This window comes from Bos indicus x Bos taurus, chromosome 18 (assembly GCF_003369695.1).
Source record: "Bos indicus x Bos taurus breed Angus x Brahman F1 hybrid chromosome 18, Bos_hybrid_MaternalHap_v2.0, whole genome shotgun sequence".
Lineage (NCBI taxonomy): Eukaryota > Metazoa > Chordata > Mammalia > Artiodactyla > Bovidae > Bos > Bos indicus x Bos taurus.
The window spans coordinates 2,940,975-3,013,063 of NC_040093.1; the positions used below are offsets into that span (position 1 = coordinate 2,940,975).

General features: G+C 44.0%; 2 protein-coding genes and 1 pseudogene across 2 annotated transcripts; all 3 read left to right on the forward strand.

The window, feature by feature from the left end:
• Positions 1–13,974: 13,974 nt before the first annotated feature.
• Positions 13,975–21,325, forward strand: LOC113875954 (killer cell immunoglobulin-like receptor 3DL1). The gene is made up of 9 exons (XM_027514688.1): positions 13,975–13,998; positions 14,141–14,176; positions 15,321–15,587; positions 16,484–16,783; positions 17,809–18,108; positions 19,077–19,127; positions 19,868–19,990; positions 20,699–20,751; positions 20,863–21,325. Exons 2-9 carry the CDS (start codon positions 14,173–14,175, stop codon positions 21,016–21,018), a joined length of 1,254 nt encoding a protein of 417 aa, XP_027370489.1. The 5' UTR covers positions 13,975–13,998; positions 14,141–14,172; the 3' UTR covers positions 21,019–21,325.
• Positions 21,326–23,048: 1,723 nt separating this feature from the next.
• LOC113875804 lies at positions 23,049–43,107 on the forward strand (annotated as a pseudogene).
• Positions 43,108–51,330: 8,223 nt separating this feature from the next.
• On the forward strand, positions 51,331–61,271 carry LOC113875951 (putative killer cell immunoglobulin-like receptor like protein KIR3DP1). The gene is made up of 9 exons (XM_027514686.1): positions 51,331–51,399; positions 51,543–51,578; positions 52,743–53,021; positions 53,909–54,205; positions 57,706–58,005; positions 58,984–59,034; positions 59,780–59,908; positions 60,641–60,693; positions 60,805–61,271. Exons 1-9 carry the CDS (start codon positions 51,366–51,368, stop codon positions 60,958–60,960), a joined length of 1,335 nt encoding a protein of 444 aa, XP_027370487.1. The 5' UTR covers positions 51,331–51,365; the 3' UTR covers positions 60,961–61,271.
• The last annotated feature ends 10,818 nt before the right edge of the window (positions 61,272–72,089 follow it).

The following is a 72,089-nucleotide window of genomic DNA, read 5'->3' on the forward strand; positions in this document are numbered from 1 at the left end:
TGAGGCACTGCGAGCACACGCCAGTGTTACTTGTTTGCATCATCCCTCCCTCCCACCCCACAGCACGACTGAACAAGTCAGCCTAAAAAGAAAAAAAAAAAAAGTGTCCTCCACCATCCCCTTTGTGTCAGGGCGGAAACCAGACACTGAAGAGTCCAGCAAACAGAAGAAGCTATAACAGAGGGAACCGCCTTGGAAGCTACAGGCAATAGATTAAAACCCTATGGTTACTACCGACTACATAGGAAGGGGCCTATAGATCTTGAGAAATAAAAGTCGGACCAAGGAACTAGCCAAAAATGAACTGAACCCACAATACTCACAACAAAACCAGAGAAAGTCCTCGATTTATTTTTACTATTTTTACAATCATTCTTTCTTTTTTTTAAATTTTTAAAAAAAAATTTAAGTCCTCTATTATTCCTTTAATTTTCACTTTTATAACCTATTACTTTGCAAGAAAAAAAAGACCCTATTTTTTTTCTTCAGCAAACTTCATATATATATTTTTTATAATTTTTTTACCTTGTTTTTTTTTTTCTTCTTCTTTTCTTTAACATTGTATTTTTGGAATTCCAAACTCTACTCTAGATTTTTAACTTTAGCTTTTTGGTATTTGTTATCAATTTTGTACCTATAGTTTTTTTACAATTTCTGTGACTTTTTGTTTTTTTCTCTGTTTCTTTCTCTTCTTCTTTTATATAACATTGTATATCTGAAATTCCAAACTCTACTTTAGATTTTTAATTTATGCTTTTTGGTATTTGATATCAATTTTGTACCTGTATTTTCTTTATAATTTTTGCGACATTGTTTTTTTTTCCGCTCTTTCTTTTTCTTCTTCTTTTTTTTTTAACATTGTATTTTTGAAATTCTAAACTCTACTCTAGATTCTTAACTTTTGCTTTTTGGTATTAGTTATCAATTTTGTACCTATATTTTATTTATAATTTTCGCGACCTTGTTTGTTTTTGTTTGTTCGTTTTTTCTCTCTTTTTTTTCCTTCTTCTTTTCTTTAACATCATATTTTTAAAATTCCAAACTCTACGCTAGATTTTTAATTTTTGCTTTTATGTATTTGTTACCAATTTTGTACCTTTAAGAACCCAATCTTCAGTATCCATTTTTCACTAGGGAACAAGATTACTGGCTTAACTGCTCTCTCTCCCTTTGGACTCTCCTTTTTCTCCACCAGGTCGCCTGTGTCTCCTCCCTAACCCCTCTCTACTCTACCCAACTCTGTGAATTTCTGTGTGTTCCAGACGGTGGAGAACACTTAGGGAACTGATTACTGGCTGGATCTGTCTCCCTCCTTTTCATTCCCCCCTTTTATCCTTCTGGCCACCTCTGTCTCCTTCCTCCGTCTTCTCTTCTCTGTATAACTCCATGAACATCTCTGAGTGGTCCAGTTGTGGAGTGCACATAAGGAAGTGATTATTGGCTAGCCCACTCTCTCCACTATTGATTCCACCTCATCTCATTCGGGTCACCTCTAACTCCCTCCTCCCTCTTCTCTTCTCCATGTAATGCTGTGAACCTCTCTGGGTGACCCTCACAGTAGAGAAACTTTTCATCTTTAACGTAGATGTTTTATCAATGGTGCTGTATAGAAGGAGAAGTTTTGAAACTACTGTAAAAATAAGACCAATAACTGGAAGCAGGAGGCTTAAATCCAAACCCTGACTCCAGGGAACTCCTGACTCCAAGGAACATTAATTGACAGGAGCTCATCAAACACCTCCATACCGACACTGAAACCAAGCACCACATAAGGGCCAAAAAGTTCCAAGGCAAGACATACCAAGCAAATTCTCCAGCAACACAGGAACACCACCCTGAGCTTCAAGATACAGGCTTCCCAAAGTCACCCCAAAATCATAGACATCTCATAACTCATTACTGGACACTTCATTGCACTCTAGAGAGAAGAAATCCAGCTCCACCCACCAGAACACTGACACAAGCTTCCCTAACCAGGAAACCTTGACAAGCCACCTGTACAAACCCACACACAGTGAGGAAACGCCACAATAAATAGAGCTTCACAAACTGCCAGAATACAGAAAGGACACCCCAAACTCAGCAATTTAAACAAGATGAAGAGACAGAGGAATACCCAGCAGATAAAGGAACAGGATAAATGCCCACCAAACAAAAGAGGAAGAGATAGGGAATCTACCTGATAAACAATTCCAAATAATGATAGTGAAATTGATTCAAAATCTTAAAATCAAAGCAGAATCACAGATAAATAGCCTGGAGACAAGGATTGAGAAGATGCAAGAAAGGTTTAACAAGGACCTAGAAGAAATAAAAAAGAGTCAATATATAATGAATAATGCAATAAATGAAATTTAAAACACTCTGGAGGCAACAAATAGTAGAATAACAGAGGCAGAAGATAGGATTAGTGAATTAGAAGATAGAATGGCAGAAATAAATGAATCAGAGAGGATAAAAGAAATACGAATTAAAAGAAATGAGGACAATCTCAGAGACCTCCAGGACAATATTAAATGCAACAACATTCGAATCATAGGGGTCTCAGAAGAAGAAGACAAAAAGAAAGACCATGAGAAAATACTTGAGGAGATAATAGTTGAAAACTTTCCTAAAATGGGGAAGGAAATAATCGCCCAAGTCCAAGAAACCCAGAGAGTCCCAAACAGGATAAACCCAAGGTGAAACACCCCAAGACACATATTAATCAAATTAACAAAGATCAAACACAAAGAACAAATATTAAAAGCAGCAAGGGAAAAACAACAAATAACACACAAGGGAATTCCCATAAGGATAACATCTGATCTTTCAATAGAAACTCTTCAAGCCAGGAGGGAATGGCAAGACATACTTAAAATGATGAAAGAAAATAACCTACAGCCCAGTTTATTGTACCCAGAAAGGATCTCATTCAAGTATGAAGGAGAAATCAAAAGCTTTTCAGACAAGAGAATTCTGCACCACCAAACCAGCTCTCCAACAAATACTAAAGGATATTCTATAGACAGGAAACACAAAAATGGTGTATAAATTCAAACCCAAAACAATAAAGTAAATGGCAATGGGATCATACTTATCAGTGATTACCTTAAACGTAAATGGGTTGAATGCCCCAACCAAAAGACAAAGACTGGCTGAATGGATACAAAAACAAGACCCCTACATATGTTGTCTACAAGAGACCCACCTCAAAACAGGGGACACATACAGACTGAAAGTGAAGGGCTGGAAAAAGATTTTCCATGCAAATAGGGACCAAAAGAAAGCAGGAGTAGCAATACTCATATCAGATAAAATAGACTTTAAAACAAAGGCTGTGAAAAGAGACAAAGATGGTCATCACATAATGATCAAAGGATCAATCCAAGAAGATATAACAATTATAAATATATATGCACCCAACACGGGAGCACCACAGTATATAAGACAATTGCTAACAAGTATGAAAGGAGAAATTAACAATAACACAGTAATAGTGGGAGACTTTAATACCCCACTCACACCTATGGACAGATCAACTAAACAGAAAATTAACAAGGAAACACAAACTTTAAACGATACAATAGACCAGTTAGACCTAATTGATATCTATAGGACATTTCATCCCAAAACAATGAATTTCACCTTTTTCTCAAGCGCACATGGAATAGATCACATCCTGGGCCATAAAGCTAGCCTTGGTAAATTCAAAAAATAGAAATCATTCCAAGCATCTTTTCTGACCACAATGCAGTAAGATTAGATCTCAACTACAGGAGAAAAACTATTAAAAATTCCAACACATGGAGGCTGAACAACACACTGCTGAATAACCAACAAATACAGAAGAAATCAAGAAAGAAATCAAAATTTGCATAGAAACGATTGAAAATGAAAACACAACAACCCAAAACCTGTGGGACACGGTAAAAGCAGTCGTAAGGGGAAAGTTCATAGCAATACAGGCACACCTCAAGAAACAAGAAAAAAGTGAAATAAATAACCTAACTCTACACCTAAAGCAGCTAGAAAAGGAAGAAATGAAGAACCCCAGGGTTAGTAGAAGGAAAGAAATCTTAAAAATTAGAGCAGAAATAAATGCAAAAGAAACAAAAGAGACCATAGCAAAAATCAACAAAACCAAAAGCTGGTTCTTTGAAAGGATAAATAAAATTGACAAACCATTAGCCAGACTCATCAAGAAACAAAGGGATAAAAATCAAATCAATAAAATTAGAAATGAAAATGGAGAGATCACAACAGACAACACACAAATACAAAGGATTATAAGAGACTACTATCAACAATTATATGCCAATAAAATGGACAACGTGGAAGAAATGGACAAATTCTTAGAAAAGTACAACTTTCCAAAACTCAACCAGGAAGGAATAGAAAATCTTAACAGACCCATCACAAGCACGGAAATTGAAACTGTAATCAAAAATCTTCCAGCAAACAAAAGCCCAGATCCAGATGGCTTCACAGCTGAATTCTACCAAAAATTAGGGAAGAGCTAACACCTATCCTGCTCAAACTCTTCCAGAAAATTGCAGAGGAAGTTAAACTTCCAAACTCATTCTATGAGGCCACCATCACCCTAATACCAAAACCTGACAAAGATGCCACACAAAAAAAGAAAACTACAGGCCAATATCACTGATGAACATAGATGCAAAAATCCTTAACAAAATTCTAGCAATCAGAATCCAACAACACATTAAAAAGATCATACATCATGACCAAGTGGGCTTTATCCCAGGGATGCAAGGATTCTTCAATATCCACAAATCAATCAATGTAATACACCACATTAACAAATTGAAAAATAAAAACCATATGATTATCTCAATAGATGCAGAGAAAGCCTTTGACAAAATTCAACACCCATTTATGATAAAAACTCTGAAGAAAGCAGGAATAGAAGGAACATACCTCAACATAATAAAAGCTATATATGACAAACCCACAGCAAACATTATCCTCAATGGTAAAAAATTGAAAGCATTCCCTCTAAAGTCAGGAACAAGACAAGGGTGCCCACTTTCACCATTACTATTCAAAATAGTTTTGGAAGTTTTGGCCACAGCAATCAGAGCAGAAAAAGAAATAAAAGGAATCCAAATTGGAAAAGAAGAAGTAAAACTCTCACTGTTTGCAGATGACATGATCCTCTACATAGAAAACCCTAAATACTCCACCAGAAAATTACTAGAACTAATCAATGATTATAGTGAAGTTGCAGGATATAAAATCAACACACAGAAATCCCTTGCATTCCTATACACTAATAATGAGAAAACAGAAAGAGAAATTAAGGAAACAATTCCATTCACCATTGCAACGGAAAGAATAAAATAATTAGGAATATATCTACCTAGAGAAACTAAAGACCTATACATAGAAAAGTATAAAACACTGGTGAAAGAAATCAAAGAGGACACTAATAGATGGAGAAATATACTATGTTCATGGATTGGAAGAATCAATATAGTGAAAATGAGTATACTACCCAAAGCAATATATACATTCAGTGCAATCCCTATCAAGCTACCAACGGTATTCTTCACAGAGCTAGAACAAATAATTTCACAATTTGTATGGAAATACAAAAATCCTCGAATAGCCAAAGCGATCTTGAGAAAGAAGAATGGAACTGGAGGAATCAACCTACCTGACTTCAGGCTCTACTACAAAGCCACAGTTATCAAGACAGTATGATACTGGCACAAAGACAGAAATATAGATCAATGGAACAAAATAGAAAGCCCAGAGATAAATCCACGCACATATGGACACCTTATCTTTGAAAAAGGAGGCAAGAATATAAAATGGATTAAAGACAATCTCTTTAAGAAGTGGTGCTGGGAAATCTGGTCAACCACTTGTAAAAGAGTGAAACTAGAACACTTTCTAACACCATACACAAAAATAAACTCAAAATGGATTAAAGATCTAAACATAAGACCAGAAACTATAAAACTCCTAGAGGAGAACATAGGCAAAACACTCTCTGATATACATCACAGCAGGATCCTCTATGACGCACCTCCCAGAATATTGGAAATAAAAGCAAAAATAAACAAATGGGACCTAATTAAACTTAAAAGCTTCTGCACATCAAAGGAAACTATTAGCAAGGTGAAAAGACAGCCTTCAGAATGGGAGAAAATAATAGCAAATGAAGCAACTGACAAACAACTAATCTCAAAAATAGACAAGCAACTCCTACAGCTGAACTCCAGAAAAATAAATGACCCAGTCAAAAAATGGGCCAAAGAAGTAAATAGACATTTCTCCAAAGAAGACATACAGATGGCTAACAAACACATGAAAAGATGCTCAACATCACTCATTATCAGAGAGATGCAAATCAAAACCACTATGAGGTACCATTTCACACCCAGTCAGAATGGCTGCGATCCAAAAGTCTACAAGCAACAAATGCTGGAGAGGGTGTGGAGAAAAGGGAACCCTCTTACACTGTTGGTGGGAATGCAAACTAGTACAGCCACTATGGAGAACAGTGTGGAGATTCCTTAAAAAACTGGAAATAGAACTGCCTTATGACCCAGCAATCCCACTGCTGGGCATACACACTGAGGAAACCAGAAGGGAAAGAGACACGTGTATCCCAATGTTCATCGCAGCACTGTTTATAATAGCCAGGACATGGAAGCAACCTAGATGCCCATCAGCAGATGAATGGATAAGAAAGCAGTGGTACATATACACAATGGAGTATTACTCAGCCATTAAAAAGAATACATTTGAATCAGTTCTAATGAGGTGGATGAAACTGGAGCCTATTATACAGAGTGAAGTAAGCCAGAAAGAAAAACACGAATACAGTATACTAACGCATATATATGGAATTTAGAAAGATGCTAACAATAACCCTGTGTACGAGACAGCAAAAGAGACACTGATGTATAGAACAGTCTTATGGACTCTGTTGGAGAGGGAGAGGGTGGGAAGATTTGGGAGAATGGCATTGAAACATGTATAATATCATGTATGAAACGAGTTGCCAGTCCAGGTTCAATGCACGATACTGGATGCTTGGGGCTAGTGCACTGGGACGACCCAGAGGGATGGTATGGGGAGGGAGGAGGGAGGAGGGTTCAGGGTGGGGAACACATGTATACCTGTGGTGGATTCATTTTGATATTTGGCAAAACTAATACAATTTGTAAAGTTTAAAAATAAAATAAAATTAAAAAAAAAATAAAAGAAAGCCAATTAAAAAAAAAAACCTCTGTTCAGTAACAGTTTACAAGGATGAACTTTTTTACAGGATAGAAACAGACTTGTAGACTTACAGAAGAAACTTAGAGTTACAGAGGGGAAGGATGAGGGGAGAGATAGATTGGAAGATTAAGAGTGACATGTGCAGACTGCTATATTTAAAACAAAATGCTTTCCATGAAACAATAACAAAAGCAATGCAAGTTGGCAAATAAAAAGATGAAGTATATTCTGTTTAAGACATCCAGTGTGGTGCCACTTGCCACATGAGGCTGTGTGTCTTCGTGCTAAGTCAGTTCAGTCATGTCCGACTCTTTGGGAACCCATGAGGTTGTGTAGCTCGCTAGGCTCCTCTGTGCATGGGATTCTCCAGGCAAGAATCCTGGAGTGGGTTGCCATTCCCTTCTCTAGGGGATCTTCTTGACCCAGGGATCGAACCCACATCTCTCATGTCTCTTGCATTGGCAGGCGGATTCTTTACCACTGAGCCACTGGGGAAGACCCCTCAGCTTTTCCCAGCCATGTGCACTGAGGGTGCTGGGATTCCAGGGGTACAAACAGGACAACAAGATCTCCCTCAGTCTGGATCCACACTGGCTGAAAAAGTAGTTACCCAGACACGCCATACAGACAATGACTCTACACGTATATGAAGTAAAGCATTCAGTTCTCCAGTCACACCCACCATATTTCAAGTGCTCAGTAGTGTCATGTGGCCAGGTGCCATGGTGCTGGACAGAGCAGATGTTTAAAAAGTCCCATCATCACAGAGAATTCTACTGGACATTCCACTCCAGATCACTGAGGGCAGCAGAGAGAACACTTGCCCCAGCGAGGCTTTGAACATGTTGTGTTAATCCATTGATATTTGCATGTTTTGTCTGATTTGCTTCTTTTCACCAAAGCCAAGGATTTGAGAACCTTGGGCCTTTTAAGTTATCAAATGTTGGCACAATGTGGCTTCGCTCAACCAAGCGGAGGCCTGAAGAGTGTAACACCATGAGGACCCCGGTGTGAACTGAGCTGGCCAATGGGGTGAAGATCAAGCTCCACGGAGCCTTAGCTGCTTATTGAGCTCTCTGTGTGTGATGTCTCTCCTGGCTTAGAACTAAACCGCCCAAGAACTCTTTTACCAATAAACGTCAGGATCGCTTAAAGTGAAGACATTCTGGGTCTCCTGTGTTGCTACTGTCACTATTTCCATTTTTTCCCCCTGCTGCTGCTGCTAAGTCGCTTCAGTCGAGTCCGACTCTCTGCAACCCCATAGACGGCAGCCCACCAGGCTCCCCCGTCTCTGGGATTCTCCAGGCAAGAACACTGGAGTGGGTTGCCATTTCCTCCTCTAATGCATGAAAGTGAAAAGTGAAAGTGAAGTCGCTCAGTTGCAACCCCGTGGACTGCAGCTCACCAGGCTCTTCCATCCATAGGATTTTCCAGGCAAGAGTACTGGAGTGGGGTGCCACTGCCTTCTGCGTTTTTCCCCTAATTATCCTTATTTCTTTTTGGCATTTAGGTGCGGGGACCAGATGTCATAATCTTCCTTTTTCTGAATGTTCACAGTATGGACATGAACCCCAGTTATTCTTATATATCTTCTTTGAAAAAAAATAATTGAATGTTAGCATTTGATGCCTGCATTCTGCAGAATCTCAATACTTCAGCCAACTACAGAAGATGGGTTAACCTGGGTCATGGGTGTATTTCTGCTGTGTGGCACCAATGCCTGGTACATAGTAGGTGCTCTGCAATAATTTATGAACTGACCAAAGACGAGAAGTAAATTCCATTTCTGGAGGGGACTGGGAAAATAAACTTACGAGTCTTATTTGGAGCCAAACTGTCCAGGGCTGATTCAGAATGAGAACCTGAGTCCCACCTTCTGGAGCAGGGGGTTAGACCAGGCAGAAAGAAGAAGAGCTGAGACCTCATGTCTGGGCTGAGATGCTTCCTGAGCCCTGCCTGGAGACATCAGCCTGGGTCCATGGAGGGGCCACACCCTGTTGTGAGTCCATGGCCGTGGGAACCCTGAGGGGCGGTGGCAGCCCCCCAGGGACCACATCCTGTTTGTCCTCTAGGGCCCCGTGGTCTCCTCATCTGTACAGGGCGGGGGCAGGGGCAGCTGGGCACTCAGAGCTTCAGACATGCCTTCCATCTTCTCTGAACTTCTCCTTCTTGGCCAGTTGTGCAGAGCATGGAGGGCACCGCAGGAGGGCACGGGACGCCCACCCTGCCCCCAGTTCACAGGAACCTCAGGGTTCAGACAGCATAAGGGGCCAGTGATCCTGATGGGGAGAGAATCAGCCCAAGCTTTTGGTGGCAAATCTTTCACTTCCAGGGCTGAGTCTGGGCCAGAGGACCCCAAACGCTGCAGGTGAGCCCTCCTGGGTCTCCTGGGACCCATATCTCACTTGAGTCCCAGGAAGTTGGTAGGGGGTAAGGTTGGGGCACTGGGATTCTGAAGTGATGCTGGTGAAACCTGGAAGGGCTCATGAGCTGAGCTGGCGAATGAGGGGTGGGGAAGTTCTGGGACCCAGCCTCTGATTTCCTTCCAGGGACCTTCCACAAACCCACCATCTGGGCTAAGACTCTTTTGGGCAGCTCGGGGTGCACATGTGAATACACCCTATGCAGAGTTTGAATGTGAGAATGAGCACGCAGACCATCAGGGAGTATGCTGCAGTTGGCCTGCACTATTTGGAGAAGGAAATGGCAATTTATTCCAGTATTCTTGAGTGGAAAATGCCATGAACATTGGAGCCTGCCAGCCTATAGTCCATAGGGTTGCAGAGAGTCGGACATGACTGAGTGACTTCATTTTCTTTCCTTTCATTTTAAAATTTATTTATTTTACTGCTTCCATTTTTTAATCTCATCATATACATATTTTATTGAATATAGTTGACTTACAATGTTTCAGGTGCACAGAAAGGTGATTTTCAGTCATACAAGCACGCATACATTATTTTTCAGATTATTTTCCATTTTAGGTTATTACAAGATATTGACTATAGTTCTCCATGCTATACAGTAAATCTTTTTTGCTTGTTGCATACCTTTTAAAAAAATTAGAAATCTAGCATTGTATTCATTCTTCTATTTTTAAATTTATGGTATATTCCACGTCAGTGTTATGCTACACTGAGAGTGAAATCATGATGCCAAAATCCCACCATGTCCACGTTAAAAGTAATGGAAAACAATGGCAAGGTTAATTGTGGGACGAAATATTGAATTGCATTATGTTACTGGTTGGCTTTCCTGGTGACTCAGATGATAAAGAATCTGCCTGCAACACAGGAGACCTGAGTCAATCCCTTGGTTGGGAAGATCTCCTGGAAATGGAAATAGCAACCCACCCCAGCATTCTTGCCTGCAGAACCCCCATGGACAGAGGAGCCTGGCAGGTTGCAGCCCATGGGATCACAAAGAGTCAGACACGACTGAGGGACTAAACTATTCTCAAGGCTCTAAACTTAAAAGGTATAACACTTTCCCATTCGTATAGAGATAAAAGGTGACAGAACGGACAGAACCTTTTGTCTTGTCGGGGACTTAAAGGGACTTTATGACCAGACCTGCATGGACAGCTTCAAGAACAAAGGATTCCAGAATTAAAAGATTTCCACAGTGGAGGGGACGTAAGTATACCTATGGCTGATCCATGCTGATGTATGGCAGAAACCATCACAGTATTGTAATTGCCCTTTAATTAAACATAAATAAATTAAGGGGGAAAAAAGCTTGCAACAGGGCTTCCCTGGTGGTCCAGTGGTTGGGAATCTGCCTGCCCATGTGGGGGACACAGGCCCAATCCCAGGACAGAGAAGATTCCACATGCCTCGGGGCTGTTAAGCCCATGGACCTCAAGTCCATGTGCCTAGAGCGGGTGCTCCACAACAAGAGAAGCCACAGCGATAAGAGACCCTGCACACAGAAAACAGCAACCCCCACTTCCTGCAAATGGAGAAAGCCTGTGCACAGCGACATAGACCCAGCAGAGAAATTAATTAGTTAATTAAAACACTGTAACAACCAGCAACACCTCCTCTTTTAGTGTGTGTGTGTGTGTGTGTGTGTGTGTGTGTGTATAAGTGTGAAAGTGTGAGTTCACACATGAGTGTTTAATCTGTATTGTTCTCTTTTCTTGTAATTTTCTTCCCCACGGGCTAGGGTTATTTTATATTCAGCAAACACTGTTGGACCATCCCTCTCACTCCCCAAAAAGCCCATCTAAGTCCGGTAAGATGATACTTTGGGGCACAAGTTCACAATCTCCTTGGTCTGCTGGATTTCCAAATAAAGTCACTATTCCTTTCCTGAGGACCTCATCACTCTGTCCCTTGACAAACAACGTGAGGTTGGACTCAGAGCACATTCATGAGACATTAGCAGAGACGTCACTCATTTTAGCCAAAATCCATAGACGTCACTCTCACAGTTGATATCTGTGGTTTAAAAGAAGATACGCAGATGGCCCACAAGCATGTGAAAAGATGCTCAGCATTGCTCATTAGTAGAGAAAGGCAAATCGACACTGCAAGGAGGCACCACCTCACACCGATCAGAATGGCCATCATTAGACAGTTGATGAATAATAGATGCTGGAGGGTGTGGAGAAGAGGGAAACCCTCTTACACTGTTGCGGGAGTGCAAACTGGTGCAGCCACTGTAGAAAACAGTATGGAAGTTCCTCAAAAAAAGTAAAAGCAGAGTTTCCATATGATCCAACAATTCCAGTCCTGAGCATATATCTGGCAAAAAACTATACCTTTAAAAGATTCATACACCCCTATGTCCATAGCAGCAAAACTTACAATAGCCAAGACATGGGAACAGCCTAATTGTCCATCAACAGATGAATGGATAAAGAAGATGTATATGCTTATACACACAGAGAATGGAATACCACTCAGACATTTAAAAAATGAAATCATACCATTTGCAGAAGCATGGGTGAACCTGGAGATTAACACATTAAGTGAAGTAGACAGAAAGAGAAAGACAATTTTCTGTGATATCACCCATCTGTGGAATCTAAAAGGAACATATCAATGAAAGAGGAACAGACTCACAGACAGAGAATAGGCTTGTGGTTGCCAAGGAGGGAAGGACTGGGAGCTTGGGATTAGCAGATGAAATCTATTTATACGTAGAATGGATAAAGAATGAGGTCTACAGTATGGCACAGGGAATTTTATTCAGTATCTTGGCATAAATCATAATGGAAAAGAATATATATGTCAAGCTGAATCAACTTGCTGTACAGCAGAAATGATCTATACTTCAATAATTTTTTTAAATTTTTAAAAATTTGTGGTTTCTATATCTGCAATGAACCTTACATGACAGTAAAAATGCACAAACTGAAATGACAAAGAATACAGATCAATTCTGAAACATGATATTAAGTAAATAAGAGGAAATTTTAAGAAGGGTGACTGTACTGTTACTCCATTACATACATAAAGATCAAGAGGAGAACCAGATTTATTACTTAGGGAGCATCACTAATGTTAATGACCCCCACTGCCAGCAAAATGGTGTGGAATCACTGCCCTTACTGAGGTTCGTTTCCTGTCTATGAACAACAGCTGAATTGGCTGTATGTCTGCCCTTGGCATCCTGAAACTGGATGCCAAAGCTGGGCCATTTTGCCCCAGTTTGGAGTTGATTGTTGTGAACACGCCCCTCACTCAAGCAATCTGTAGCTTGGAAGTCCCTACTTGACATATTTTGTGTTCATCTGAGTATCTAGGAAGCAAGGTGGTCCACCTTTTCAGGCAGAACAAATCCCCTTCCCCCCAGAACACCACAGTCATCTTTACACACATTATCTTTGTGTACATGTGTGGTCCTTGGCTTAGAAAGGGAGGAAGAGAGACAGAGAGAGTGTCTGTGTGCAAAGTTTCCACTCACAGTCACGAAATAATTTCAGATGAAGAACAGTCAGAGAAAGACAAATATCACAAAGATATCATTTATTTGTGAAATCTAAAAAAATGAACTTATTTACAAAACAGATTCACAGAGAATGAACTTATGGTTACCACGGGGGATAGTGTCAGGGCGAGGTTAGATTGGAAGTTTGGGACTTACATATACACACGGCTATATAAAAAATGCATGACCACAAGGACCTACTGTATAAAACAGAGGATTCTACTTAATATTCTGTAACTACCTAAGTGGGAAAAGAATTTGAAAAGCAATAGATGCATGTATATATATAACTGAATCACTTTGTTGTACATCTGAAACTAACACAGTTAGTTTCTTAATCACATATATTACAATGTAGAATTTTAAAATATTTTCAAAGAACCACAATATGCATGTCTGGTCCTCTCATAAGAATGCAGAGTAAAAGTCTCTATTAATGAGTCTTTAATTGGCAACCTGCACTGAGCCTGACATACGAGGTGGGAACATGTGATTTCTCTTCTTTGAAGAGTTAAGGTTAATGAGATTTATCAAGAGCTTGAGAAAAGCATCCTGCATGGTATACACTGAATCACCATTTCTACTTCGTAAAGACAAAAAGTGAGGATTGGGTCATGAGGCGTGCTCCAGATGAGGCTCAGGTCAGACTTCCATCCCTGGCGTGAGAAGAGGCTGGCCATCTTCCCATGTGACATGACCCAGGCTGACTGTACCAATAGCACCACCCGCCTTCCGCATCCTGTGACTCTGTCAGTTTTACTCAGTTCTGCCTCCTGTCTCACAGAAGCAGAGCCATGTGCCCCACACTCCTCAGCCTCCTGAGTCTCGGTGAGTCCGGAAAGACACGGTAGGAGAGGGTTATGGTGGAAATCTGGGGGTCTTCACACCACTGACCAGGTTTCCTGGATGAGTGTGCAAGGAGCGTGGGGTCCATCAGGACAAGCCATCTCTGACATGCTTTTCCTTCTAGGATTCTGTGTGAGTCTGAAGATCTGGGCACTTATGGGTGAGTCCTCCCCATCCCTTATTTCTCTGTTGAGCAGAGTAGTTGGGGCTGATGCAGATGACACTGGGGGCTGGGGTGAGACGCCTGTCAGTACAGTGAGAGCGGCATGCCCTGTGGGTCCCAGGTCCTCCTATTGGCCTTGATAGTCATATTCACTCTCCCCAGAGGTTAGTCCAGCTCTGGACTCTGGATCTGAAGGCACAGTGTGAAGTCTGAGAGTTGGGAGCTAGGCCCACTGAGTGCCATTTCAATCATGAGAGGGGAGCAAGAGGCTGCAGCCCACAGACCCTCCCCTACAAGTAGACCCATGCCATCTCCAACCAACCCTTAACAACAGGATCTGTGGGTCCACCTGCTAGACCTGACCCCAGGGAAGGGTCTGGTCATTAGGCAGGGCTACATGGACCTTGTCACACATTTGATGTGTGATTGGAGGTTAGCTAAAAAGGAGGGAGGTTCAAGGTTTACTTCCTTCTTTTTAGTCAAGTGCCTTTTTCACTGCTTAGTTGTGTTAGTGTTAGAGTATCATGTCTAACTCCTTTCGACCCACGGACTGTAGGTCAACAGGCTCCCCTGTCCATGGGATTCTCCAGGCAAGAATACTGGAGGGGGTTGCCATTTCCTTGTCCAGGGGATCTTGCCAACTGAGGGACTGAACCCTGGTCTCCTGCCTTGCAGGAAGATTCTTTACCGTTTTGAGCTACAACAAATGCAACAGGGAAGTGCTTTCGCTTCTTGTCCATGCATCAATTTTTCTGTGGTGTTTTATTTGCCTTCATCGTGCAGCTTTCGGGATCTTAGTTCCCTGATCAGGGATCAACTCGGGCCCTTGGCAGAGAAAGTGCCAAGTCCTAACCACTGGACTGCCCAGGAATCCCCAGGTTTTTTTGTGTTTTGAGAGAAAGGTTTTCAACATTTTCTCAACCCAAAGAGTGATCCATGTCCTGAGAATTTCCATGATGTCCATCCTGGATTGACTGTGTCTCTGCCTGTCCCCAAGCCCCAGGTGTCCTTGAGCATCAGGGTGATGCAGTTTAGGGGAGGAGAGTTGGAAGAATTAAAGGGGAAGCCCACCCACGAGGGCAGTGGGGAGAGCTGACTGTTCCCATTTTCTTTTCAAAGCTTGTGTCTCCTTCTCTCCTAGGTGAATATGAGAAGCTGTCTTTGTCAGCCTGGCCAAGCCCCGTGGTTCCCTTAGGACAGACTGTGACTCTTTGGTGTCACTCACGTTCTCCACTTAAGAGATTCACACTGTTCAAAACAGATGAGAGAAGGCATTTGCCTGAGCTCCAGGGACATTATGTCAACAACTTCACCCTTGGCCCTGTGACCAGAGAACATGCTGGGTTCTATATGTGTTCTCGAGCCTCTTGGTCTGCACCCAGTGACCCCCTGCAGATTGTGGTCTCAGGTAGGAGGGGTCCAGCCCAGCCCAGGATAGCCGTGCCTGCAGGCAACCCTTCCCTAGGTCCACGTCCCAGTGCAGCCCAAGACTTCCTCAGGACTACCAGCCAGGACCGAACGAGGGAAAGAGAACCCACTCTGAGAGTTTAAACTCAGGGTGTTGAATATAGGGATGGGGTGCCCCAGTGCAGGAAGGAGGAGCCTCCCTAGGCATTAGTTAGACAGGACGCTGCCACTGCCTGCCAGCAGGGAGGATGGGGCACGACCCTGATCCAGCACCTGCCACCCAGTAGGGAGCTGTAATCCAATATGAAGGAGCTGGAGCCCCAGGGAGGAGTCTCAGGAATGTCTCAGAGGCATGAGATGGGGTCACAGATAGGAAATGTTCCCTTTTCTCCACCTCCACCCCAACGTTCTGCAGTCATCACCCACATTCTAGATGAGTGTGAAGGGAGCCAGGGTATGCATCCTCAGACCCAACCCAGCCCCCACCACGTATATTAGGGATGGGATGAAGCTGAGAGCATAGCAATCCACTCAGTATTCTCAGCTGGAGAGTCCCATGGTCAGAGGAGCCTGGCTGGCTACAGTCCATGGAGTTGCACAGAGTTGGACTCAACTGAAGTGACTGAGTAAGCATGCATGGACCCGAGAGCAGATCCAAAAGCTAAAGAGCTTAGAATGAGCACAGAGGAGGCTGGAGGTCTTGAGCAAAGAGAAACATGAGCCAGAAGGAAAAACATGAGCCAGAGCCCGAGAACAAGGCTAAAGAGAATGCCACAAAACACACAGGAAGGGTAATTGGCTCCGCTGGCAAATGGGGAGGAGTTTTACAGCTTCAGCTCTCAAGGGAAGCACTGAAGCGGGGTGACTCACTGAAGCTCACAACCTCTTTGCTCCTAGGTGTGTTCACAAAACCCTCCATCTCAGCCCACCCAGGGCCCATCGTGCAGTGGGGAGAGAATGTGATCCTCCGCTGTCACTCACCGGTGGTGTTTGACAAGTTTATCCTGTACCAAGAAAGCAGCACAAGGCATTTCCAGAGACGTGGAGAGATGCTCACTGGTGGACATTGCACAGCTGACTTCGTCATTGGCCCCATGAGTTTGGCGAGTGTGGGCACCTACAGATGCTATAGCTCTCTCAGCAGCTCCCCCTATGAGTGGTCAGCCCCCAGCGATCCTGTGGACATAGTCATCACAGGTGAGTGTGGCCAGACCAGTCCCTTCTGCTCTCTGTGTCACAGAAGGTCTCGTGTCCAGTCCAGCATCAGTACTGGGAGAGAATGACAGGCATGCAGAGACACTCACAAGCTCAGGAGAGGGAACAAACCAGAGAGAGGAGGTGTGAAAGTGGAAGGGAAAAGAGAACAGAGTCCGTGCCATGTGCTAAGAAGACTCAGCTGGTGACAGAGTGAAGGAGCAAGAACGTGAAAGAATGACCAACAGAGAAAAATGTACCAGAGCAGGGACGCGGGCAATTCCCCTGCTCAGGCAGCCAATGACGGTTGGTTAAGGGGTTGGTTTCCCGCTTTGATGTCAGAGCTCCCTTCCTCTATCAGGAGCACACTGTGGTACCAGACGCCCTTGCAGTCTGGCCCCTGTGTGATCGAGTTGAATGTCATCACCCTGAAGTTGCTCAGCCTCGCAGTTTAACTCTCCTTCTGCACAAAGAGAGGGAGAGCTGTCCCTCCAACCCTCCCCGATAAGGAGTCCCTTCCAGCCCCTGGGGGTGGGCAGGGCAGCACTGAACATGCCCTCAAGAAAGAGGTGGTCAAAGATCCTGTGAGATTCTGGCAATTTTCACTCCATAATCTCTTCTTCTGGGTCAATGCCATGTTTTCTGATGGTCCCCAGCAGTAGTTAGTAGGTTCCGTTTATTTCAAGAGAACAGCACATCTGATTGATTTTTTAAATTTATTTTATCTTATTTATGTTTGTTGAAGTCTAGTGGATTTCAGATGTTGTTAATTCCTGTTGTACAACAGAGTGATTTAGTTATTCATATACATATATTCTTTCTTTTAAAAAGGATATTAAATGACACTCCATTTTTAAAGTTATTTCTGAAGTTTTCCCTGTGCTGGGTATCCCTTACTGTGGGGCTTTCTCTCCTGGCAGTGGGTGACCTTCTCATTGCAGTGCTTCTCTTGTGGCACACTTCTGGTTAGTCCTATACTTAGGACTAGAGTTATTTTGTGCTCTAAGTTCAAGGTCTCTTCCTTCCAGGTCTGTCCAAGAAACCCTCTCTCTCAGCCCAGGGGTGCCCCGTGGTGAGGTCAGGAGAGAATGTGACCTTGGTCTGCAGCTCCGAGAGTGCCTTTGACCAGTTCCATCTGCTCAGGGAAGGAGAGGACCTTGGGCGCCCGCTTGCTGGAGGGCAGGGCTCCCGCGGAGCACTCCAGGCAGAGTTCCCTCTGGGTCCTGGGACCCCAGCCCACAGTGGGATCTACAGGTGCTATGGCTCCTTCATTCACTCTCGCTACTTGTGGTCAGACTCCAGCGACCCACTGTTCCTGTCTGTCACAGGTGAGGAACCTCTTTCTGGCCCAGGCTTTGTTATTCCTGTTCAGATGCTGTGTTGTCCAGCCCTTTGCCACCTTGTGGACTGCAGCACAACAGAGTCCTCTGTCCTTCACTATCTCCTCCACATGGATCACAGCCCTGTAATGGTGAAGGGGCCTTCGTATCTCAGTGAAGCTATGAGCCAGTCATGCAGGGCCACCCAAGCCTGAAGGGTCATAGTAAAGAGTCCTGACAAAACGTGGTCCCCTGGAGGAGGAAGTGGCAACCCATTCCAGTATTCTTGCCTGGAGAACCCATGAAGAGTCCCATGCTTTACAATCTAGAAAATGAGATTGCACTGGGCAAAAAGTCCATTTGGGTTTTTGCATAACATGTTACTGTATGATGAGCCATATATCAAAGGCTCCTTGTTGGTGTTAGGGGAACCTTATGGCTTCTGGAGAAATGGAGGCAATGAGAATCAGAGAGAAGGAGAGATAGTAGATCCATCTCAACCCTCTTCCACTTCCTGTATGGATGCTCCACATCAGAGTCCTGTCTATCCATGCAAAAAAGGAAAAGAGCCAGGGTAGACCCTGGAGGAGGAGAGGCTAGGCACATTTGGAAAGATCAGAGATTGCATTGGCCACTTGCTCTTAATGTTTTCCCAGAAGCACCTCTGACATACAGGTGATATCCCAATTAAGGAGCACAGAAACTCATTCCAGGAGCAGAGAGAATGTCTTGCTTACAGCTGTCTTTCACCACCCGGCATATCTTTCCTGCCTCCTTCCACCATCCCTTCTCCAGGATGGAGGGTTTACTCAATGCATTCACGGGGAGGGACCAGAAGCTCTCCCCTCCACCATCAGTGCTCTGAGGGATGACGGAGTCAAGGGCAGGCAGGAGGTCAACCTTCCAGAAACAACATTCCACCTTCAGTCAGTATGAGGAAGGTTACTGTTCATCCCTTCTCTCTTTTTTTCCCCAAGGATCCACTACAAGTACTTGCCCATCAACCATGAATCCACACACCACAGAAGGTAAGCAAGACGGTGTCCTATCTCAGAAAATTTCTGAGAAGACAGAGGGTTCCTGTGTGTGTGTTGGCTCTGCCACCTCCCAGCTCTGTGACTTTGGGCTCCTCAATGTCCCTGTCATGTCAGCATTTAAGACTGTGATCTGCCTAGAACCAGAGGGGACATTGAGCTTCTCATGCTCTGTGACTGGGAATTTCTAAATTGAAGAAAGTGGATCAGAGTGACCTAACCCCATGTTTAAGGGAGATGCTTACCCTCCCTCCACCAGGATCTTTGGGGATGGATGGCAGTGCAAGTGGAGAATTTTAGGGAGCACCTTTATATGTATTATTCCTCTTAGCATTTTGTGAACTAAGCATTCCACAGGTCAGAAATAAAAGTGTCGTATCTTCTTGAGGATTCCATTCGAAGTCTATGTGGATGGAGGGGGAAATGTATTGTGGATTAAAGGGTCACATTCACCCAAAGACACCAAGCCTTGTCATATGGGGCAGCAGAGAAAAACTGCATTGGTGCCTGGGGGACCTTGTTTCAGACCTCTGCTGTTCTTGTGTGGCCTCCTTACTTCATCCACTGCTAGCATCTCTCCTGGATGCTTTGGTACCTCCTGGGAAGTGGAGGCCATAACTGATCAGGCTGACAGGTGCTGACACACTTTGACACAAGGAAACAATAACTCCTGTGTGTAGGGGCAGGGTGTATGCAACGAATAACCAGACCTTCTTCCCTTGGCTTGTTGGCAGAAGCACCGCTTCCTCAAGCAGACTCCAGCACATGGTACATTGTCCTTGGGCTCATCATAGCCGTCACCTCTACCAGCATCATCCTCGCTGCTCTTGTCTGTCACTGGTGTTCTACCCAAAATCGTAAGTCTGAAGGTGGTGAGCTCAGCATCATCTGACCCAGGGGGAGTGGGCTCATAGCAGAGAATGGTGTTTTCACTTCTTGTAGGTTAAAAACTGATTCCCGTTGTTGTAATCTCTGATGAAACATCTTCCAGAGACCCAGAGAACCCTGTAATTTTTATGAAAATATGTGTTGATTTATTCTTGGCTGCATCAGGTCTTGGCTGCAGCATGGGGGATCCTCATTGTGGTGCTGGGGTGCAGTTCAAGGCTACATAGCTCACGGGCTCAGCAGTTGCAGCACTAAGGATACTTGCTTCAAGGCATTTGGGATCTCAACTCTCCCACCAGGAATAGAACCCCTCTCCCTGAACTGATCCTCGGGTCACCAGGGACATTTCAAGCCCTGTTCTTCCCTTCCACTACAACCATGCATTTTTCTCCCCTACATGATCTTGGGAATCTGCTGATATGTAGAAGAGGATGGTCCATAACAGAAGATGTAGGATGGGTCCATGGGTTTGCACAGATTCCTGAGACAGTCTGTGAATGGCTGGGCTTGTTTATGGAATATTTTGTTTTGTTTTGTTTTCATCTAGTGGAGTAGACAGGCTCAGCAACCTGGGGCACACCCCTGCCTTTTTCTGGCTTTGATGTAACTATCAAAGTTACAGAGGTCTGGAATAACTGCCTCCACCCTGAAGAGCCTTGACTCTCTTCCATTTGCAGACGTTGCCATCATGGAAGGAGAGCCCATGGAAGACAGAACAGTGAATGGCGAGGTGAGTCCTCCCAGCCCAAACCCTTGCCATAGTCTGAGCCCCTCCAATGCCCAATGCCCCAGCCTTTGAAGATCACACCTCAGTCCATCATTCTCACCTCTCTCCTGTCAGGACTCTGCAGCAGAAGACGTGATATATGCTCACTTGGACCTCGGGACCCTCTCTGAGAGACGGTTCACTCCCACTCCCCTGAGGCCCATGCACCCCTCCACTGAGCCCATTATTTATGAGGAATTCAATGCAAACCAAGACTGTGCTGAGCCCTGAATTGGCCCCATCCTCTGAGCACACAGAGTGTTACCAATCGAGGACCTAGATCTCTTGTTAAAGGGGTTCCTCATGGACACTCCTTCTCCTCCAAAGCAGCCCAGCAACTCTGAGGTGAGGAGTGGAGTCTTAGAATTACAGTATCATCTTCAAAAATCCCACCACCTCTTAATGATCGCCTGGCTATTCTATGACTTTATTGTAACTATCTCACCTTTTGGGGATATGCTATAATCAATCGCTCATACTAGGTAGCTTATCATGATCATCCTACTTTTATACAATTCCAATAAAGCATAAAAAATTTGCCAGTTGATTCTTCAAATTATTCAGTTTAAAATAAAACAAAATGAATAAAATAAACCCCTCTATTCAGTAACATTTTACAAGGGTAAACTTATTTACAAGACTGAACCAGACTTGTAGACTTAGAGAACAAACTTAGAGTTACCAGAGGGGATGAGTTGAGAGTCAGATAGATTGGGAGTTTGGGATTGACATGTGCACACTGTTATATTGAAAATAAAATGCTTTCCATGGAAAAATAATAATGCTAGTTGGCAAAACAAAAAGATGAAGTATACTCTGAGATAGCCAGTATGGTGCCACTAACCCTATAAGGCTGAATACATGCATGCTACGTCAACTCAGTCATTTTTGAGACCCATGGTCTTTAACCACCCAGGCTCCTGTGTGCATGGGATTCTCCAGGCAAGAATACTGGAATCGGTTTCCATTCTTTTCTCCAGGGGATCTTCTCGACCCATCAAACTCAGGTCTCTCAGGTCTCTTGCAATGACAGGGAGATTCTTTACCACTGTGCCACCAGAGAAGCCCCCTCAGCTTTTTAATAAGAACAAACTCCTGACTTTTGAGAACATGGATTGACTTGGAGGTCATTATGCTTAGTGAAATAAGTCAGACAGGGAAAGAGAAATGCTGTATGTTTTCACTTATATGTGGAATCTAAAAATCAAAATAGTGATTTCTGTGATGGTCCAGTGACTAAGACTCTGGGTTCGCAATGCAGGGGGTCCAGGTTCAATCCCTGGTCAGAGAACTAGATCCCACAAGCTACAACTAAAAGGATACCACGTATCTCAGATCTGACACAGCCAGATAAACAAAAACAAGTATTAAGAAAATAAAAATAGATGGACAAATACAACAGAAGAGAATCAGGCTCACAGATTCAAAGAAGAAACAAGTGGTTACTAGAGGTGAGAGGGGTGGGTGTGAGGGGCAGCAGTGTATGTAGACTGGATTAAGAAATACCAACAACCATTTATAAAATAAATAAGTCACAGGGCTATAATGTCTGGCACAGGGAATATAGTCAATATTTTATAATATTTTGTACTGTGTGTAATCTATGAAAATACTGAATCACTATATGATACACCTGTAACTAATATAATATTGTGAGCCAACTATTCATAAATTTTTAAAAATTGTTACATGTTCAAGGAACTTGGCAGTGCATACATACAGAGAAAAGAAAATACTATGTAGGGAAATCCATAAATTTTAAAAAATCATGAAATTAGCATTTTCAATAAAGACATTTTTACTGTGGATATCATAGAGATGGTTGAACATTAAAGATAAAGTATAATGCTTGGAAATTTTTAAATATAGGAATGAAATAAGAAATTCTATGAAAATCATATCAAGAATGAAAACAGAAAATAATTCAGTGCCTCAAAGTCATAGCAGATTAGATATTGCAGCATACATTTTTGGTAAACTTGAAAATGTAGCCAAAGGTGGGTTGGGTCAGAGGTTGTGGTTCACATTTGTTAAACAATCTGAAGAGACAGCACTGGCATTAACATTTTCCAGGAAGCCCAATTCCTCCCTCAGCCAGGGCCCCCACACTCTGCCTTTTTTAAGGTAAGAAGAGCCTGTGTGAGTCACCTTTCCATCCTGTGGTCAGCTTGCACATGATGTTAGTTTGGGTGTCATCATAATATCCTGTGTACTCTTCAGGTCTGCAGAGCTGCTGCCTCCTGCTCATTAGGAGCAGCGCCATGCTGTCTGCCATCATCAACCTGACATGTCTTGGTGAGTCCTGGAACAGAACGAAGCCTGGTGCAAATATTGACCTGGAGCTCTGGGTCCACCCTAACAGAGAGCCCTGCCTCCATGACGGTGAGATGGACCCTGATGGTTGGGTTCATCAAGGCCGAGCAATATCCTTGCCAACGAGGCCCATAGAACAGGCTGGGGGAGTAGAAGGCCAGGTGTGACATGAGATGGATTGTCCATCATGAGTCTTTCTTTCCAGGTTTCTTCTTGATCCAGAGCATCTGGGCACAAGAGGGTGAGTCTTTCCTCCAAACCATGGTTCCATCCTCCTCAAGTAAGTCTCTCTTGTAATAAGAGGGGAGATGGCGCAGAAGATAGGGTGATGGGTCAACCATGGGAAGTCATAACCATATGAGAGTGGTCTTTTGGAAGTAGAAAATGAGAGCCCAGGGTGGCTTTGATGGTAGAGAGTCTGCTTGCATTGAGGGAGACCTGGGTTCAATCCCTGGGTCAGGAAGATCCCCTGGAGAAGGAAATGGCAAGCCACTCCCGTATTCTTGCCTGGACAATTCCATGGATACAGGAGTCTGGTGGGCTATAGCCCATGGGGTCACAAGGAGTCAGACATGACTGGTTGACTAACACTTTCAGGGAAATCTAGCCCCCAGTTCTGGCCCAGAGACCCTCCCCTAGATACTCTTCCCTCTGCTGAGCCAGGCCCTATGGGCACCTACAGGAGACTGTGATGCTCAGAGATGGGGTGACTGCAAGGGACTGGTGTTATCTGTAGACTGAGGGAAGGCAGCAGGACCAGGGACCACAGACCCTTGGAGGACAAGGTGATGACTCAAGCTCTCCAGCAGTTCCGTGGATAGGCATTGCAGAGAACTGCTGCTGCTGGCCTCTATTAGAAGAAGAGGAGAACCTATGCCCTGCCCCCTGAGATTCCAGAAGGTTCTACCACAGGCTCCATCATGTCCTGTGTTTCTCATGTGAGCTGACATCATTTCACTCACACAGGTTGTTCTTCCATTGGGTGTCTACTCCGTCTTGTTTTATAAAACAAATTTTACATTGTAAACATCCAGTAAGAATCTGTTAGTTGACATTTAAAATTCTCAGGCTTCCCGGGTAGCTCAGTGGTGAAGAACCTGCCAGCAATGCAGGAGCTGCATAAGATGTGAGTTCAATCCTGAGGTTGGAAGATCCCCTGGAGAAGGAAATGGCAGCCCACTTCAGTATTCTTGCCTGGAGAATCCCCATGCACAGAGGAGCCTGGCAGGCTACAGTCCATGGGGTCACGAGAGTCAGACATGGCTGAGCACACACACACACTCAAAATTCTCAGCAGATGTTTTTCATGTAGGGTGTCCTATACCTCTGTGGTGTGGGAATCTCCATGGAGCATGGATTCCCCTGGTTTGAAAAGGAGACTTAGAGATGTGGGAAAGGGGTGGGTCATCTGAGCCCAGTGAGAGGAAGGGGTTCCCCGTTTTCTACTGTAAACCATGCATTCTTTTCCCCCAGGTGATCACTACAAGCCCTCCCTGTAAGCCTGTCCAAGCCCTGTGATTCCTCAAGGACAGCATGTGACTCTCTGGTGTCACTCCCCCCTCAGGTTTGACAGTTTCAGGCTACACAAAAGTGACAGAACTGTTGTCCCTGAGCTCCAGGGCATCATATTCTGGAAGGACTTCATCATGGACCCCATGACCGAAGCACACGTGGGGACCTACAGATGTCATGGTCACTACAGTCATCTCCCCCTGCATGATCAAAACCCAGTGAACCCTGGAGATTGTGGTCACAGGTCAGAGAGCTCTTGTCCAGAGAGGCCACCCGTTGTACCAGTCTCCCGGACCCCAGAGATTTCTGGTGGGAGTGAGTCAGGGTCCAGTCAGAATGACAGGAAGTGCTCCAGGCATTCTAAATAAAAAGATATTTAACAGAGGAGATTGGGTTCCACAGTGGGCAGAATGATGGTGCCCCGTGATGCCCGCATCCTAAAACTGCAAATCTACGATTGCTACGTCCCATTCCAATGGAAATGTAACCACATGTGGAACTAAGGTTGGTAAGCAGGTGACCTTGAGACGAGGAGGTTTTCTTGCAGATGTTTCTGTGCTTTCGGTCTCTCCCACTCTGAGTAGTCAGCCCCTCAGTGACCCTCTGGACATGGTGATCACAGGTGAGAACGTCTAGAGCTGGCATACAGACTGGATGTACCAGGACAAGGAAGCCCCAGGTGGTGGTGTGGGAGATGAGAGAAGGGTGCTTTTCATGGAGAGACACTGACTTGGTGAGAGTTGCATGCAAGAGACAAAGAAAGAGGAGAAACTAGTACAGACCACCTGTTATGACAGAAAAGACAGGTGCAGGGGCAGAGACAGAGGAACTCAGAGATGGAGATAAAGAGTGAAGTAAGAGATACAGACAGAAAGGCAGGTAGCAGAGAGGGTGCCCTTCCACCCTGACTTTGCTCAGAGACCAGAAACAGTTTAGGAGCCTGGTTTCCATTTCAACTCTACATTCTCTTCTCTACTCAAAGAACCCAAGGATACACCATGTATCTACCCAGGACTTCATGGCCAGGTTGGTCTGTCTCAAGCTGTTTCCCCAGGAGCCCTGTGTCCTCATGCACTGGGTGATGCACAGATACTGTGTTCATTCAGATGTGGCTTCGTTCCAGGTGGTTGAGCCACACTGTGCCCCAGGACACCAAGGTCCCTGGTGACGGAGCCAAACGCCAGCTCCTGTATGTTGTGTGTTTCATGGGTTCTCATGCTGTATGCTCAGGCCCCCATGCAACTTCACACCAAACATTGTAAGATTATGGCGGTCAAAGCCCACAGAGATGGAATCAGAGAGAAAACAGAGTCAAAAAAGCAGAGGCAGAAACACAGTTGCTGTGCACACATGTAGAAAATAAGCCAGAGGGACTGGGGGCAGTGGGAGAAACATGAAAAAAATAAAGGTAAGTAGAAAAAGGGATAGAGAATTAATGAGAAAGAAAGGAGGGGACAGAGAAGCCCTAAAAATAAGAGACTTGGGAGGGTGGATGGGTGTAAAGATTGAGAAAGATGGTGATGTGCGGGTGGATAACAGAGATTACAAAAGAGACCCAGAGAGATGGAGAAGCAGAGGAAGTCATGGAAGTGGAAATAGATGATAGATAGATAGGTAAAATGGTGGATGAACATATACATAGATGATAAAATAGGTAGATAGATATATACATAGAAAGGTAGATAGATGTTGGAACGATGGATGGATATATAGATAGATGATAAGATGGGTAGATAGAATGGTGGATGGAGATATAGACAGATAATAGAATAGATAGATGAATAATGCTGAAAGATAGAGAGGAGATAGAGAATGATCACCTCAGAATAAAAGAAGACAGATCAAATCAACCAATCCAAGGAGAAGTAGAAAGAGTTAAAAAAAATACAAGAAGGAAAAACATTAGGAGGGAGGCAATTTCAGAGACATGTGGTACAATGACTCTACAGGTATATGAAATAACGAATTCAGTTATTTAGTCACACCCACCACATTTCAAGTGCTCAGTAGCGTCATGTGGCCAGGTGCCATGGTGTGGACAGAGCAGGTGTTTAAAAAGTCCCGTCATCACAGAGTATTCTACTGGACATTCCACTCCAGATCACTGAGGGCAGCAGAGAGAACACTTGCCCCAGGGAGGCTTTGTGTGTGTTGTGTTAATCCATTGATATTTGCATATTTTGTCTTTTTTGCTTCTTTTCTCCAAAGCCAAGAATTTGAGAATCTTGTGCCTTTTAAGTTATCAACTGGTGGCACAATGTGGCTTGGCTCAACCAAGCGGAGGGCTGAAGAGGATAACACCATGAGGATCCCGGTGTGAACTGAGCTGGCCAATGAAGTGAAAATCAAGCTCCACGGAGCCTTAGTTGCTCATTGAGCTCTCTGTGTGTGATGTCTCTCCTGGATTAGAGCTAAACTGGCCAAGAACTCTTTTACCAAGAAATTTTGGATCGCTTAAAGTGAAGATATTCTGGGGCTCCTGTGTTGCCTCTGTCACTGTTTCCATTTTTCCCCTAATTATCCTTTTTTTTTTTTTCTTGCCTCTAGGTTCAGGGACCAAATGACATGATCTTCATTTTTCTGAGTGTTCACAGTGTAGACATGAACTCCAGTTATTCTCAAATTACTTCTTTTGAAAAAAATAATTGAATGTTAGCATTTGATGCCTTCATTCTGCAGAATCTGAGTTCTTCAACCACACACAGAAGATGGGTTTACCTGGGTCATGGGTGTATTTCTGCTGTGTGGCACCAATGCCTGGTACACAGTAGGTGCTTTGCAATAATTTATGAATTGACCAAAGATGAGACGTAAATTCCATTTCTGGAGGGGACTGGGAAAATAAAGTTCTGAGTCCTATTTGGAACCAGACTGTCAAGGCTGACTCAGGACGAGAAATTGGGTCCCACCCTCTGGAGCAGAGGGTCAGACCAGCAGAAAGAGAAAGAGCTGAGACCTCAGGTCTGGGTTTAGATGCCTTTTGAGCCCTGCCTGGAGACATTGGAGCCAGGTCCACGGAGGGGCCGCCCCCTGCTGCGAGTCCATGGCCGAGGGAACCCCGAGGGGCGGTGGCAACCCTCCAGGGACCACATCCTGTTTGTCCTCTAGGGCCCTGTGGTCTCCTCATCTGTACAGGGTGGGGTCAGGGGCAGCTGGGCACTCAGAGCTGCAGACATGCCTTCCATCCTCTCTGAGCTTCTCTTCCTTGGCCAGATGTGCAGGGCAGGGAGGGGACTGCAGGAGGGCAAGGGACACCCACCCTGCCTCCAGCTCATGGGAACTTCAGGGCTCAGACAGCTTGAGGGGCCAGGGATCCTGATGGGGAGAGAATCAGCCCAAGCTTTCAGTGGCAAATCTCTCACTTCCATGGCTGAGTCTGGGCCAGAGACCCCTGAACCCTGCAGGTGGGTCCTCCTGGGTCTCCTGGGACCCATATCTCACTTGAGTCCCGGTAAGTTGGTAGGGGGCGAGGTGGGAGACCTGAGATTCTAGAGTGATGCTGGTGAAACCTGGAAGGGCTCCTGAGATGAGCTGGGGATTGAGGGGTGGGGAGGTCCTGGGACTCAGCCTCTGACTTCCTTCCAGGGCCTTCCAGAAACTCACCATCTGGGTTGAGACTCTTTTGGGCAGCTCAGGATGCCCATGTGAATACACCGTATTCAGAGTTGGAATGTGTGAGTGAGTACACAGACCATCAGGGAGTATGCTGCAGTTGGCATGCACTATTTGGAGAAGGAAATGGCAACGCACTCTAGTATTCTTGTCTGCAATATCCCATGAACTTTGGAGCCTGCCAGCCTACAATGCATAGGGTTGCAAAGAGTCGGACATGACTGAGTGACTTTTTTCTTTCATTTTGTTTTAAAATTTATTTATTTCACTGGTTCCATTTTTTAATCTCATAATAGATATATCTTATTGAAGTGTAGTTGACTTACAATGTTTCAGGTGCACAGCAAGGTGATTTTCAGTTATATAAACACACATACATTATTTTTCAGATTATTCTCCATTTTAGGTTATTACAAGATATTGACTATAGTTCCCATGCTGTACAGTATATCTTTGTTGTTTGTTTCATATATTTATTTTTTATTAGAAATCTAACATTGTATTTATACTTCTATTTTTAAATTTATGGTATATTCCACGTCAGTGTTATGCTACACTGAGAGTGAAAGCATGATGCCAAATCCCAACATGTCCATGATAAAAGTAAACGGAAAACAATGGCAATGTTAATTGTGGTAGGAAATATTAATTGCATTATGTTACTGGTGGGCTTTCCTGGTGACTCAGATAATAAAGAATCTGCATGCAATGCAGGAGACCTGAGTCGATCCCTTGGTTGGGAAGATCTCCTGGAGAAGGAAATGGCAACCCACCCCAGCATTCTTGCCTGGAGAACCCCTATGGACAGAGGAGTCTGGCGGGTCACAACCCATGGAATCACAAAGAGTCAGACACGACTGAGGGACTAAACTATTCTCAACGCTCTGAACTTGAAAGGTATAACACTTTCCCATTTGTATAGATATAAAAAGTGGCAGAACAGACAGAATCTTTTGTCTTGTCAGGGGCTTAAAGTGACATTATGACCAGACCTGCATGGACAGCTTTGAGAACAAAGGATTCCAGAATTAAACGATTTCTACCTTGAGGGATGTAAGTATAGCTATGGCTGATCCATGTTGATGTATGGCAGAAATTAACAATATTTTAGTTGTCCTTAAATTAAAAATAAATTAAGGGGGGAAAAAAAGCTTGCAACAGGACTTCCCTGGAGGTCCAGTGGTTGGGAAATCCCAGCAACGTGGGGGACACAAGCCAGGTCCCAGGACTGGGAAGATTCCACATGCCTCGGGGTAGTTAAGCCCATGGTCCACAAGCCCATGTGCCTAGAGTGGGTGCTTCACAACAAGAGAAGCCACGTCAATGAGAGACCCTGAACCACAGCAAAGGGCAGCCCCCTTCCCACAACTAGAGAAAACCTGTGCACAGCGACGAAGAGCCAGCACAGACATTAATTTGTTAATTAAAACACTGCAACAACCAGCCACTTCTCCTCCTCTTTTAGTATGTGTGTGTGTGTAAGTGTGAAAGTGTGAGTTAATACGTGGGTGTTTAATCTGTATTCTTCTGTCTTCTCCTTGGAATTTTATTCCCCATGGGCTAGGGTTATTACATTCAGTAAACACTGTTTGACCATCCCTCTCACTCCCCAAAAAGCCCATCTAAATCAGGTAAGATGATTCTTTGGGGCACAAGTTCACCATACATTGGTCTGCTGGCTTTCCAAATAAAGTCACTATTCCTTTCCTGAATACCTCATCACTCCGTCCCTTGACAAGCAACATGAAGTTGGAATCAGAGCACATTTATGAGACATTAGCAGAGGTGTCATTCATTTTAGCCAAAATCCATAAACATCACTCTCACAATTGATATTTGTGGTTTAAAAGAATATATGCAGATGGATATATACCTGTGGTGGATTCATTTTGATATTTGGCAAAACTAATACAATTATGTAAAGTTTAAAAATAAAATAAAATTAAAAAAAAATAAAAAATAAAAGAATATACGCAGATGGCCAACAGGCATATGAAAAGATGCTCAGCATTGCTCATTAGTAGAGAAAGGCAAATCGACACTGAAAGGAGGTACCACCTCATACTGATCAGAATGGCCATCATTAGACAGTTGATGAATACACACTGGAGAGGGTGTGGAGAAGAGGGAAACCCTCTTACACTGTTGGTGGAGTGTAAACTGGTGCAGTCACCACAGAAAACAGTATGGAAGTTCCTCAAAAAATGAAAAACAGTTTCCATATGATCCCAAAATTCCAATCCCAATCATATATCTGTAAAAAACTATACCTTGAAAAGATTCATGCACCCCTATGTTCATAGCAGCAAAACTTACGATAGCCGAGACATGGAAACAGCCTAATTGTCCATCGACAGATGAATGGATAAAGAAGATGTATATGCTTATACACACAGAGAATGGAACATCATTCAGATGTTTAAAAAATGAAATAATGTCATTTGCACCAGCATGGATGAACCTGGAGATTAACATATTAAGTGAAGAAGACAGAAAGAGAAAGACAATTTTCATGTGATATCACTCATATGTGGAATCTAAAAGGAACATATCAATGAAACAGGAACAGATTCACAAACATAGAGAACAGGCTTGTGGTTGCCAAGGAGGGAAGGACTGGAAGCTTGGGATTAGCAGAAAATCTATTTATACATAGAATGAGTAAAGCATGAGCTCCAGTTAAAATAAATAAATTTAAATTAAAAAATAAAAATAAAACTTCCCTTTAAATATGAAAAAAAAAATGAGGTCCTACACTATGGCACAGGGAATTCTTTCCAGTATCTTGCCATAAATCATAATGGAAAAGAATATAAATGTCAAGCTGAATCAATTTGCTGTACAAATGTTGTAAAGAAATTAGCCTCCAATTAAATAAATAAATTTATATTTAAAAATCGTAATAAAAATAAAAAATAATAAAATTAAAATTTTTTTAATTTTTAAAAATTTCTGGTTCATATATCTGCAATGAAAGTAAAAATGCACAAACTGAAATGACAAAGAATACAGATCAATTCTACAATATGATATTAAGCAAATAAAAGGAAATTTTAAGAAGGGTGATTGTACTGTTACTCCACTACATACATAATGATCAAGAGGAGACCAGATTTATTACTTAGGGAGCATCACTAATGTTAACGACCCCCACCGCCAGCAAAATGGTGTGGAATCACTGCCCTTACTGAGGTTCTTTCCTGTCTATGAACAACCACTGAACTGGGTGTATGTCTGCCTTGGAGTCCTGAAACAGCTGGGCCATTTTGCCCCACTTTGGAGTTGATTGATGTGGACACGCCCCTCACTCAAGCATTCTGGAGCTTAGAAGTCTCTACTTGACATATTTTGTGTTCATCTGAGTATCTAGGAAGCAAGGTGGTCCACCTTTTCAGGCAGAACAAATCCCCCTCACAAAAAACCACCACAGTCATCTTTACACACGTTATCTTTGTGTACATGTGTGGTCCTTGGATTGGAAAGGGAGGAAGAGAGAGAGACAGAGAGAGTGTTGTGTGTGCAAAGTTTCCACTCACAGTCACGAAATAATTTCATATGAGAAAGAGTCAGAGAAAGACAAATATCACATGATATCATTTATTTGTGACATCTGAAAAAATGAACTTATTTACAAAACAGACTCACAGAGAATGAACTTACAGTTACCAGGGGGGACAGTATCAGGGGGAGGTTAGACTGAAAGTTTGGAACTGACGTATACAGACAGCTGTATTAAATAGATAACCAACAAGGACCTACTGTATAAAACAGAGAGTTCTACTTAATATTCTGTAACTACCTAAGTGGGAAAAGAATTTGAGAAGCAATAGATGCATGTATATGAATAATTGAGTCACTTTGTTGTACACCTGAAACTAACACAGTTTCTTAATCACATATATTACAATGTATTTTCAAAGAGCCATATATGCATGTCTGGTCCTCTCAGAAGAATGCAGAATAAAAGTCTCTATTAATGAGTCTTTAATTGCCAACCTGCACTGAGCCTGAAATATGATGTGGGTACATGTGATTTCTCTTCTGCAGAGTTAAGGTTAATCAGATTATCATGAGCTTGGGAAAAGCATCCTGCACCACCCTGAATCACATGAATCACCATTACTACTTCCTAAAGGCAGCAAGATCTGTTCAAATCCTCTTAGGCTGATAGTGTTTCAGTTCAGTTCAGTTCAGTTCAGTCGCTCAGCTGTGTCCGAATCTTTGCAACCCCATGAATCACAGCACGCCAGGCGTCCCTGTCCATAACCAACTCCTGGAGTTCATTCAGACTCACGTCCATCGAGTCAGTGATGCGATCCAGTCATCTCATCCTCTGTCATCCCCTTATCCTCCTCCCCCCAATCCCTCCCAGCATCAGGGTCTTTTCCAATGAGTCAACTCTTCCTATGAGGTGGCCAAAGTACTGGAGTTTCAGCTTTAGCATCATTCCTTCCAAAGAAATCCCAGGGCTGATCTCCTTCAGAATGGACTGGTTGTATCTCCTTGCAATCCAAGGGACTATCAAGAGTCTTCTCCAACACCACAGTTCAAAACCATCAATTCTTCATGCTCAGCTTTCTTCACAGTCCGACTCTCACATCCATACATGACCACTGGAGAAACCATAGCCTTGACCAGATGGACATTTGTTGGCAAAATAATGGCTCTGCTTTTCAATATGCTATCTAGGTTGGTCATAACTTTCCTTCCAAGGAGTAAGCGTCTTTTAATTTCAAGGCTGCAGTCACCATCAGCAGTGATTTTGGAGCCCCCCAAAATAAAGTCTGACACTATTTCCACTGTTTCCCCACCTATTTCCCATGAAGTGATGAGACCAGATGCCATGATCTTCATTTTCTGAATGTTGAGCTTTAAGCCAACTTTTTCAGTCTCCTCTTTCACTTTCATCAGGAGGCTTTTGAGGTCCTCTTCACTTTCTGCCATAAGTGTGGTGTCATCTGCATATCTGAGGTTGATAGTGTTTAGGGAAACAATATGTGATGGTCGGGTCATGAGGCATGCTCAGTGATGTGGCTCAGGAGACTTCCATCCCTGGCGTGAGAAGAGGCTGGCCATCTTCCCATGTGACATGACCCAGGCTGACTGTACCAATAGCACTGCCTGCCTTCCACATCCTGTGACTCTGTCAGCTTTGCTCAGTTCTGCCTCCTGTCTCACAGAAGCAGAGCCATGTGCCCCAGACTCCTCAGCCTCCTGAGTCTCGGAGAGTCTGGAAAGACACAGTCAGAGAGGGTTATGGTGGAAATCGGGGGTCCTCGCACCACTGATGAGGTTCCCTGGATGAGGGTGCAAGGAACGTGGGATCCATCAGGATAATCCATCTCTGACAGGGTTTTCGTTCTAGGATTCTGTGAGAGTCTGAGGACCTGGGCAGCTGTGGGTGAGTCCTCCCCATCCCTTACTTCTCTGTTGAGCAGAGCAGTTGGGGCAGATGCAGAGGACACTGGGGGACTGGGGTGAGACCCCTGTCAGTACAGTGATAGCCACGTGCCCTTTGGATCCCAGGTCTCTTTTGACCCTGATACTCATCTTCACTCTCCCCAGAGGTTAGCCCAAGTCTGAGCTCTGGACCTGAAGGGACAGTGTGAAGTCTGTCAGCTGGGAGCTGGGCCCCCGAGTGCCATTTCAATCATGAGAGGGGAGCAAGAGCCTGCACCCCACAGACCCCTCTCCTACAAGGTGGTTCATGGCCTCTCCAACCAGCCCTTAACAACAGGATCTGCAGGAGCACCCACTAAAGCTGACCCCAAGGAAGTGTCTGGCCATCAGGCAGGGCCATTTGGACCTTGTCACAGATTTGATGTAGGTTAGCTAACAAAGGAACAAGGTTCAAGGTTTACTTCCTTCTTTTCAGGCAAGGGGCTTTTTCACTGCTTAGTTGTGTTAGCATTAGTCGCTCTGTCAAGTCCGACTGTTTGCAATCCCATGGACTGTAGCTCACCAGGCTTCTCTATCCATGGGATTCTCCAGGCAAGAATGCAGGAGTGGGTTGCCATTTCCTTGACCAGGAGATCTTGCCAACTCAGAGACTGAACCCTGCTCTCCTGCATTGCAGGAAGATTCTTTACCATTTGAGCTACAACAAATGCAACAGGGAAGTCCTTTCCCTTCTTGTCCATGCATCAATTTTTTTGTGATATTTTCTTTTGCCTGCATCACGAAGCTTGCAGGATCTTAGTTCCCTGGTCAGGGATTCAACTTGGGCCCTTGGCAGAGAAAGTGCTGAGTCCTAACCACTGGACCACCAGGGAATCTCCAGTGTTTTTTGTTTTGGGCTTCTCAACATTTTGTCAACCCAAGGAGTGATTCTTCTCCTGAGAAGAATCACTTCCAAGAATCATATTCTTAGAATATAAAATCTAAGAAATCTTAGAAAATAAAATCTAAGCATGATGTCCGTCCTGGGTTGACTGTGTCTCTGTCTGTCCCCAAGCACTATGTGTCCCTGAGCATCAGGGTGATGCACTTTAGGGGAGGAGAGTTGGAAGAATTGAAGGGGAAGCACCCACGAGGGCAGTGGGGAGAGGGGATCATTCCTATTTTTCTCTCAAAGCCTATGTCTCCTTCTCTCCTAGGTGAATATGAGAAGCCCTCTTTGTCAGCCTGACCATGCCCCGTGGTTCCCTTAGGACAGACTGTGACTCTTCAGTGTCACTCCGGTTCTCCATTTGTGATATTCAGACTGCTCAAAAGAGATGGGACCATTTTGCCCAAGCTCCAGGGATATCATTTCAACACCTTCACCACTGGCCCAGTGACCAGAATACATGCCGGGTCCTACACATGTCTCTCTCTGTGGGGTCCAATGTCAGTGACCCCCTGCAGATTATGGTCACAGGTAGGAGGGATCCAGCCCAGCTTGGGACACCTGTGCCTGCAGGCAATCCTACCCTAGGTCCAAGTGCCAGTGCAGCCAAAGACATCTTTAGGATTCCCAGCCAGAACCGAACCAAGGAAAGAGAACCAAGTCTGAGAGTTTAAACTCAGGGTGTTGAATAGAGGGATGTGTTGCCCTGGCTCAAGAAAGAGGAGCCTCCCTAGGCATTAGTTAGACAGGATGCTGCCACTGCCTGTCAACTCGGAGGCTGAGGGGGGACCCTGATCCAGTACCTGCCACCCAGTAGGGAGCTGTAATCCCATATGAAGGAGCTGAGGTCCCAGTTAGACCAAGTCAGCCCAGGAATGTTTCCAGAGGTGTGAAGTGGGGGTCACAGGTGGGGAAATGTTCCCTTTTTTCTCCACCTCCTTCCCAATATCCTGATAATCATCACCCACTTTCTAGGAGACGAGTGTGAAAGGAGCCAAGGTACGTATTACAACTGGTATATATTCTACCAGAGAAGCAGACCCACCCCAGCCTCCCACCATGCATATTAGAAATGGAATGAAGTTAAGAGCACTGCAACCCACTCCAGTATTCTCAACTGGAGAATCCCATGGACAGAGGAGCACTGTGGACTACAGTCCATGGAGCCCCACAGAGTTTGACCCAACTGAAGTGACTGAGTATGTATGCATGAAGCTGAGAGCAGATCGAACAGCTAAAAAGCTTAGAATAAACACAGAGAAGGCCTGAGGTCTTGAGCAAAGAGAAACAGAAAAGCATGAGCCAGAGCCTGAGAACAAGGCTAAAGAGAATGCAACAGAACAGATAGGAAGGGTAATTGGCTTTGCTGCTTCATGGGGAGGTGTTGCACACCTTCAGATGTCAGGGGAAGCACTGAGGTGGGGTGACTCACTGAAGCTCACAAGCTCTTTGCTACTAGGTGTGTTCACAAAACCCTCCATCTCAGCCCACCCAGGCCCCCTCGTGCATGTGGGAGAGAATGTGACCCTCCACTGTCACTCATCGATGCTGACTGACAAATTTATCCTGCACAAAAAAAGGATTTTTTTTTCCTAGAGACATGCAGAGATGCTCACTGGTGGGCATGCCCCAGCTGACATCTTCATTGGCCCCATGACTTTGGTGAGAGTGGGCACCTACAGATGCTACAGCTCTCTCAGCTGCTCCCCCTATGAGTGGTCAGCTCCCAGCGACCCTGTGGACATCATCATCACAGGTGAGTGTGGCCAGACAAGTCCCTTCTGTTCTCTGTGACACAGATGGTCAGGTGTTCAGTCCAGCATCAGTCCCGAGAGAGAATGACAGGTGTGCAGAGACACTCACAAACCTGGGAGAGGGAACAAACCAGAGACAGATGTGAACAAGGAAGGGAAAAGAGAACAGAGTGCCTGCCATGTGCTAAGGAGAAGACACAGCCAGTGAGAGACTGAAGGAGCAAGAACCAGAAAGAACGACCAATGGAGGAAAATGTACCAGAGCAGGGAACCGGGCAATTTCCCCCTCGGGCAGCCAACGATGGTTGGTTAAGGGGTTGGCTTCCTGCTTTCATGTCAGAGCTCCCTTCCTCTCTCAGCAGCACACTGTGCTACCAGATGCCCTTGCAGTCTGGCCCCTGGGTGATCGAGATGGAGGTCGACACCCTGAAGTTGCTCAGCCTCTTGGTTTAACGCGTCCTTCTGCACAAAGAGGCGGGGGTGGTCCCTCCAACCCTCCCATTAAGGAGTCCCTTCCAGCCCCTGGGGGTGGGCAGGGCAGCGCTGAACACACCCTCAAGAAAGAAGCAGTCAAAGATCGAATGAGATTCTGGCAATTTCCACTCCATAATCTCTTCTTCTGGGTCAATGCCATGTTTACTGATGGTCCCCAGCAGTAGTTAGTAGTTTCCGTTTATTTCAAGAGAACCACACATCTGGTTGATTTATAAAATTTATTTTATCTTATTTATGTTTGTTGAAGTCTAGTTGATTTCAGATGTTGTTAATTCCTGTTATACAACAGAGTGATTCAGTTATTCATATACATATATTCTTTCTTTAAAAAAGGATATTAAATGACAATCCATTTTATAAAAATTATTTATTTTTTAAAAGGATTTTAAATAACACTCCATTTTTATTTATTCTTTTGGAATTTCTTTTTTTAATATAAATTTATTTATTTTAATTAGAGGTTAATTACTTTACAATATTGTATTGGTTTTGCCATACATCAACATGAATCCGCCACAGGTATACACCTGTTCCCCATCCCAAACCCCTCTCCCTGCTCCCTCCCCGTACGATCCCTCTGGGTCGTCCCAGTGCACCAGCCCCAAGCAACCAGTATCATGCATTGAAATTGGACTGGCGATTCGTTTCATATATGATATTATACATGTTTCAATGCATTCTCCAAAATCATCCCACCCTCTCCCTCTCCCACAGAGTCCAAAAGACTGTTCTATACATCAGTGTCTCTTTTGCTGTCTCGTATACAGGGTTATCGTTACCATTTTTCTAAATTCCATAGATATGCATTAGTATACTGTATTGGTGTTTTTCTTTCTGGCTTACTTCACTCTGTATAATAGGTTCCAGTTTCATCCACCTCATTAGAACTGATTCAAATGTATTCTTTTTAATGGCTGAGTAATACTCCATTGTGTATATGTACCACAGCTTTCTTATCCATTCATCTGCTGATGGGCATCTAGGTTGCTTCCATGTCCTGGCTATTATAAACAGTGCTGCGATGAACACTGGGGTACACGTGTCTCTTTCAATTTCAGTCTCCTCGGTGTGTATGCCCAGCAGTGGGATTGCTGGGTCATAAGGCAGTTCTATTTCCAGTTTTTTTAAGGAATCTCCACACTGTTCTCCATAGTGGCTGTACTAGTTTGCATTCCCACCAACAGTGAAAGAGGGTTCCCTTTTCTCCACACCCTCTCCAGCATTTATTGCTTGTAGACTTTTGGATCACAGCCATTCTGACTGGCATGAAATGGTACCTCATAGTGGTTTTGATTTGCATTTCTCTGATAATGAGTGATGTTGAGCATCTTCTCATGTGTTTGTTAGCCATCTGTATGTCTTCTTTGGAGAAATGTCTATTTAGTTCTTTGGCCCATTTTTTGATTGGGTCGTTTATTTTTCTGGAGTTGAGCTGTAGGAGTTGCTTGTATATTTTTGAGATTAGTTGTTTGTCAGTTGCCTCATTTTCTATTATTTTCTCCCATTCTGAACAATACGCTGCTGAACAACCAACAATTCACAGAAGAGATCAGAAAGGAAATCAAAATATGCATAGAAACGAAAGAAAATGAAAACACAACAACCCAAAACCTGTGGGACACTGTAAAAGCAGTGCTAAGGGGAAAGTTCATAGCAATACAGGCACACCTCAAGAAACAAGAAAAAAGTTTAATAAATAACCTAACTCTACACCTAAAGCAACTAGAAATAGAAGAAATGAGGGACCATAGGGTTACTAGAAAGAAAGAAATCTTATAAATTAGGGCAGAAATAAATGCAAAAGAGACCATAGCAAAAATCAACAAAGCCAAAAGCTTGTTCTTTGAAAGGATAAATAAAAATCACAAACCATTAGCCAGACTCATGAAGAAACAAAGGGAGAAAAATCAAATCAATAAAATTAGAAACGAAAATGGAGAGATCACAACAGACAACACAGAAATACAAAGGATCATAAGAGACTACTATCAGCAATTATATGCCAATAAAATGGACAACGTGGAAGAAATGGACAAATTCTTAGAAAATACAACTTTCCAAAACTGAACCAGCAAGAAATAGAAAATCTTAACAGACCCATCACACGTGCAGAAATTGAAACAGTAATTAGAAATCTTCCAGCAAACAAAGCCCAGGTCCAGACGGCTTCACAGGTGAATTCTACCAAAAATTTAAAGAAGAGCTAACACCTATCCTACTCAAACTCTTCCAGAAAATTGCTGACGAAGGTCAACTTCCAAACTCATTCTGTGAGGCCACCATCACCCTAATACCAAAACCTGACAAAGATGCCACAAAAAAATAAAACTATAGGCCAATATCACTGATGAACATATGATCCTCTGCATAGAAAACCCTAAAGACTCCACCAGAAAATTCCTAGAGCTAATCAGTGAATATAGTAAAGTTGCAGGATATAAAATCAACACACAGAAATCCCTTGCATTCCTATACACTAATAATGAGAAAATAGAAGGAGAAATTAAGGAAACAATTCCATTCACCATTGCAAAGAAAAGAATAAAATACTTAGGAATATATCTACCTAAGGAAACTAAAGACCTATATATAGAAAACTATAAAACACTGGTGAAAGAAATCAAATAGGACACTAATAAATGGAGAAATATACCATGTTCATGGATCGGAAGAATCAATATACTGAAAATGAATTTAGTACCCAAAGCAATCTATAGGTTCAATACAATCCCTATCAAGCTACCAACGGTATTTTTCACAGAGCTAGGACACTCCATTTTTAAAGCTATTTCTGAACTTTTCCCTGTGCTGGCTACCCCTTAATGTGGGGCTTTCTCTCCTCGAAGTGGGCGGGCTTCTCATTGCAGTGCTGCTCTTGTGGCACACTTCTGGCTTAGTCCTATACTTAGGACTAGAGTTACTTTATGCTCTAAGATAAAGGTCTCCTCCTTCCAGGTCTGTCCAAGAAACCCTCTCTCTCAGCCCAGGAGGGCCCCGAGGTGAGGTCAGAAGAGAACGTGAACTTGGTCTGCAGCTCTGAGAGCGCTTTTGACCAGTTCCATCTGCTCAGGGAGGGGCAGAACCTTGGGCGCCCGCTCGCTGGACAGCGGAGCCCCCACAGAGCACTCCAGTCAGAGTTCCCTCTGGGACCCCAGACCACAGCGGGGTCTACAGGTGCTATAGCTCTTTCAGTCACTCTCCCTACTCGTGGTCAGACTCCAGCGACCCACTGTTCCTGTCCATCACAGGTGAGGAACCTCTTCCTGGCCCGTGCGTTGTTGTTCCTGTTCAGACACTATGTTGTGTCCAACTCTTTGCCACCCTGTGGACTGCAGCACGACAGACTCCTCTGTCCTTCACTACCTCCTCCACATGGATCACAGCCTTGTAGTGGTGAAGGGGCTTTCATACCTCAGTGAAGCTATGAGCCAGTCATGCAGGGCAACCCAAGCCTGACGGATCATAGTGAGGAGTCCTTACAAAACGTGGTCCCCTGAAGGAGGAAATGGCAACCCATTCCAGTATTCTTGCCTGGAGAACCCATGAAGAGTCCCATGCTTTACAATACACTAAATCACATTGAGGTGGCAAAAAGGCCGTTTGGCTTTTCCCATAATATCTTACTGTGTCACTGAGCTCTATCTCAAGGTCTCCGTGCTGGCATCAGGGGCCCTTAGGAATTCTGGAGAAATGGAGGCAATGAGAACCAGAGAGGAACACAGATCGTATATGGCATCTCAACCCTCTTTCACCTCCTGTATGGATGCTCCACATCAGAGTCCTGTCTATCCAGGCAAATAAAGAAAAAGTTCAGGGTAGATCCAGGAGGAGGAGAGGCTGGGCTCATTCGGGAGGATCAGAGATTGCATCGGCCCCTTGCTCTTACTGTTTTCCCAGTAGCACCTCTGACATACAGGTGATTTTCCAATTAAGGAGCATAGATACTCATTCCTGGTGCAGAGAGGATGTCTCTTGCTTACAGCTGTCTTTCATCACCAGGCATATCCTTCACGCCTCCTTCCACCATCTCTTTTCTGGGATGGAGGGTCTACTCAATGCAATCACTGTGAGGGACCAGAAGCTCTTCCCTCCCCCATCAGTGCTTGAGGGATGACAGAGTCAAAGAAAGGCAGGAGGCCAACCTTCCAGAAACAAGAGTCCTCCTATGGTGGTGTGAGGAAGGCTACTGTTCACCCCTTCTGGCTTTTTTCCCCCTAGAATCCACTACAAGAACTTGCCCATCAACTATGGATCCAGACACCACAGAAGGTAAGCAAGACGGTCTCCTATCTCAGCAAATTTCTGAGATGACAGAGAATCCCTGTGTGAGTGTTCATTCTACCACCTCCCAGTTCTGTGACTTTGGGTTCCTCAACATCCCTGTCATGTCAGCATTTGAGATCATGGTCTATTTTAGAACCAGAGAGGGCATTGAGTTTCTCAATCTCTGGGACTGGCAATTTCTAAATTGAACACAGTGAGACAGAGTGACTTGACCCCATGCTTAAGGGAGATGCTTACCTTCCCTCCACCAGTATCTTTGGGGAAGGACTGGGGGGACAAGAGGAGAATTTTAGGGAGCACCATCAATATGTGCTATTCCTCTGCTAGCGTTTTATGAACTAAACATTCAGAAATAGAAGTGTCGTGTCTTCTTGAGGATTCCGTTCCAGGTATATGTGGATGGAGGGGGAAATATATGCAGGATTAAAGCAGTCCCCATTCATGCAAAAACACCATGCCTTGTCATATGGGGCAGCAGAGAAAAACTGCATCGGTGCCTGGAGGACCTGGTTTCAGACCTCTGCTGGTCTTGCATGGCCTACTTACTTTATCCACTGCTAACATGTCTCCTTGATGCTTTGGTACGTCCTGGGAAGTGGAGACTATACTGATCAGGTTGAGAGCTGCTGACACACTTTGACACAAGGATACAATAACTCCTGTGTGTAGGGGCAGGGTGTATGCAATGAATAACCAGACCTTTTCCCCCTGACTTGTTGGCAGAAGCACAGCTTCCTCAAGGCCACTCCAGCCAGCTGCACCTTCTCCTTAGGCTCTCCGTAGCCTTCATCTATACCAGCATCTTCCTCGCTGTTCTTGTCTGTCACTGGTTACCCATAAACTAAGTATGAAGAGCCAAACTGTCACTGGTGGTCTACGCAAAATTGTAAGTTTGAAGGAGGGAAGCACAGTGTCATCTGACCCAGGGGGAGGTGGACTCATAGCAGAGAATGGCGTTTTCACTTCCTGTAGGTTAAAAACTGATTTCCATTGTTGTAGTCCGTGAATGAATATCTTCCAGAGACCCATGGGACCCTGTTCTTTTTATGAAACTATGTGTTAATTTATTCTTAGCTGCATCAGCTCTCTGCTGCAGCTTGGGGGATCCTCACTGTGGTGCTGGGGTGTAGTTCAAGGCTCCAGAGCTCGCGGGCTCAGCAGTAGCAGCATTGAAGATAGTTGCTTCAAGGCATGTGGGATCTCAGTTCTCCCACCAAAGACAGAACCCACGCTCCCTGAAATGGAAGGTTGACCCTTAATCCCTAGGCCACCAGGGACATTCCAAGCCCTGTTCTTCCTTTCAACCACAGCCATCTGTTCTTCTCCCTTGTATGAATTTGGGAATCTACTGATAAGCATTAGAGGATGGTCCATAATAGAAGATGTAGGATGGGCTCCATGGGTCTCCACACATTCCTCAGAGAGAGAGAGAGTCCATCAGTGCTGGGATTATATATGGAATGGTTTTTTTTTTTTTTTTTTTAATTTAGTGGAGTAGACAGACTTAGCAACCTGGGGCACACCCCTGCTTTTTTGGGCTTTGATGTCCCCACCAAAGATATGGAGGTCTAAAAGAATTGCCCCCACCCCAAGAGCCTTGACTCTCTTCCATTCTCAGATGCTGCCATCACAGAAGGAGAGCCCAAAGATGACAGAATAGTGAATGGTGAGGTGAGTCCTCCTAGGCCACCCTTGCCATAGCCTGAGCCCCTCCAATGCCCAATGCCGCCCCTTCAAAGATCACATTTCATTCCATCATTCACATCTCCTTCCTCTCAGGACCCATCAGCAGAGGATGTGATATTTGTCCACTTGAACTACAGGACCCTCTCTGAGAAATTGTTCACTCCCACTCCCCTGAACCATATGCACCTCTTTGCCGAGACCAGTATCTATGAGGAATTCGATGTAAATCAAGACCATGCTGACCCTGACCTGGCCCCATCCTTTGAGCACACAGAGTGTTATAAATTGAAGAGCTACATCTCTTTTTAGAGGGGTTCCTCCGTGGGCACTCCTTCTCCTCCTCCAAAGCAGCCCGGCAGCTCTGCAGTAAACAGTGCATTCCAAGAATTATAGGATCATCTTCAAAAATCCCACCAAATCTTAGTAATCCCCTGGCTATTCTACTACTCTATTTTAACTATGTAACCTTTTGGGAGAAGGTATTCTAATCAATTGCACATACTGGGTAGGTTACCATGATCATCCTACTTTTTTGAAAATTCCAGTAAAGCATAAAATTTGCAAGTTGATTCTTCAAATTATTCAGTTTAAAATAAAAGAAAGCCTTTAAAAAAACCTGTGTTCAGTAATAGTTTACAAGGATGAACTTGTTTACAAGACAGAAACAGACTTGTAGACTTAGAGAACAAATTTAGAGTTACAGAGGGAAAGGAGGGGGGGGAGGGATAGATTGGAAGTTTAAGAGTGACATGTGCACACTGCTATATTTAAAACAAAAAGCTTTCCATGAAACAATAATAAAAGCAATGCAAGAAAAAAAAACAAACAATGCAAGTTTGCCAAATAAAAAGATGAAGTATATTCTGTTTGAGATATCCAGTGTGGTGCCACTTGCCATATGAGGCTGTGTGTCTGCATGCTAAGTCGATTCAGTCATGTCCAATACTTTGTGAACCTATGAGGTTGTGGAGCTCGCTAGGCTCCTCTGTGCATTGGATTCTCCAGGCAAGAATCCTAGAGTGGGTTGCCATTCCCTTCTCGAGGGGATCTTCTTGACCCAGGGATCAAACCCACGTCTCTCACGTCTCTTGCATTGGTAGGCGGATTCTTTACCACTGACCCATCGGGGAAGCCCCTTCAACCTTTTCCAGCTGTGTGCACTGAGGGTGTTGGTGTTCCCGGGGTAGAAACAAGACAACAAGATCCCCCTCAGTCTGGATCCACATTGGCCAATAAAGTACTTACCCAGCCACCCGGTACAGACAATGACTCTACACGTATAGGAAGTAAAGCATTCAGTTCTTCAGTCACACCCACCACATTTCAAGTGCTCAGGAGCATCTTGTGGCCACGTGCTATGGTGCTGGACAGAGCAGATATTTAAAAAGTCCTGTCATCACAGAGAATTCTACTGGACATTCCACTCCAGGTCACTGAGGGCTGCAGAGAGAACACTTGCCCCAGGGAGGCTTTGTGTGTGTTGTGTTAATGCATCGATATTTGCATGTTTTGTCTCTTTTGCTTCTCTTCACCAAAGCCAAGGATTTGAGAATCTTATGCCTTTTAAGTTATCTACTGCTGGGACAATGTGGCTTGGCTCAACCAAGCGGAGGGCTGAACAGGATAACACCATGAGGACCCCGGTGTGAACTGAGGTCGCCAACGGGGTGAAAATCAAGCTCCATGGAGACTTAGTTGCTCATTGAGCTCTCTGTGTGTCATGTCTCTCCTGACTTACAACTAAGCCACCCAAGAACTCTTTTACCAAGAAATGTCAGGATCACTTAAAGTGAAGACATTCTGGGTCTCCTGTGTTGCTACTGTCACTGTTTCCATTTTCCCCCTAATTATCTTTTTTTTTTTTTCTTTTGGCCTTTAGGTGCAGAAACAGATGTCATGATCTTCATTTTTCTGAATGTTCACATTGTAGACATGAACCCCAGTTATTCTCATATATCTTCTTTTTAAATTATATTTGAATGTTAGCATTTGATGCCGCATTCTGCAGAATCTGAAATCTTCAAACAACTAAGGAAGATGGGTTTACCTGGGTCATGGGTGTCTTTCTACTGTGTGGCACCAATGCCTGGTACACAGTAGGTGCTCTGCAATAATTTATGAACTGACTGAAGATGAGAAGTAAATTCCATAACAGAACAGGTGCTATCCAAAAGTCTACAAGCAATAAATGCTGGAGAGTGTGTGGAGTAAATGGAACCCTCTTACACTGTTGGTGGGAATGCAAGCTAGTACAGCCACTATGCAGAACAGTGTGGAGATTCCTTCAAAAACTGGAAATAGAACTGCCTTATGACCCAGCAATCCCACTGCTGGGCATACACACCTAGGAAACCAAAATTGAAAGAGACACATGTACCCCAATGTTCATCGCAGCACTGTTTATAATAGCCAGGACATGGAAGCAACCTAGATGTCCATCAGCAGAGGAATGGATAAGAAAGCTGTGGTACATATACACAGTGGAGTATTACTCAGCAATTAAAAAGAATACATTTGAATCCGTTCTAATGAGATGGATGAAACTGGAGCCTATTATACAGAGTGAAGTAAGCCCGAGAGAAGAACACCAATACAGTATACTAACGCATATATATAAAATTTAGAAAGATGGTAACAATAACCCTGTATACGAGACAGCAAATGAGACACAGATGTATAGAACAGTCTTTTGCACTCTGTGGGAGAGGGCAAGGGTGGGATGATTTGGGAGAATGGCATTGAAACATGTATAATATCATATAAGAAACGAATCGCCAGTCCAGGTTCAATGCAGGATACAATATGCTCAGGGCTGGTGCACTGGGATGACCCAGAGGGATGGTATGGGGAGGGAGGTGTGAGAAGGGGGTTCAGGATGGGGAACATGTATACACCTGTGGTGAATTCATCTTGATGTATGGCAAAACCAATACAATATTGTATAGTTGACAAAAAAACATTATGTTCATTCCAAGTATTTAGAACTGAAATTTTAAAAAATACCATTTACAATAGCAATAAAAAATGAAATACCTAACTATAAATCTAACACGATATGCACATATCTATGTCCAGAAGACAATGAAACAGTGTGGAAAAAAATCAAATAAAATCTAAGTAAATGAAAAAAAAAAAAAACAATAAAATAAAATTTCCCCAAAAATAATAATTTATGAACTGACCCAAGATGAGAAGTAAATTCCATTTCTGGAGGGGACTGGGAAAATAAACTAATGAGTCCTAGCTGGAGCCAGACTGTCGACGCTGACTCAGGATGAGAACCTGGGTCCCACCCTCTAGAGCAGGCAGTCAGACTGGGCAGAAAGAGAAAGAGCTGAGACCTCAGGTCTGGGCTGAGATGTCTCCTGAGCCCTGCCTGGAGACATCTGCACTGGGTCCATGGAGGGGCTGCCCCCTGCTGCAGTTCCAGGGCTGTGGGAACCCTGAGGGGTGGCAGCAGACCCCCAGGAACCACATCCTGTTTGTCCTCTAGGGCCCTGTGGTCTCCTCATCTGTACAGGGCAGGGATGGGGGGCGGCTGGGCGCTCAGAGCTGCAGACATGCCTTCCATCCTCTCTGAGGTTCTCCTCCTTGGCCAGATGTGCAGGGCAGGGAGGGGACCACAGGAGGGCACGGGACACCCACCCTGCCCCCAGTTCATGGGAACCACAGGGCTCAGGCAGCTGGAGGGGCCAGGGATCCTTAAGGCAGGGAATCAGCCCAAGCTTTTGGTGGCAAATCTCTCACTTCCAGGGCAGAGTCTGGGCCAAGGGATGCTGATCCATGCAGGTGTGTTCTCGGGTCTCCTGGGACCCATATCTCACTTGAGTCCCAGGAACTTGGTGGGGGGCAAGGCAGGGCACTGGATTCTAGAATGATGCTGGTGAAATCCGGAAGGGCTCCTGAGCTGAGCTGGGGAGTGAGGGGTGGGGAAGTCCTTGGACTCAGCCTCTGACTTCCTTCCAGGGACCTTTCACAAACTCACCTCCTAGGCTGAGACTCTTTTGGGCAGCTCAGGGTGCCCATGTGAATACACCATATGCAGAGCTGGAATGTGAGAGTGAGTACACAGACCATCGGGGAGTATGCTGCAGTTGGCCTGCATTATTTGGAGAAGGAAATGGCAATGCATTCCAGTATTCTTTTCTGCAAAATCCCATGTACATTGGAGCTTGCCAGTCTACAGTCCATAGGATTATAAAGAGTCAGACATGAGTGAGTGACTTCATTTTCTTTCATTTTACCTTAAAATCTATTTATTTTACTGGTTCTATTTTTAATCTCATCGTATACATATTTTATTGAAGTGTAGTTGATTTATAATGTTTCAGGTGCACAGCAAGGTGATTTTCAATTATACAAATATGAATACATTATTTTTCACATTATTTTGCATTTTAGGTTATTACAAGATATTGACTACAGTTCCCCATGCTATACAGTAAATCTTTGCTGCTTGTTGCATATCTTTTTTAAAATTAGAAATCTAGCATTGTATTCATACTTCTATTCTTAAATTTATGATATAATCCACATCAGTGTTATGCTACACTTATAGTGAAAGCATGATGCCCAAATCCCACCATGTCCACGTTAAAGTAAATGGAAAACAATGGCAATGTTAATTGAGGGGAGGAAATACTGAATCGCATTATGTTACTGGTGGGCATTCCTGGTGACTCAGAGGATAAAGAATCTGCCTGCAATGCAGGAGACCTGAGTCAATCCCTCAGTTGGGAAGATCTCCCAGAGAAGGAAATGGCAACCCACCCCAGCATTCTTGCCTGGAGAAGCCCCATGGACTGAGGAGCCTGGCAGGTCACAGCCCATAGGATCACAAAGATTCACACACGACAGAGGGACTAAACTATTCTCAGGGGTCTGAACTTGAAAGGTATAACTGTTTCCCATTTGTATAGAGATAAAAAGTGGCAGAAGAGACAGAACCTTTTGTCTTGTCAGGGGCTTAAAGGGACTTTATGACCAGACCTGCAAGGACAGCTTCAAGAACAAAGGATTCCAGAATTAAAGGATTTCCACAGTGGAGGGGACATAAGTATAGCTATGGCTGATCTATGTTGATGTATTGCAGAAGCCATCACAGTACTGTAATTGTCCTGGAGCCAATTATACAGAATGAAGTGAGCCAGAAGGAAAAACACCAATACACTATACTAATGCATATATATGGAATTTAGAAAGATGGTAACCATAACCCTGTATGCAAAACAGCAAAAAAGACACAGATATATAGAACAGCCTTTTGGACTCTGTAGGAGAGGGAGGGCGGGATGATTTGGGAGAATGGCATTGACACATGTGTAATATTATATAAGAAACGAATTGCCAGTCCAGGTTTGATGCAGGATACAGGATGCTTGGGGCTGGTGCACTGGAATGACCCAGAGGGATGGTATGGGGAGGGAGGTGGGAGGAGGGTTCAAGATTGGGAACACGTGTATACCCGTGGCAAATTCATGTTGATGTATGGCAAAACCAATACAATATTGTAAATAATTAGCATCTAATTAAAATAAATAAATTTAAATTTAAAAATTAATTAATTAAGGGGAAACAAAGCTTGCAACAGGACTTCCCTGGTGGTCCACTGGTTGAGAATCTGCCTGCCTATGTGGGGGACATGGGCCCGATCCCGGGAATGGGAAGATTCCACATGCCTCGGGGCAGTTCAGCCCGTGGGCCACAAGCTCATGTGCCTAGAGCAGGTGCTCCACAACTAGAGAAGCCACAGTAATAAGAGACCCTGCACACAGCAAGGAGCAGCCCCCACTTCCTGAAAATAGAGAAAGCCTGTGTGCAGATTGATGACCCAGCACAGCCATTAATTAGTTAATTAAAACACTGCAACAACAAGCCACACTTCCTCCTCTTTTAGTGTGTGTGTGTGTGTGAAAGTGTGAGTTCACATGTGAGTATTTAATCTGTATTCTTCTCTCTTCTCCTTGGAATTTTCTTCCCCATGGGCTAGGGTTATTTTACATTCAATAAACACTGTTGGACCATCCCTCTCACTCCCCAAAAAGCCCATCTAACTCAGGTAAGAAGATTCTTTGGTGCACAAGTTCATGATCTCATTGGTCTGCTGGCTTTCCAAATAAAGTCACTATTCCTTTCCTGAAGACCTCATCACTCTGTCCCTGACAAACAACTCGAGGTTGGACTCAGAACACATTCATGAGATTAGCAGAGGTGTCATTCATTTTAGACAAAATCCGTAGACGTCACTCTCACAATTGATATCTGTGGTTTAAAAGAAGATACACAGATGGCCAACAGGCATATGAAAAGATGCTCAGCATTGCTCATTAGTAGAGAAAGGCAAATCGACACTGCAAGGAGGCACCACCTCACACCGATCAGAATGGCCATCATTAGACAGTTGATGAATAACATGCTGGAGAGGGTGTGGAGAAGAGGGAAACCCTCTTACACTGTTGGGGGAGTGGAAACTGGTGCAGCCACTGTAGAAAACAGTATGGAAGTTCCTCAAAAAAAGTAAAGCAGAGTTTCCATATGATCCAACAATTCCAGTCCTGAGCATATATCTCGAAAAAAAACCTATACCTGGGAAAGATTCATGCACCCCTATGTTCATAGCAGCAAAACTTACAATAGCCAAGACATGGGAACAGCCTAATTGTCCATCGACAGATGAATGGATAAAGAAGCTGTATATGCTTCTACAGACAGAGAATGGAATACCACTCAGACATTAAAAAAATGAAATAATGCCATTTTCAGCAGCATGGATGAACCAGGAGTTTAACATATTAAGTGAAGTAGACAGAAAGAGAAAGACAATTTTCTGTGATATCACCCATATGTGGAATCTAAAAGGTATATATCAATGCAACAGGAACAGACTCACAGACACAGAGAACAGGCTTGTGGTTTCCAAGGAGGGAAGGACTGGAGCTTGGAATTAGCAGATGAAATCTATTTATACATAGAATGGATTAAGAATGAGGTCCTACAGTATGGCACAGGGAATTCTATTCAGTATCTTGCCATAAATCATAATGGAAAAGAATATATATGTTGAGCTGAATCAATTTGCTGTACAGCAGAAATGAACTATACTTCAATAAATTTTTTTTAATTTTTAAAAATATGTGGTTTCTATATCTGCAATGAAACATTACATGGCAGTAAAAATGCACAAACTGAAATGACAAAGAACACAGATCAATTCTGTAACATGATATTAAGTAAATAAGAGGAAATTTTAAGAAGGGTGACTGTACTGTTACTCCATTACATACACAATGATCAAGAGGAGACCAGGTTTATTACTTATGAAGCATCACTAATCTTAATGACCCCCACCACCAGCAAAATGGTGTGGAATCGCTGCCCTTACTGAGGCTCTTTCCTGTCTATGAACAACAGCTGTACTGGGTGTATGTCTGCCCTTGGAGTCCTGAAACAGCTGGGCCATTTTGTCCCAGTTAGGAGTTGATTGCTGTGGACACACCCCTCACTCAAGCATTCTGGAGCTTGGAAATCTCTACTTGACATATTTTGTGTTCATCTGAGTATCTAGTAAGCAAGATTGTCCACCTTTTCAGGCAGAATAAATCCCCCTCCCCAAAAAACGCCACAGTCATCTTTACACACGTTATCTTGTGTATATGTGTGGTCCTTGGATTGGAAAGGGAGGAAGGGAGCGAGACAGAGAGAGTGTTGTGTGTGCAAAGTTTCCACTCACAGTCATGAAATAATTTCAGATGAGGAAGAGTCAGAGAAAGACAAATATCACATGATATTGTTTACTTGTGACATCTAAAAAAATGAGCTTATTTACAAAACAGACTCACAGAGAATGAACTTACTGTTACTCGGTGGGATAGTGTCAGGGGGAGCTTAGATTGGAAGTTTGGGACTGACATATACACACGGCTATATTAAAAATGCATGACCACAAGGACCTACTGCATAAAACAGAGAATTCTACTTAATATTCTGTAACTACCTAAGTGGGGAAAGAACTTGAAAAGCAATAGATGCATGTACATGTATAACTGAGTCACTTTGTTGTATACCTGAAACTAACACAGTTAGTTTCTTAATCACACATATTACAATGTAGAATATTTAAGTATTTTCAAAGAACCATAATTTGCAAGTCTGGTCCTCTCATAAGAATGCAGAATAAAAGTCTCTATTAATGAGTCTTTAATTGGCAACCTGCACTGAGCCTGACACACGAGGTGGGAACATGTGATTTCTCTTCTGCAAAGAGTTAAGGTTAATGAGATTTATAAATGGCTTGGGAAAAGCATCCTGCATGGTATACACTGAATCGCCGTTTCTACTTCCTAAAGGCAGCAAGATCTGTCTGAATCCTCTTAGGTTTACAGTGTTCAGGGAAACAAAAAGTGATGCTCGGGTCATGAGGTGTGCTGCGTGATGCGGCTCAAGTCAGAGTTCCATCCCTGGCATGAGAAGAGGCTGGCCATCTTCCCATGTGACATGAGCCAGGCTGACTGTACCGACAACACCGCCCGTCTTCCGCATCCTGTGACTCTGTCAGCTTTGCTCAGTTCTGCCTCCTGTCTCACAGAAGCAGAGCCATGTGCCCCACACTCCTCAGCCTCCTGAGTCTCGGTGAGTCCAGAAAGACACGGTTGGAGAGGGTTATGGTGGAAATCGGGGGGTCCTTGCATCACTGACCAGGTTCCCTGCATGAGGGTGCAAAGAGCATGGGGTCTATGGAGGCAAGCCATCTCTGACGTAGTTTTTTTTCCTAGGGTTCTGTGTAAGTCTCAGGATCTGGGCAGCTGTGGGTGAGTCCTTCCCATCCCTTATTTCTCTGTTGAGAAGAGCAGTTGGGGCTGAGGCAGATGACACTGGGGGATCAGGGTGAGACCCCTGTGAGTACAGTGAGAGCCGTGTGCCCTGTGGATCCTTGGTCCTCCTATTGGCCTTGATAGTCATCTTCACTCTCCCCAGAGATTAGCCCAGCTCTGGACTCTGGACCTGAAGGCATAGTGTGAAGTCTGGGAGCTGGGAGCTAGGCCCACTGAGTGCCATTTCTATCATGAGAGGGGAGCAAGTGGCTGTACCTCACAGACCCTCCCCTACAAGGTGGCTCATGGCATCACCAACCGGCCCTTAACAACAGGATCTGCAGGACGCCCACTGGACTGGACCCCAGGGAAGGGTCTGCTCATCAGGCAGGGCCACCTGGATCTTGTCACACATTTGATGTAGGTTAGCTAACAAAGGAGCCACGTTCAAGCTTTATTTCCTTCTTTTCAGTCAAGTGGCTTTTTCACTTGTTACCTGTGTTACTGTTACTCGCTCAGTCATGTCCAACTCTTTGCGACCCCACGGACTGTAGCTCACCAGGCTCCTCTGTCCATGGGATTCTCCGGGCAAGAATACTGGATGGGATTGCCATTTGCTTCTCTAGGGGGTCTTCCCTACCTGGGGACTGAACCCTGCTCTCCTGCCTTGCAGGAAGTTTCTTTACCGTTTGAGCTACAACAAATCCAACAGGGAAGCCCTCTCCCTTTTTTCCATGTGTCAGTTTTTTTGTGGTGTTTTCTTTTGCCTGCATCACACAGCATGCAGGATCTCAGTTCCATGATTAGGGATTCAACCCAGGCCCTTGGCAGAGAAAGTGCTGAGTCCTAATGACCAGACCACCCAGGAATCCTAGTGTTTTCTGTTCTGAGAGAGTTTTCAACATTTTGTCAACCCAAGGAGTTCTTCTCCTGATAAGAATCACTGCTGAGAATCATATTCTTAGAATCTCCGTGATGTCTGTCCTGGGTTGACTGTGTCTCTGTCTGTCCCCGAGCCCCAGGTGTCCTTGAGTATCAGGGTGATGCACGTTAGGGTTGGTGCCTTGGAAGAATTGAAGGGGAAGCACTCCAACAAGACCAGTGGGGGAGAGGGAACCATTCCTATTTTCCTCTCAAAACCTGTGCCTCCTTCTCTCCTAGGTGAATATGACAAGCCCTCTTTGTCAGCCTGGCCAAGCCCCATGGTTCCCTTAGGACAGACTGTGACTCTTCAGTGTCACTTCCGTTCTCCACTTAAGAGATTCAGACTGTTCAAAACAGATGGGACCAGTTTGCCCAAGCTCCATGGAAATCATTTCAACACCTTCACCCTTGGCCCGGTGACCAGAGAACATGCCGGGTCCTACACATGTTCCGGATTATCCAGGTCTCTCCCTGTGTTTTCCAGAAGCAGTGACCCCCTGCAGATTGTGGTCACAGGTAGGAGGGGTCCAGCCCAGCCCTGGACAGCCGTCTATGCAGGCAATCCCATCCTAGGTCCAAGTTCCTTACGCGGTCGAAGATTTACTCAGGATTTCCAGCCAGGAATGAACCAGGAATGAGAACCCACTCTGAGAGTTTAAACTCAGGGTGTTGAATAGATGGGGTGCTCCGGCAAAGGAAGGAGGAGCCTCCCTAGGCATTAGTTAGACAGGATGCTGCTACTGCCTGCCACCAGGGAGGATGGGGAACGACCCTGATCCAACACCTGCCACCCAGTAGGGAGCTGTAATCCCATATGAAGGAGCTGGAGCCCCAGGGAGGAGTCCCAGGAATGTCTCCAGAGGCATGAGGTGGGGTCACAGATGGGGAAATGTTCCCTTTTTTCTCCACCTCCTTTCCAATCTCCTGCCAGTCATCAGCCACATTCTAGATGAGTGTGAACAGAGCCAGGGAATGCATCGTCAGAATGACCCAGCTCCCCACCACACATATTAGGGACAGGATGAAGCTGAGAGCATGGCAACCCAGTCCAGTATTCTCGCCTGGAGAATCCTGTGGACAGAGGAGCCTGGCAGGCTATGGTTCATGGGGTTGCAGAGAGTTGGACAGGACTGAAGTGTCTGAGTATGCATGCATGAAGCTGAGAGCAGATCCAACAGCTAAACAGTGTAGAATAAACACAAAAGAGGCTGGAGGTCTTGAGCAAAGAGAAACAGAAAAGCATGAGCCACAGCCCGAGAACAAGGCTAAAGAAAATGCAACAAAACACACAGGAAGGGTAATTGACTTTGATGGTTCACGGGGACATTTTTCACACCTTCAGATGTCAGGGGGAGCGCTGAGGTGTGGTGACTCACTGAAGCTCACAAGCTCTTTGCTCCTAGGTGTGTTCACAAAACCCTCCATCTCAGCCCACCCCAGCCCCCTTGTGGGTGCAGGAGAGAATGTGACGCTCCGCTGTCACTCACCGCTGTTGGACAAATTTATCCTGCACCAAGAAAACAGCACAGGGCATTTCCAGAGACGTGGAGAGATGCTCACTCGTGGGCATGCCCCAGCTGACTTCGTCATTGGCCCCATGACTTTGGCGAGTGCAGGCACCTACAGATGCTACGGCTCTCTCAGACACTCCCCCTATGAGTGGTCAGCTCCCAGTGATCCTGTGGACATCGTCATCACAGGTGAGTGTGGCCAGACCAGTCCCTTCTGCTCTCTGTGTCACAGATGGACTGGTGTCTAGTCCAGTATCGGTACCGGGAGAGAATGACAGGCATGCAGATACACTCACACTCGGGAGAGGGAACAAACCAGAGAGAGAGGAGGTGTGAAAGCGGAAGGGAAAAGAGAACAGAGCCCCTGCCATGTGCTAAGGAGAAGACACAGCTGGTGAGAGAGTGAAGGAGCAAGAATGTGAAAGAATGATCAATGGAGAAAAATGTACAAGAGCAGGGACACGGGCAATTCCCCATTCAGGCAGCCAACCATGGTTGGTTAAGGGGTTGGTTTCCCACTTTCACATCAGAGCTCCCTTGCTCTGTCAGCAGCACACTGTGGTACCAGACACCCTTGCAGTCTGGCCCCTGGGTGATCGAGATGGAGGTTGACACCCTGAAGTTGCTCAGCCTTGTGGTTTAATGCATCCTTCTGCACAAAGAGGGGGGAGTGGTCCCTCCAACCCTCCCACTAAGGAGTCATGTCCAGCCCCTGGGGTTGTGCAGGATAGCACTGAACACTCCCTTAAGAATGAGGTGGTCAAAGATCCTGTGAGATTCTGGCAATTTCTACTCCATAATGTCTGCTTCTGGGTCAATACCATGTTTTCTGATGGTCCCAGGTTACATACTAACTACTGCTGGGACCATCAGAAAACATGGTATTTCAAGAGCAGCCCAATTTGGTTGATTTTTTAAATCTATTTTTTCTTATTTATTTTTCTTGAAGTTTAGTTGATTTAAGATGTTGTTAATTCCTGTTGTACAACAGAATGATTCAGCTATTCATATACATATTTTTTTTTTAAAAAAAGGATATTACTAGTGTTCATTCCCACCAACAGTGTAAGAGGTTTCCCTTTTCTCCCCACCCTCTCCAGCATTTATTGTTTGTAGACTTTTGGATAGCAGCCATTCTGACTGTATGAAATGGTTCCCCATTGTGGTTTTGATTTGCATTTCTCTGATAATGAGTGATGTTGAGCATCTTTTCATGTGTTTGTTAGCCATCTGTATGTCTTCTTTGGAGAAATGTCTGTTTAGTCCTTTTTGGCCCATTTTTTGATTGGGTCCTTTATTTTTCTGGAATTGATCTGCAGGAGCTGTTTGTCTGTTTTTGAGATTAATTCTTTGTCAGTTGCTTCATTTGCTATTATTTTCTCCCATTCTGAAGGCTGTCTTTTCACCTTGCTTATAGTTTCCTTTGTTGTGCAGAAGCTTTTAATTTTAATTAGGTCCCATTTGTTTATTTTTGCTTTTATTTCCAATATTCTGGAAGATGGGTCATAGAGGATCCTGCTGTGATTTATGTCGGAGAGTGTTTTGCCTATGTTCTCCTCTAGGAGTTTTATAGTTTCTGGTCTTATGTTTAGATCTTTAATTCATTTTGAGTTTATTTTTGTGTATGGTGTTAGAAAGTGTTCTAGTTTCATTCTTTTACAAGTGGTTGACCATTTTTCCCAGCACCACTTGTTAAAGAGATTGTCTTTTCTCCATTGTATATTCTTGCCTCCCTTGTCAAAGATAAGGTGTGCATAGGTGTGTGGATTTATCTCTGGGCTATTTTGTTCCATTGGTCTATATTTCTGTCTTTGTGCCAGTACCATACTGTCTTGATAACTGTGGCTTTGTAGTAGATCCTGAAGTGAGCCAGGGTGATCCCTCCAGTTCAATTCTTCTTTCTCATGATTGCTTTGGCTATTCAAGGTTTTTTGTATTTCCATACAAATTGTGAAATTATTTGTTTTAGCTCTGTGGTATGGGGAGGGAGGAGGGAGGAGAGTTCAGGATGGGGAACACATGTATACCTGTGGTGGATTCATTTTGATATTTGGCAAAACTAATACAATTATGTAAAGTTTAAAAATAAAATAAAATTAAAAAAAAAAAGAAAAATACCCTTGATTGCTCGATAGGAATGCATTGAATCTATAGATTGCTTTGGGTAGTATACTCATTTTCACTGTATTGATTCTTCTGATCCATGACCACAGATATATTTCTCCATCTATTTGTGTCCTCTTTGATTTCTTTCACCAGTGTTTTATAGTTTTCTATATATAGGTCTTTTGTTTCTTTAGGTAGGTATATTCCTAAGGATTTTATTCTTTTCATTGCAATGGTGAATGGAATTGTTTCCTTAACTTCTCTTTCTATTTTCTCATTATTAGTGTATAAGAATGCAAGGGATTTCTGTGTGTTGATTTTATATCCTGCAACTTTACTATATTCCTTGATTGGCTCAGGTAATTTTCTGGTGGAGTCTTTAGGGTTTTCAATGTAGAGGATCATGTCATCTGGAAACAGTGAGAGTCTTACTTCTTTTCCAATTTGGATTCCTTTTTTTTCTTTTTCTGCTCTGATTGCTGTGGCCAAAACTTCCAAAGCTATGCTGAATAGTAGTGCTGAAAGTGGGCACCCTTGTCTTGGTCCTGACTTTAGTGAGAACAGTGTGAAGATTCCTTAAAAAACTGGAAATAGAAATGCCATACAACCCAGCAATCCCACTGCTGGGCATACACACTGAGGAAACCAGAAGGGAAAGAGACACGTGTGCCCCAGTGTTCATCGCAGCACTGTTTATAATAGCCAGGACATGGAAGCAACCTAGATGTCCATCAGCAGATGAATGGATAAGAAAGCCATGGTACATATACACAATGGAGTATTACTCAGCCATTAAAAAGAATATATTTGAATCAGTTCTAATGAGGTGGATGAAACTGGAGCCTATTATACAGAGTGAAATAAGCCAGAAAGAAAAACACAAATACAGTATGCTAACGCATATCTATGGAATTTAGAAAGATGGTAACGATAACTCTGTATGTGAGACAGCAAGAGAGACACAGATGTATAGACAGTCTTTTGGACTCTGTGGGAGAGGGCGAGGGTGGGATGATTTGGGAGAATGGCATTGAAACATGCATAATATCATATAAGAAATGAATCGCCAGTCCAGGTTCAATGCATGATACAGGATGCTCATGATACATGATATAGGATACAGGTCTGGTGCACTGGGATGACCAGAGGGATGGTATGGGTAGGGAGGTGGGAGGGGGGCTCAAGATGGGGAACACGTGTACACCCATGGCGGATTAATGTTGATGTATGGCAAAACCAATACAATATTGTAAAGTAATTAGCCTCCAATTAAAATAAATGAATTTATATTAAAAATTTTTTTAAAATATCAGTTCTGGAAACAGATGATAAAAAAAAGGATATTAAATGACACTCCATTTTAAAAATTATGTATTTTTTAAAAGGATTTTAAATGACACCCGTATTTAGAGTTATGTTTGAATTTTTGCCTGTGCTGGGTATCTGTTACTGTGGGTCTTTCTCTCCTGCCAGTGGGCGCCCTTCTCATTGCAGTGCTCCTCTTGTTGTACACTTCCGGCTTTAGTCCTATACTTAGGACTAGAGTTACTTTGTGCTCTAAGATGAGGGTCTCCTCCTTCCAGGTCTGTCCAAGAAACCCTCTCTCTCAGCCCAGGGGGGCCCCGTGGTGAGGTCAGGAGAGAACGTGACCTTGGTCTGCAGCTCCGAAAGCGCCTTTGACCAGTTCCATCTGCTCAGGGATGGGGAGAACCTTGAGTGCCCACTTGCTGGAGGGCAGAGCCCCCATGGAGCACTCCAGGCAGAGTTCCCTCTGGGTCCTGGAACCCCAGCCCACAGCGGTGTCTACAGGTGCTACGGCTCCTTCACTCACTCTCCCTACTCGTGGTCAGACTCCAGCGACCCACTGTTCCTGTCTGTCACAGGTGAGGAACCTCTTCCTGGCCCATGCTTTCTTGTTGCTGTTCCAGCTTGCTGTCACTAAGCTGTGTCCAATTCTTTGCGACCCCCTGGACTGCAGCACAACAGACTCCTCTGTCCTTCACTATCTCCACTTCATGTATCACAGCCTTGTCCTGGTGAAGGGGCTTGTGTAACTCAATGAAGCTATCAGCCATGTCGTGCAGGCCCACCAAGACTGACGGGTCATAGTGAAGAGTTTAGACAACACGTATTCCCCTAGAAGAGGAAATGGCAACCCACTTCAATATTCTTGTCTCCAGAACCCCAATAAGATTCCCATGCTTCACAATGCACTAAATCACATTGCATTGGCCAAGAAGTCCATTTGGGTTTTTCCATAACATCTTACTCTATCACTGAGCTCTACCTCTAGGCTCTGTGCTGGTGTTAGGGGAATGTTAGGGCTTCTGGAGAAATGGAGGCAATGAGAACCAGAGAGGAAGAGAGATGGTAGATGGGATCTCAACCCTCTTCCACCTCCAGTATGGATGCTCCACATCAGAATCATGTCTATCCAGGCAATAAAGAAAAAGGTCAGAGTAGACCCAGGAGGAGGAGAGGCTGGGCTGATTTGGGAAGATCAGAGATTGCATTGGCTCCTTGCTCTTAGTCTTTTCTCTGAAGCAGCTCTGACATACAGGTGATTTCCCAATTAAGGAGCATAGACATTCATTCCTGGAGCAGAGAGAATGTCTCTAGCATACAGCTGTCTTTCACCACCAGGCATATCCTTCCACATCCTTCTACCATCACATCTCCAGGATGGAGGGTCTACTCAACGCATTCACAGGGAGGAGCCAGAAGGTCTCCCCTCATCCCATCAGTGCTCTGAGGGATGACAGAGTCAAGGACAGCCAGGAGGTCAACCTTCCAGAAAGAATAGTCCTCATTCAGTCAGTATGAGGAAGGTTACTTGTTCACCCCTGTCTTTTTTCTCCTAGGATCCACTACAAGTACTTGCCCATCAACCATGGATCCACATACCACAGAAGGTAAGCAAGACGGTCTCCTATCTCAGCAAATTTCTGAGAAGACAGAGGGTTCCTGTGTGAGTGTTGGCTCTGCCACCTCCCAGCTCTGTGACTTTGGGCTCCTCAACGTCCCTGTTAAGTTAGCATTTGAGACCATGGTCTGCAGGAGACCCACAGGGGGCATTGAGCTTCTCATGCTCTGTGACTGGGAATTTCTAAACTGGACAAAGTGAGTCAGAGTGACCTGATCCCATGCTTAAGGGAGAAGCTTACCTTCCCTCCACCAGGATCTTTGGAAATGAATGTGGGGTGAAAAGGGGAGAATTTTAGGGAGCACCTTAAATATGTGTTATTTCTATGTTAGTGTTTTATGAACTAAACATTCCACAGTTCAGATATATAAGTGTCGTGTCTTCTTGAGGATTCCATTACAGGTCTATGTGGATGAAGGGGAAATGTATTGTGGATTAACGTGGTCTCCATTCTTGCAAAAATGCCATGGCTTGTCATACAGGGCAGCAGACAATAACTGCTTCGATGCCCAGGAGACCTTGATTCAGACCTCAGCTGGTCTTGCACAGCCTCTTTACTTTATCCACTGCTAGCATCTCTCCTGGATGCTTTGGTACCTCCTGGAAAGTGGAGACCATAACTGATCAGGTTGACAGATGCTGACAGTTTGACACAAGGATACAATAAATCCAGTGTGTAGGCACACAGCCTACTCAACAAATAACCAGATTTTCTTCCTTTTGCTTGTTGGTAGAAGCACTGCTTCCTCAAAAACACTCCAGCACGTGGTACATTTTCCTTGGGCTTGGGCTTGTCATAGCCTTCACCTCTACCAGCATCATCCTCGCTGCTCTTGTCTGTTACTGGTCTTCTACCCAAAATCGTAAGTCTGAAGGTGGCGAGCTCAGCATCATCTGACCCAGTGGGAGGTGGACTCATAGGAGAGAATGGAGTTTTCACTTCCTGTAGGTTAAAAACTGATTTCTGGTGTTGAGATCCCAGATGGAACATCTTCCAGAGACCCATGGAACCCTGTTCTTTTTATGAAAATATGTGTTGATTTATTCTTGGCTGCATCAGGTCTTGGCTGCAGCATGGGGGATCCTCATTGTGGAGCTGGGGTGCAGTTCAAGGCTGCAGAGCTCGTGGGCTCAGCAGGTGAAGCACGTGGGGCTTAGTTGCTTCAAGGCAGGTGGGATGATAGTTCTCCCACCAGGGATAGAGCCCGCGGCCCCTGCACTGGATAGGGGGTGGGGGTCTTAATCCCCGGGCCACCAGGGACATTCCAAACCCTGTTCTTCCCTTCAACCACAGCCATCTGTTCTTATTCCCTACATGATCTTGGGAAACTGCTGTTACACAGAAAAGGATGGTCCATAACAGAAGACATAGGATGGGTCCATGGGTTTGCACAGGTTCATGAGACAGTCCGTGAATGGCTGGGCTTGTATATGGTTGTGTGTGTGTGTGTGTGTGTGTGTGTGTGTGTAGTAGACAGTCTCTACACCTGGGGTATACCCCTGACATTTTCTGGCTTTGATATCCCCATCAAAGATACGGAGGTCTGGAATAACTGCCTCCACCCTGAAGAGCCTTGACTCTCTTCCATTCGCAGATGTTGCCAACATGGAAGGAGAGCCCAATGAAGGCCAAACAGTGAACGGCGAGGTGAGTCCTCCCAGGCCAAACCCTTGCCATAGCCTGAGCCCTTCCAATGCCCAATGCCCCAGCCTTCGAAGATCACATCTCAGTCGATCATTTACACCTCCTTTCTCTCAGGATCCTGCAGCAGAAGATGTGATATACGCCCACTTGAACCTCGGGACCCTCTCCGAGAGACTGTTCACTCCCGCTCCCCTGAGTCACATGCACCCCTTCACAGAGCCCATTATCTATGAAGAATTCAATGTAAACCAAGACCATGCTGAGCCCTGACCTGGCCCCAGGCTGTGAGCACATAGAGTGTTACAAATTGAGGACTTAGATCTCTTTTTTAAGGGGTTCCTCCATGGACACTCCTCCTCCTCCAAAGCAGCCCAGCAACTCTGAGGTAACAGTGCAGTCCAAGAATTATAGGATTGTCTTAAAAAATCCCACAACCTCTTCGTAATCTCCTGCCTATTTTAGGACTACATTTTATCTATCTCACTATTTGGGGAGAAGGTATAATCAATCACCCATCTGGGTAGGTTACTATGATCATCCTACTTTTTCTAAAATTCCAATAAAGCATAAAAAATTTGCCAGCTGATTCTTCAAATTATTCAGTTAAAAAAAATAAAATGTCTATTCAGTAATACAAGACAGAAACAGACTTGTAGACTTAGAGAACAATCTTAGAGTTACGGAAGGGAAGGGTGGGGGGAGAGATAGATTGGAAGTTTAAGATTGACATGTGCATACTGTTGTATTTAAAATAAAATGCTTTCCATGAGGAATAATAAAATCAATGCTAGATGAAACTGGAGCCTATTATACAGAGTGAAGTAAGCCAGAAAGAAAAACACCAATACAGTATACTAATGCATATATATGGAATTTAGAAAGATGGTAACAATAACCCTGTGTACGAGATAGCAAAAGAGACACTGATGTATAGAACAGTCTTATGGACTCTATGGGAGAGGGAGAGGGTGGGAAGATTTGGGAGAATGGCATTGAAACATGTAAAATATCATGTATGAAACGAGATGCCAGTCCAGGTTCGATGCACGATACTGGATGCTTGGGGCTAGTGCACTGGGACGACCCAGAGGGATGGTATGGGGAGGGAGGAGGGAGGAGGGTTCAGGATGGGGAACACATGTATACCTGTGGCAGATTCATTTTGATATTTGGCAAAACTAATACAATTATGTAAAGTTTAAAAATAAAATAAAAATTTAAAAAAATGCTAGATGGCCTTTTAAAAGATGAAGTATATCCTGTTTGAGATATCCAGTGTGAATATCACATGTACTATCCACGTGAAGCTGCGTGTGTGCGTGCTAAGGCGATTCAGTCATGTCCAACTCTTTGTGAACCCATGGATGGTGTGTAGCTTGCTAGGCTCCTCTGTCCATGGGATTCTCTAGGCAAGGATACTGGAGTGGGTTGCCATTCCCTTCTCGAGGGGATCTTCTTGACCCAGGGACTGAACCCATGTCTCTTGCGTTGGCAGGCGGATTCGTTATCACTGAGCCATTGGGGAAGCCCCCTCAACCTTTCCCAGCCGTGTGCACTGAGGGTGCTGGGTTCCAGGGGTAGAAACATGACAACAAGATCCCCCTCAGTCTGGATCCGCAGTGGCCGATAAAGTAGTTCCCCAGGCACGTGGTACAATGACTCTACACGTATATGAAGTAAAGCATTCAGTTCTTCAGTCACACCCACCACATTTCAAGTGCTCAGTAGCGTCCTGTGGCCAGGTGCTATGGTGCTGTACAGAGCAGATCTTAAAAAAGTCCTGTCATCATATTCTGTTAATATATGCATCTGTCCTTGGTCAGGAGCTCTGACAAGGACCATTCTTGTCTGACCCTGGAGTCTTTGTTGGTTGAAGAGGAGAGCAACATGCAGCATCAAAGGATGCTTTGAAGAGACAAAAATGACTCACATGCTTCCCCTCAAGGGGACAGAGACAAAATCTGCTTTTTACAGATACTGGCCTGTCACTGGGAGAAATAAAGCCTGCCCTTTGGGCCCAAGAGGAAGAGTTGTGCTTTCTTGTGGGAGCAGAGTGTACAAAACTCTCCAGCCCTCCTCGCTTGCCCACCCCTCAGTTCACCAGGTCTCTGAGGGCATCGCTGAAGGTAACACTCAACACCTCCACTCTTACATCTTGTATTCAATCACACAGTAAAAGAGTTCAGCCTCCAGGGTCGCCCTGGCCCCTGATGTTTTCTCCATCTACAGAGTCCACCCACAGCCACACCTGGATCCCAGCCACAACCTGCCTGGGTTCTGAGTTCCAGACCCACACTCCCATCTCCAGTTCACCCTCCACATTTCATCTTTCTAACTCACATTTCAGAAGCTGCTTTCTGCCCCCAATCCTTCCATGGTGCCCACATCTTCAGGTCAAACTCCAAACTCTTCTATCCAAATTCAATCCTGTTCATGGTCCTCCAGAGTTGACTCCCCGCCCCCAACCTCAGCTCTCACCTTTTCTTCCCTCCAAATGATACTGGTACAATTACACCACACACACACACACACACGGAAAATGGGCCATTTAACATTTGTGTGCTCTCTCATATCAACTCTTCTGAGAACACTCAGACTCAACAAGTTCCTTTTGTACTCCCAATTGAAAGTAGACACAAAGGTAGACACTATCATTTCCATCACTTGTTAATGGGTTTTTGCCTTCTTAAGGGGCAATTTTCATAAGAAAAATCCACATAAATCATTTAGAATGCTGGTTGACATACCCATATCAGAATAATTGAAGGTCAAATTATTTATTTTTAATTAAAGAAATTAAACTTATAGTCTCATTTCCCTTTTCTCTACAGCAGCTAATATAATATGACCTTCATAAAGTTTTCTTATCATACAGTTTCTTGCTTATATCTTCCATTTTTTCTTAAAAATAAAATATCATCCTTCAACAGTGGACAGTACTGTACATGACCATCATCAAATCCCCTTGTCCCCCTTGAGTAAGCCCCTGTGTCCCAGGGTTCTATGGAATGTTCTTTTCTCTCTAGAATGTACCTGCTCCTACCCATGGCTCTCCACATCCTCAAGCAGCCATTCTCTCAAGTACAGTGTAGACGTTGTTGTCGTTGTTCGGTCACTAAGTCATGTGTGACTTTTGCAACCCCATCGACTGCAGCATGCCAGGCTTCTCTGTCCTTCACTGTCTCCCAGAGTTTGCTCAAACTCAAGTCCATTGGGTCTTGATGTCATCCAACCATCTCATCCTCTGTCGCCCTCTTCTCCTCTTGCCCTCATTCTTTCCCAGCATCAGGGTCTTTTCCAATAGTCAGTTCTTTGCATCATGTGGTCAAACTATTGCAGCTTCAGCTTTAGCATCAGTCCTACCAATGAATATTCTCGGGATTGATTTCCTTTAGGATTGATAGGTTTGATCTCCTTGCTGTTCATGAGAGTCTCAAAAGTCTTCCCCAGCATTACAGTCTAAAAATGTGTTCTTCTGTGTTCAGCCTTCTTTATATCCAACTCTCACATCCATATATGCCTACTAGAAAAACCATAGCTTTGACTATAAGGAACTGTGTTGGCACAGCACTTTCTAATACGGTGTCTAGGTTTGTCACAGCTTTTCATCATAGGAGAAGGGTCTTTTAATTTCATGGCTGCTGTCACTATCCACAGTAGTTTTGGAGCCCAAGAAAAGAAAATCTGTCACTGTTTCCACTTTTTCCCTAATATTTTTTTTTTTCCTTTTTTGCCATGAAGTGCTTGGACCAGAGTTCAGGAGCTTAATTTTTAAGATGTTTAGAATGTAGACATGGAACCCAGTTATTCTCTTGTTTCTTCTTTTTAAAAAATGATTGTTAGCATTTGATGCCCACATTGAGCAGAATCTTAGTTCTTCAAGAACCTACAGAAGATGGGTTTCCCTGGGTCATGGGTGTATTTCTGCTGTGTGGCACCAATGTGTGGTACAGAGTAGGTGCTATGCAATAATTTACGAACTGACCAAAGACAAGAAGTAAATTCCATTTCTGGAGGGGACTGGGAAAATAAAGTTCTGAGTCCTATTTGGAGCCAGACTGTCCGGGGCTGACTCAGGACGAGAAGCTGGGTCCCACAGTCTAGAGCAGGCGGTCAGACTGGGCAGGAAAAGAAAGAGCTGAGACCTCAGGTCCGGGCTGAGATGCCTCCTGAGCCCTGCCTGGAGACATTGGCGCCATGTCCACAGAGGGGTCGCCCCTTTGCTGCGGGGCCATGGCCGTGGGAAACCCAAGGGGTGGTGGCAGCCCCCCAGGGACCACTTCCTGTTTGTCCGCTAAGGCCCCACGGTCCCCTCATCTGTACAGGATGGGGGCGGGGGCGGCTGGACACTCAGAGCTTCAGACATGCCTTCCATCCTCTCTGAGGTTCCCCTCCTCGGTCAGATGTGGACTGCAGGAAGGGGACCACAGGAGGGCACGGGACGCCCACCCGGCCCCCAGTTCATGGGAACCTCAGGGCTCAGGCTTCTGGAGGGGCCAGGGATCCTTATAGGAGAGAATCAGCCCAAGATTTTGGTGGCAAATCTCTCACTTCCAGGGCTGAGTCTGTGCCAGAGGGCTGCAAACCCTGCAGGTGAGCCTTCCCAAGGCTCCTGGGTCCCCATGTCTCACTTCAGTCCCAGGAAATCAGTGGGGGATGAGGTGGGGGCACTGGGATTCTAGAGTGATGCTGGTGAAACCTGGATGGGCTCCTGAGCTGAGCTGGGGAGTGAGGAGTGGGGAAGTCCAGGGACTCAGCCTCTGACTTCCTTCCAGGGACCTTCCACAAACTCACCATCTGGGCTGAGACTCTTTTGGGCAGCTCAGGGTGCCCATGTGAATACACTGTATGCAGAGTTGGAATGTGAGAGTGAGTACACAGACCATCGGGGAGTATGCTGCAGTTGGCCTGCACTATTTGGAGAAGGTAATGGCAATGCATTCCAGTATTCCAGCCTGGAAAATCCCATGAACATTGGAGCTTTCCAGTCTACACTCCATAGCATCGCAAAGAGTCAGACATGACTGAGTGAATTCATTTTCTTTCATTTTATTTTAAAATTTATTTATTTTACTGGTTCCATTTTTATTCTCATAATATTTATATTTTATTGAAGTGCAGTTGACTTACAATGTTGCAAGTGCATAGCAAGGTGATTTTAAGTTATACAAATATGCATACATTATTTTTCAGATTATTTTCCATTTTAGGTTATTACAAGATATTGACTATAGTTCTTCATGGTATGCAGTAAATCTTTTTTGCTTGTTGCATACCTTTTTTTTTTTTTCAATTTGAAATCTAGCATTGTATTCATTCTTCTATTTTTAAATTTATGGTATATTTCACGTCAGTGTTATGCTACACTTAGAGTGAAAGTATGATGCCCAAATCCCACCATGTCCATGATAAAAGTAAATGGAAAACAATGGCAATATTAATTGTGGGATGAAATATTGAATCACATTATGTTACTGGTGGGAATTCCTGGTGACTCAGATGATAAAGAATCTGCCTGCAATGCAGGAAGATCTCCTGGAGAAGGAAGTGGCAACCCACCCCATCGTTCTTGCCTGGAGAACCCCCATGGACAGAGGAGCCTGGCGGGTCACAGCCCATGGGATCACAAAGAGTCAGACACGACTGAGGGACTAAACTATTCTCAAGGCTCTGAACTTGAAAGGTATAACACTTTCCCATTCATATAGAGATAAAAAGTGGCAGAACAGACAGAGCCTTTTGTCTTTTCAGGGGCTTAAAGAGACATTATAACCAGACCTGCATGAACAGCTTCGAGAACAGAGGATTCCAGGATTAAAAGATTTCCCAGTGGAGGGGACATAAGTATAGCTATGGCTAATCCATGTTGATGTATGGCAGAAACTAACAATATTATTCAGTTCAATTCAGCCGCTTAGTGGTGTCCGACTCTTTGCAACCCCATGAATTGCAGCACGCAGGGCCCCAATGGCCATCACCAAGGAATATTACTCAGCCATTAAAAAGAATGCATTTGAATCAGTTCTAATGAGATGGATGAAACTGGAGCCTATTATACAGAGTGAAGTAAGTCAGAAACTAAAACACCAATACAGTGTACTAACACACAAATATGGAATTTAGAAAGACAGTAATGATGACCCTATATGAGAGACAGCAAAAGCGACACAGATGTAAAGAACAGTCTTTTGGACTCTGTGGGACAGGGCAAGGGTGGGATGATTTGAGAAGGTAACGTTGAAACGTGTGTATTATCATATGTGAAGCGGATCACCAGTCCAGGTTCGATGTATGAGGCAAGGTGCTCAGGGCTGGTGCACTGGGATGACTCTGGGAGATGGGATGGGGAGGGAGGTGAGAGGAGGGTTCTGGATGGGGAATACATGTATGCCCGTGGCTGATTCATGTCGATTTTTGGCAAAAACCACTACAATATTGTAAAGTAATTAACCTCCAATGCAGAGTTCCTAAGAATAGCAAGGAGAGATAAGAAAGCCTTCCTCAGTAATCAGTGCAATGAAATAGAGGAAAACAATAGAATGGGAAAGACTAGAGATCATTTCATGCAAAGATGGGCTCAATAAAGGACAGAAATGGTATGGACCTAATAGAAGCAGAAGATATTAAGAAGAGATGGCAAGAATACACAGAAGAACTGTACAAAAGAAGATCTTCATGATCCAGAAAATCACGCTGGTGTGATCACTCACACTCACCTAGAGCCAGACATCCTGGAATGTGAAGTCAAGTGGGCCTTAGGAAGCATCACTACGAACAAAGCTACTGGAGGTGATGGCATTCCAGTTGAGCTATTTCAAATCCTGAAAGATGATGCTGTGAAAGTGCTGCACTCAATATGCCAGCAAATCTGGAAAACTCAGCAGTAGCCACAGGACTTGAAAAGGTCAGTTTTCATTCCAATCCCAAAGAAAGGCAATGCCAAAGAATGCTCAAACTACCACACAATTGCACTCATCTCATACATTAGTAAAGTAATGCTCAAAATTCTCCAAGCCAGGCTTCAGCAATACGTGAACCATGAGCTTCCAGATGTTCAAGCTGGTTTTAGAAAAGGCAGAGGAACCACAGATAAAATTGCCAACATCTTCTGGATCATAGAAAAAGCAAGAGAGTTCCAGAAAAACATCTACTTCTGCTTTATTGACTATGCCAAAGCCTTTGACTGTGTGGATCACAATAAACTGTGGAAAATTCTGAAAGAGATGGGAATATCAGACCACCTGACTTGCCTCTTGAGAAACCTGTGTGCAGGTCAGGAAGCAACAGTTAGAACTGGACATGGAACAACAGACTTGTTCCAAATAGGAAAAGGAGTATGTCAAGGCTGTATATTGTCACCCTGCTTATTTAACTTATATGAAGAGTATATCATGAGAAACGCTGGGCTGGAGGAAGCACAAGCTGGAATCAAAATTGCTGGGAGAAATATCAATAACCTCAGATACGCAGATGACACCACCCTTAATGGCAGAAATGAAAGAACTAAAGAGCCTCTTGATGAAAGTGAAAGAGGAGAGTGAAAATGTTGGCTTAAATCTCAACATTCAGAAAACTAAGATCATGGCATCCAGTCCCATCACTTCATGGCAAATAGATAAGGACATAGTGGAAACAGTGTCAGACTTTATTTTTCTGGGCTCCAAAATCACTGTAGATGGTGACTGCAGCCATGAAATTAAAAGACGCTTACTCCTTGGAAGGAAACTTATGACCAGCCTAGACAGCATATTAAAAAGCAGAGACATTACTTAGTCAACAAAGGTCCATCTAGTCAAGGCTATGGTTTTTCCAGTGGTCATATATGCATGTGAGAGTTGGACTATAAATAAAGCTGAGCACTGAGGAATTGATGCTTTTGAACTGTGGTGTTGCAGAAGACTCTTGAGAGTCCCTTGGACTGCAAGGAGATCCCCCCAGTCCATCCTAAAGGAGATCAGCCCTCAGTGTTCATTGGAAGGCCTGATGTTGAAGCTGAAACTCCAATACTTTGGCCACCTGATGCAAAGAGCTGACTCATTTGAAAGGACCCTGATGCTGGGAAAGATTGAAGGCAGGAGGAGAAGGGGACAACAGAGGATGAGATGGTTGGATGGCATCACTGACTCAATGGACATGGGTTTGGATAGACTCCAGGAGTTGGCAATGGACAGGGAGGCCTTGCGTGCTGTGATTCATGTGGCCGCAAAGAGACACGACTGAGCAACTGAACTGAACTGAAAATAAATAAATTAATTTTTAAAAAATGAATCTTTCTGGCTTACTTCACTCTGTATAATCAGCTCCAGTTTCATCCACCTCATTAGAACTGATTCAAATGGTATGGGGAGGGAGTTGGGAGGGGGGTTCAGGAGTGGGAACATGTGTACACCCGTGATGGATTCATGTTGATGTGTGGCAAAACCAATACAATATTGTAAAGTAATTAGCCTCTAATTAAAATAAATAAATTTAAGTTAAAAAAAAATCCTCTCTGGCACCACAGTCCAAAAGCAGCAATTCTTCAGCACTCAGCCTTTTTCAGTGCTTGGGCAGCTGGAGGGACCAGGGATCCTGATTGGGAGAGAATCAGCCCAAGCTTTCAGTGGGAAATCTCACTTCCAGGGCTGAGTCTGGGCCAGAGGACCCCGAACCCTGCAGGTGAGTCCTCCTGGGGCTCCCAGGACCCATGTCTCACTTGAGTCCCGGGAACTTGGTGGCAGGTGAGGTGGGGGCACTGGGATTCTAGAGTGATGCTGGTGAAACATGGAAGGGTTCCTGAGCTGAGCTGGGGACTGAGAGGTGGAGAGGTCCTAGGACTCAGCCTCTGACTTCCTTCCAGGGACCTTTCACAAACCACCATCAGGGCTGAGCCTGTTTTGGGCAGTTTCAAATTGCCCATGTGAATACACCGTATGCAGAGTTGCAATGTACAAGTGAGTACATAGAACATCAGGGAGTATGCTGTAGTTTGCTTGCACTATTTGGAGAAGGAAATGGCAAGGCATACCAGTATTCTTGCTTGGAAAATCCCATGGATGGAGGAGTCTGCCAGGCTAGAGTACATGGGGTCTCAAAGAGTCAGACACGACTGGAAAACTTTACTTTCTTTCATTTCATTTTAAAATTTATTTATTTTGCTAGTTACATCTTTAAATTTCATAATATATGCATTTTATTGAAGTGTAACTGACTTACAATGTTCCAGGTGCACAGTAAGGTGATTCAGTTATACATATACACACAGTTTTTTTCAGATTATTTTCCATTTTGGTTATTACAAGATATTGACCACAGTTCCCTGTGCTATGCAGTAAATCTTTGTTGTTTGTTGCATATCAATTTTTAGTTTAATTAGAAAGCTAGCATTCTATTCATACTTCAGTTTTAAAATTTAAGGTATATATTCCACATCAGTGTTATGCTACACTGATAGTGAAAAGCATGATGCCAAAATCCCACCACGTCCACGTTAAAAGTAAGTGGAAAGCAATGGCAATGTTATGTGGGAGGAAATATTGAATCGCTTTATGTTACTGGTGGGCTTCCCTGTTGACTCAGATGATAAAGAATCCGCCTGCAATGTGGGCGACCTGAGCTCAAGCCCTTGGTTGAGGAAGATCCCCCATGGAAGGAAATGGCAACCCACCCCAGTATTCTTGCCTGGAGAATCCCTACTGACAGAGGAGCCTGGCGGGCTGCAGCCCATGGGATCACAGACAGTCAGGCACAACTGAGCGACCAAGCACAAGCACAATGTTACTGGTGGGAGGACAAGTGATTGCAGTAGTTGGGGAGCTGATAACATTTATCCGTTCAAAGGGAGAGCCACACATCTCTGGACCTGACTTCCCATTGCATCTGTTCCTTCAGCTCTAACCCTTGCGCTCTGCTGTCTGTGCTTAGTCATGCTGACTCTTTGGTAAAAGAATGTTGCCTAGAGCTTGTAATATAGGAGAACCCATTCTCAAGGCTGGAGAAGTAAATGGCAGCACACTCTAATATTCCTGCCTGGAGAATTCCATGGACAAGGAGCCTGGTGGCCTACAATCCACAGGGTCGCAAAGAATTGGACGTGACTGAGGGACTAAGACTATTTTCAAGGTTCTGAACTTGAAAGGTATAACACTTTCCCATTCCTATAGAGATAAAAAGTCACATAACAGACAGAAACTTCTGTCTTGTTGGGGGCTTAAAGGGCTATTATGACTAGACCTGCATGGACAGCTTCGAGAACAAAGGATTGCAGCGTTAAAAGTTTTCCACAGTGGTGGGGACATAAGTATAGCTATGGCTGATCCATGTTGATGTATGGCAGAAGCCATCACACTATTGTAATTGTCCACCTAAAAGTTTTCATCTCATTTATATATTTATATATATATATATATAAAGAGTTACCTTTTTGTTGACAAATTTAGTTTATCTTAAACCTAGGCATAATAAAAGTATTATATAATGTTGATTATATAGATTATATATATATATATTAATTAGATTAGCAAATAATTATATTTAAATTATATTTATATTTAAATAAACATTATATTTAATATTGAATATTTTTCAGTTCACGTGAACTTGAATTTAAATAGAGCTCATTAATTTCATATTATCCAAAAACAAAGACATATATTGAGACATAGATAATTTTAGATAGACAGACAGATAGTTTTCTGTTTGAAACACCTTTTCCACTTTAAAATATCTTTTTAATATGTATATATATATATTTTTTCTACCAATTTGCTTATGGCTGGAGTCCCAGATAAAGTGGGTTGTGTATCCCAAGGACATGATAAGAGTTAACTTTAGGGTTTTTTTTAGGCCTGTGTTTGTTTCCCAGGCAGAACTGGAGCTCCAAAACAGTATTTTAAGAAGTTAACCTTTTCTTAACTGCACGTGTAAGAAGAATCGGTTTTGCAATTTCAAAAAAAAATTTATTTTAATCAGTTTTCTATGGAGTCTAAAGAATATTAGAATAAAGAATAAAATCAGTGTCAAAAATATTATTTCTCCTTTTTGTAGTTATAGTATATTATTAATGATATATGCATGAAGGAATTGCCTCACATTGGATGTAAAGCCTTGGCTACAAAATTTTGACAAATAGTAGGACTGTTAAGCATACCTTGAGGTAATATAGTCTACTGAAATCTTTTATGAGGCCCGATATGATTAGGATAAGGGAGAGAGAAAGTGAATCTCTCCCGGTCTAAAGGATGTAAAGGTATATTTAACAAGCAATCTTGTAAATCAGTAATAATAATGTGCCAATTTTGAGGAATAGTAATAGGTGATGCTATCTCTGGCTTTAATGCACCCGTAGGTTTCATAGATTTATTAACTTTTTTAAGGTCTGTTAAGAGACACCATTTGTCAGATTTCTTTTTTATAATAAA

What these genes read in the sequence shown, in the direction of transcription:
- LOC113875954 (XM_027514688.1), top strand. An exon ending in CCTGCAGATTGTGGTCTCAG is followed by an intron (nt 15,588 to 16,483) that starts GTAGGAGGGGTC and finishes CTTTGCTCCTAG; the next exon opens with GTGTGTTCACAAAACCCTCC. An exon ending in GAATCCACACACCACAGAAG is followed by an intron (nt 19,128 to 19,867) that starts GTAAGCAAGACG and finishes GCTTGTTGGCAG; the next exon opens with AAGCACCGCTTCCTCAAGCA.
- LOC113875951 (XM_027514686.1), top strand. Translation starts at nt 51,366, where the DNA reads ATGTGCCCCACACTCCTCAGCCTCCTGAGTCTCG. An exon ending in CCTGCAGATTGTGGTCACAG is followed by an intron (nt 53,022 to 53,908) that starts GTAGGAGGGGTC and finishes CTTTGCTCCTAG; the next exon opens with GTGTGTTCACAAAACCCTCC. An exon ending in GGATCCACATACCACAGAAG is followed by an intron (nt 59,035 to 59,779) that starts GTAAGCAAGACG and finishes GCTTGTTGGTAG; the next exon opens with AAGCACTGCTTCCTCAAAAA.